The sequence below is a fragment of the Mobula hypostoma genome, chromosome 31 (assembly GCF_963921235.1).
Source record: "Mobula hypostoma chromosome 31, sMobHyp1.1, whole genome shotgun sequence".
Classification (NCBI taxonomy): domain Eukaryota; kingdom Metazoa; phylum Chordata; class Chondrichthyes; order Myliobatiformes; family Myliobatidae; genus Mobula; species Mobula hypostoma.
In genome coordinates, this window is record NC_086127.1 from 5,617,281 (window position 1) to 5,689,369 (window position 72,089).

Sequence of the window (72,089 nt, forward strand, 5' to 3'; positions counted from 1 at the left end):
ACCGTCTGCCACAAGCAGGACTTCCCGGTGGCCAAACAATTTAATTCCTATTTCCATTCGATCTTGATGTGTCAGTCCTTGGCCTCCTCTTGTGCCAAGATGAGGCCACCCTCAGGGTGGAGGAACAACACCTTATATTCCGTCTGGGTAGCCTGGAACCTGACTGCATGAATATCGATCTCTCCTTCCAGTGAACAAATCACCCCACCCCCCCACCCCAGGCCCTACCCCCATTCGCTACTGTTACCTGTTACATCTTCTCACCTGTTACTTTTCTCCTTGGGTTCCCCCTCCCTTTCCTTTCTCCGACTGTCCACTCTCCTGTCCCATCAGATTCCTACTCCAGCCCTGACCTTTCCCACCCACCTGGCTTCACCATCTACAAACTCTATATTCTGGATTCTTCCGTCTTCCTGAAGAAGGGTCTCGGCCTGAACAGTCAACTATCGATTCATTTCCACAGATGCTGCCTGACCTGCTGAGTTGCTCCAGCATTTTGTGTGCGTTGCTCTGGATTTCCAGCATCTTCTCGTGTTTATATGAAAAGTGAAAGGTTTAAGGGGAACATGAGGGGAACTTTGCTCAGGGTGGTGTGAGTGTGAAACCAGATCCCAGCAGAAGTGGTGGATTCAGCATCGATTGCAATGTTTAAGAGAAATTGGGATAGGTACACGGATGGGAGAGGTCTGGTCTGGGTTCAGGTCGGTGGGATGAGGCAAGTAAATAGTTCAGTGTGGAATAATTTACACCCACCCCTCCCAGCCTGGTGGATTAACACCCTCTGACTTTGGTCCCGTACATTAACACTCTCCTCTCTTGTTCCCGGACATTACCCTCCTCTCTTCCTCAAATGTTCGGTGACAGCGGCCACGTGTAAGTAATTTGCCGGGATGCCAGATGTGGACGGATTCCAGGTTGGGTGGGAGGAGTGGACGGGGAGGGTTCAAACCCGAGATCCCGGAGATCATCAAAGCCCAGCGGAAGTAGATGAGGATCCAGGATCACTGGCGCTGTCCAGGCCCTACCCCTGCGGGAAAGACTGGATTCTCCCCTAAGCTGGGAAGTGCCGAGCTGGAGGAGGTGCTGAGGCTCACTGCGGGCTCCCCTGGAGAAAGCATGGCTGGTGGAGAGAGGAAGGGGTGGAGAGGACGGGAGAAGAATAGGGGTGGCGGGGTGGAGAGATGGAGTGGTGAAAAGATGGAGAGAAGCTGGAGAGAGAGTTGGAGTGAGATAATGGGAAAGGGAAAGAGGGAGTGAGGATGGGATCTGGAGAAAAAAGGATGGAAGAATAAGATAATGTGGAGAGAGGAATGAGGAGGAGGGAAGATGGTGTGTGAATGAGTAAAAGGGTTATGAGAAAGGATAGAGGGGTTGAGAAAATGAGAGAGAGAAATGTATAGTGAGGTGGAATGCGAGGGAGGGTGAAGTGGAAGGAGGAAATGAGAGCCTCATTCCAGAGGACAGGGTCAGACTAAAGAACACACATTTACCAAGGAGATGAGAGACAATTTCTTCTCTTCACACCTGGTCTGAGGGAGGAAGGGGGAGGGGAGAGAATGCAAATTTCACAGAGACAGCACCGGGGACTGGGATCGGACCCGGTCTTCAGAGAGGGATGGAGAGAGAGAGGGATGGAGAGAGAGAGAGGGATGGAGAGAGAGAGGGAGAGAGAGAGAGAGAGAGAGAGAGAGAGACAGAGATAGAGATAGAGAGATAGAGAGAGATGCAATGAGAGAGAGAAAATGGAATGAAAGGGATAAAGAGGGAATGAAGGAGAATGGAATGGACAGATTGAAAGAGAATGGGATTGAGAAAGATAAAATGATAGGGAGGGATGGAGTGAAAGTATGTGAGGGAGAATGAGAGAGTGGGAAGGGTAGAGAGAACATTAGAGGAGAGAAGGAAAATGGGAGGAAAGAACAAAGGCAGATATTGTGCAGATATTCGTACTCTTCCCTGTACAGGGATATGGTGCCATGGAGGTGTGGAAGAGGGAGGAGGGAAAGTGGGAAGGACAGAATGAGCTTACAGGGAGGGAGGGAGAACAAAATAGGCACCTGAGAGAGTAAGGGTCAGTTTCTTTCTCCGCCTCCTCATCATCACTCAAACCACCCCCACCCCACCCCGTCAGGACAGACGCTGCAAATTCCCCCAAGTCCACTGACGGACTTGCCCCACCCACCCGAATGACCCGTGCACACACTCCCTGACCTCACAGCACCCACTGCTTCTGCCCTGTCCACTCTCCCCAGCAGAGGGCGCCAGTGCTCAGCTCTCCACATTTACCCGCAATGACAGATGATATAAAAGGAACACATCTCTCAAAACTGCGTTCAGACAGTTCCATGTTTATTGAGCACGCACTACAAGCAATAGCAATGCAAATCATCAGCTTATTACGAAATAATATTCAGGAATTTCAAAGATCCCTTGGTATTCAGGCCTTCAAACCCTTACAGACTAGGCTCCCGTTCCCATCTAACCCATCATACCACCTCTGCACTCTGTTCTCCGAGACCCTGTCCCAATCTCCATCTCTCCGTTTGTGGGAATCTGTGGTTAGAGATCGACTTTACATGCTCGATGTAAGAGATGGAGAATGAGCGTGTATCAGAGAAAAAGAGAAACAGATGGTCAATGAGAGTGCGTCTGAGGGAGAGATGGAGAATGACAGTGTGTCAGATAGAGGGATGGAGAATGAGATGTGTCAGAGTGAGAGATGGAGAAAGAGTGTGTCAGTGCGAGATGGAGATCGGGACTGTGTCAGACAGAGATGTGTCGGGGTGTTATGCTGACTGGTGGGTATGTGCAGGATTGCTCTGTGGTCTGTGAGTGTACACAGATGTCTGTGCAAAGGTGGACAGGAGACTTTCCTCAGTACCTCTGGAGATCAGGGACCTTCCTCACTACATCCACAGACCTGAGGCCTTCACAGTCCTGTGTTTTGATCAAAAAGCTATTCATTATTTCACACATAATTTCAGTTCAATCAGTTAAGAGCAAATTATTGATGATATATTAATGCAATGAAGCCCAGCATAAGCTAATTTTCCCATTTTATTGTAAACCCAGATTTGTGTCTCACACTGATCCAGTCCTGTAGTGAGGGGTGTCGGTGTTTACAGGGACCATACCCAGGATGTTCTGTGATTAATCTCATCATTCGGGAGATCTGCTCCTCCTGAAACAGGCCGGGTCTGTCTGCTCACTCTCAGTTCCAGGCTTCTGGCGTCACTACTCAATGGGATTGTACTTCACAGTCTGACCAACTAAAAGCTCGTAGGCTGCGGCACACTGGGGAATCAGCAGAGTCCAGCAACATCTCAGGGCTCTCCTGGGATTAACCTTCTGTGGGCTGTATACTTGTCTAAAGCAGGCTGGAGTAAGGGAGAGGGTATAAAGTGTCAGGGAGATGGAACTGCAGACTCCTTCACTCGTTGACGGGTTGCTCCCTCACTCCTCTGAAGGCTTTGCCCTGAACCGTACAAGCTTGATCTGAAGATTCGGATCACCGAACAGCTCCCAGATCTGTGGCAGAGAGGAGGAAAGATGAATGATTGCCGAGGTAGGAGACGTCGAAGGAGTGACGGGATGAGAGAACCATCAAGTCGGGAGTCAGAAGTGTGACAGAGGGGGAGAGTTGGGAAAAGAGAGCGATTAAGAAATGAGAGACTGGAAGAGAGTTCACTCACCTTTTGTCGAGTGGCTTCCCACACTTCATCCTCACTCATGACTCCACTCGATGTCAGCTGCACTTTAATCCACATGCGTTCTCCTGAACAAAACAGCCCAGTGGCAACATGGTGTCACTGTCAGGTCAAGTGCTGCTCACAGGATGTGTTCCCTCATCTCCGTCCCTTCAATCACGCAATCTCTTCTTCCCCCTCCCCACCTTCTAACAGCTTGATTCCTCCCCACACCCCACATCCTCATCAAATATCTATGTCAATATTCCTTTAAACAGGGGCAGGGAGAATGTGAGAAAAGGGCAGGGGTGGGGTCAGGGAGAGAGTGTGTACAGGTAGTGAAGAGAGGCAGGAAATGAGGGAGAGACAGACAGTGAGGGGGTGGAAAGTGGTAGTGAGAAAAGAAAGAGAAAGATGGATGAATCCAGAGTGAGAGACAGAGACATGGGATGTGAGATTTCCCAATTACCAGCATTGGACAGTTTTATGGACTGGGAAATGATGTCAGTTACATCCACGTGTAAGATTAGAGCAGTACCCGGTCATTGGTGCAGGAGATTAGAGCTCCTGGTATTGGGTGTGGTGTTAACGGGGGGATTCTTGAGGAACACGTCGTGGAAACAGGTCCTTTGACACAGTTGGTCCATGCTGACCAAGGTCTCATTTGTCTGCGTTTGGCCCACATCCCTCTAACCTTAACAAACCACTTTCTCATACAAATGTCCGTGTGTTCTCCAGACACTGATCTGTTGCCCTGTGAAACTACCAGTTTGTAGAATAGAGGAACAGAGAGAGTGAGAGAGTGGAGACATAGCTCTCCTTCCCCTCAGGTATCCACCCCTTTCCTCCTCTCCTTCCCTCCACTTCTCTCTCTCTATCTGCCCCTATCCTTCCTTCCACTCTCCCTAATTCACTTCTCTCCCTTCTCTTCTCTATTTCCCTCCATCCTCCCCTGCCCTGCCCCTAATCTCTTCCGCTCTCCCTCATCCTCTGACTCCTCCGTCACTCATCTCCATCCCTCCCTGGGATCACACACAAATTAAACACCCAGATCTGTGGAGATGTGCAGTGGACATCACAGGGACTGTAATGGGTTCCTGTTGTTCGTGTCTTCCCCGGCCCGACACAGTGTACTGAGCTACAGGGTCCTCAGTGTGGCAGCAATTCCTCAACCCTGCTTCAGGACCAGCCCCTCCAGGGATGGGCGGCACTGAAGCACACTGGTGCAGTGGGAAGTGCATGCACAGTCAGGGTCACAGAGTACTACAGAACTGAAATAGGCCCATCAGCCCATCTAGTCTGTGCTGAGCTGCCACGGACCCACACGGATCATAGCCCTCCATAGCACTCCCTTCCTTGTACTTATCCAAACGTCTCTTCATTGTTACATTTGAACCCACACCCACCACTTCACTGATAGCTCATTCCACACTCTCAGTACCCTCTGAGTGAAGTTGACCCTCAGGTTGACCCTTAACTATGTCACCTTTCACCCTTCACTCATGACTTCTGCAGCCGACAGTGTCAGTGGAAAAACCCAGCTCGTATTTACACTACCAATATCCCTCATCATTTCATATACCTCCATCCAATCTCCCTTCATTCCCCTTCGCTCCAGGGAATGAGGTTCCAGTGTATTGAACCTTTCCCAGTAACACAGGTCCTCAAGTCCCGACAATATCCTTGTAAACTTTCTCTGCACTTTTTCCAATCTTATTGATATCTTTCCTTGCAGACAGGTGACCCGAACTTTACACAATGTTCTAAACTCAGCCTCACCAACATCTTATACAACTCCAACATAACATCACTACTCCTGCACTCAATACTTTGATTTATGAAGGCCAAACTGCCAAAAGCTCTCCACGACTTTATCTACCTGTGATGAAAATTGCAGTTCATTATGAATGTCTTTTCTCAATTGAGCAGGGAGAAGAACATTCCCTTCAATGATCTCCTCCACTGACACCAGCTCAGCTGGTGGACAAACCCAGCCCAGGTTCTCCAGTCATTGCTTCCTGGGTTGCCATGAGTTCAGTACGAACGTGAACCAGTCAGAGAACTGCAGTGTGGGGAACACCACTGGGGAGATGGGAAGTAACAACACAGGCAGAAATGATCAACCAGAATCAAATGGGTTAAACCTCCATCCCCATACAATCCTCCTGTGTGAGTCACACCTCCCTCTTTAGTCAATGCTCTTCTGTCACCTCACATCCAATCCATCCCTCCTGAGACACTGAAATACCCCCCTCAATTCTCCCCGCCCCACAGACACAACTCTCACCAATCCTTCCATTGTTCTCCTGTTAGACACTCTATCCCTCTCCCACCCCCACTGATTCATCACCACACTGTCTCTTCAATTTCTCTTCAGTCTCTGTCTGCGACCCACCCAGTACATCCTGCTTTCCTCTATTACTCTGTCCAACAACTGGGGTCCACCATCACTCCACCTACTCCTGACCCTATTCATCACGCCATGATACAACGTTTTCACAAAGACCCATCAAACCTTCAATATTCACCAATGCCCCAGTACCCTAATGCTTCAGCTGCCCCAATACTTCAAAAACCGCTCAATACCCTGATGCACCATAGCCCTGCCCAACCTCCATATAATGTCCAATATTCAGCAGGTGACCAGTGTATTCCCACCCTCCGCCTGGGCTACATATCTCCAGGCATCTCCTCCAATCTCCGCATGATGACCAATCTCCAATCCCTTTGCCACCCCATCCCATCTCCACCTATTTGACCAGTCCAGTGTCAGCCAGTGATACCCTGAACCCCGCCGATCCCTGTCCCGTCCTTGCTGCCCTTCTTAAACAACGAACAACATTCGCCACATTTCAGGCACCAGTGGCGAGCGATGAACAATCATCTCCACAGTGTTTCCTTCAATGATCCCCAACACTGATTCCTGATCTTCACTGTCCAGCTGTGGACCTGATAATCTTCAGCATCACTTCATCTCCACCCACCTCTTCCCCAACCCCTCCCCAACTCTGTGGCACCCTCTCATACCCAAGTCCACTTTTCCACTCCAATCAGCCCTCCATCCTTCGCCCTTCTCCATTCACTCTCTCCATTTCCATCCCTCCACTCACCATTCTCCCTCCCCTCCTCTCCCTGACACATTCCCCTCCATTTCCTTATTCCCTCTCTTTCCTGCCCTCTCCTACCTCCTCACCTTCCTCCCAACTATCTCTCCTTCCCTTCCAGTCACCTGTGGCCAATGACCATAAGTCCATACGACATAGGAGCAGAAATAAGTCATCTGGCCCATCAAATTTGCTCTGCCATTTCATCATGGCTGATCCAATTTCCCTCTTGTCCCAGTCTCCTGCCGTCTCCCAGTTTTCCTTCCTGCCTGATTCATTGATCAAGAATCTATCAACTTCTGCCTTAAATATATCCAATGATTTGGTCTCCACTGCTGCCTGTGGCAATGAATTCCACTCATTCACCACTCACCAGCTAAAGAAAGTCCTCTTCATCTCTAGACTAAAAGGATGCCCCTCTATTCTGAGGCTGTGTCCTGTGTTCTCAGACTCTCCCAACATATAACCATATAACAATTACAGAACGGAAACAGGCCGTCTCAGCTCTTCTACGCCGTGTCAAGCTCTTACTCTTACCTAGTCCCACCGACCTGCACTCACCCCATAACCCCTCATTCCTTTCCTGTCCATATAGTTGCCCAATTTAACTTTAAACGACAACATCGAACCTGTCTCAACCACTTCTGCTGGAAGCTCATTCCACACAGCTGCAACCCTCTGAGTGAAGAAGTTCCCGCTCATGTTACCCCAAACTTTTGCCCTTTAACTCTCAGCTCATGGCCTCTCATTTGAATCTCCCCCACTCTCAATGGAAAAAGCCTATCCACAACAACTCTATCTATCCCCCTCATAATTCTAAATCCCTCTATCAAGTCCCCCCTCAACCTTCTACGGTCCAAAGAATAAAGACCCAACTTGTTCAACCTTTCTCTGTAACTTTGGTGATGAAACCCAGGTAACATTCTAGTAAATCTTCTCTGTACTCTCTCTATTTTGTTGCCATCTTTCATATAATTTGGTGACCACAACTGTACACAATACTCCAAATTTGGCCTCACCAATGCCTTGTACAATTTCAACATTACATCCCAACTCTTACACTCAATGCTCTGATTTATAAAGGCCAGCATACCAAAAGCTTTCTTTACTACCCTATCCACATGTGATTCTACCTTTGGGGAACTATGCACTATTATTCCTAGATCACTCTGTTCTACTGCATTCTTCAATGCTCTACCATTTACCATGCATGCCCTATTTTGATTAATCCTACCAAAATGTAACACCTCACATTTATCAGTATTAAACTCCATCTGCCATCTTTCAGCCCACTCTTCTAACCGGCCTAAGTCTCTCTGCAAGCTTTGAAAACCTACTTCATTATCCACAACTCCACCTATCTTAGTATCATCTGCATACTTACTAATCCAATTTACCACCCCATCATTCAGATCATTAATGTATATGACAAACAACATTGGACCCAAAACAGATCCCTGAGGCACACCACTAGTCACCGCCCTCCAATCTGACAAACAGTTACCCACCACCACTCTCTGGCATCTCCCATCCGGCCACTGCTGAATCCATTTTACTACTACAATATTAATACCTAACGATTGAACCTTCCTCACCAGCCTTCCGTGTGGGACCCTGTCAAAGGCCTTACTGAAGTCCATATAGACAACATCCACCGCTTTACCCTCGTCAACTTTCCTCGTAACCTCTTCAAAAAATTCAATAAGATTTGTCAAACATGACCTCCCACGCACAAATCCATGTTGACTGTTCCTAATCAGACCCTGTCTATCGAGATAATTATATATACCATCCCTAAGAATACTTTCCATCAATTTACCCACTACTGACATCAAACTCACAGGCCGATAATTGCTAGGTTTAATCTTAGAACCCTTTTTAAACAATGGAACAACATGAGCAATACGCCAATCCTCCAGCACCATCCCCATTTCTAATGACATTTGAATATTTCTGTCAGAGCCCCTGCTATTTCCACACTAACTTCCCTCATGGTCCTAGGGAATATCCTGTCAGGATCCCGAGACTAATCCATTTTATATTCCTTAAAAGCTCCAGTACTTCCTCTTCTTCAATCATCATAGTTTCCATAACTTCCCTACCTGTTTCTCTTATCTTACCCAATTCAATATCCTTCTTCTTAGTGAATACCGAAGAAAAGAAATTGTTCAGAATCCCCCCAATCTCTTTTGGCTCCACACATAGCTGTCCACTCTAATTCTCTAAGGGACAAATTTTATTCCTCACTATTCTTTTGCTGTTAATATAATGGTAGAAATCCTTGGGATCTATTTTCACCTTACTTGCCAAAGCAACCTCTTATCTTCTTTTAGCTTTTCTATTTTCTTTCTTAAGATTCTGTTTACATTCTTGATATTCCTCGAGCTCCTCATATTCTCCATGCTGCCTATATTTACTGTAGATATCTCTCCTTTCCGAACCAAGTTTCCAATATCCCTTGGAAACCACGCCTCTCGCATACTTTTAACCTTTCCAGTCATCCTAACAGGAACATAAAGATTCTGTACTCTCAAAATTTCACCTTTAAATGACCTCCATTTCTCTATTACATTCTTCCCATAAAACAAATTGTCCCAATCCACTCCTTCTAAATCCTTTCGCATCTCCTCAAAGTTAGCCTTTCTCCAATCAAAAATCTCAACCCTGGGTCCAGACCTATCCTTCTCCATAATTATATTGAAACTAATAGCATTGTGATCACTGAACCCGAAGTGCTCCCCAACACAAACCTCCGTCACCTGCCCTATCTCATTCCCTAACAGGAGATCCAACACTGCCCCTTCTCTAGCTGGTACCTCTATGTATTGCTGCAAAAAACTATCCTGCACACATTTGACAAACTCCAAACCATCCAGCCCTTTTACAGTATGGGCTTCCCAGTCGATGTGTGGAAAATTAAAATCTCCCACAATCACAACCTTGCGCTTACTGCAAATATCTGCTATCTCCTTACAAAATTGCTCCTCCAATTCTCGCTCCCTATTTGGTAGTGTCTATAATACACCCCCATAAGAGTTACTGCACCTTTCCCATTCCTCAATTCCACCCAAATAGCTTCCCTAGATGAGCCCTCTAATCTATCCTGCCAGAGAACCACTGTAATACTTTCTCTGACAAGCAATGCAACACCTCCCCCTCTTGTCCCTCCCATTCTATCACACCATTCTATCATGTAGGTACAGATGTAGGGAGGAAGCAATTAAATCCAGGAATATTTAGTTGCCAATCACACCCCTCCTGTAACCATGTTTCAGTAATAGCTACCACATCATACTTCCAGGTATCAATCCATGCTTAAAGCTCCTCCACCTTTCTTATAATGCTCCTTGTATTAAAATAAATGCATTTTAAAAAATTTCCACCTTTTACTCTCTGTTTATCACTAACGGTGCAAACAACTTTACTATTTTCTTTTTCTTCCTTCCTCCCTACATCTGTACCTACACTCTGGTTCCCCTCCCCCCTCATATCTAGTTTAAATCCACAAGAGCCTCTCTAGCAAATCTACCTGCAAGAATATTTGTCCCCCTCCAGTTCAGCTGTACACCGTCCCAGCAGAACAGGTCCCACCTACCCTGAAAAACTGCCCAATTATCTATAAATCTGAAGCCCTCCCTGGCTGGAGGCAGGGAGGTCAGTGTCTTTCAGCCTGGGGTAAGAAGCTGCTTCCCATCCTTGTGGCAGCCTTTATGATACAAGGCACCAGCCATATACCAGAAATTGGGGTGTGTCACGGGGCAGAAGTGGGTGTCATTGCTAATTCTAAGGAGATGGTGCTCGGGAAGCTGAATACTAAGGAGATGGTTTGCTAATTGCTAAAAGCAAATGTATCCGCAAGGGCTTCTGGTTATTTCTTCTCAAGTCTCCTACAGAGTCCAGGCCTGCACTCGATCAGGCCCCTGGGGATATAGCAGATTGAGTTGGATATGAGGCTGCAGGTACACTGACCGACTGGGCTAGACTCCAGCCATGGAAAAGAGCACAATTTCCTGACGCCATAATGCTACTCTAATCAGAAGCAGGGTTTGAACTGACCCCATCCTTCACGTCCACTGTACCGCACATCTAACAACTCAGTCAGGCTGGGAAACAGCATCTTCCCCCAGGCTGTTAGACTTCAGAACACCCCACTGCCATCCAGCACACATGTACCCGCTCTCAAAATGCCCTGCCGCACTCTCCAATTCACAGATACATTCGCATCCTGCATTGGTCACTTCTCATCTTTTCTTACTGGTGTTTAACAGATTTACATTGCTACTGGGTCTCATTTTATAGTGCCAGTAACAATATAGTGTTTACATAAACATGCACCTCACACTTTATGTCAACCTCTGGATCATAATATGTGCTCTGTGTATAGATACAGAGGACTGTACAATAGAATTAGGCACATATACATAGCTAGGGTGCTGAAGACATTTACAAAGTACTGTATTTGTCAAGGTCGGGAGAGCGAGTTTGCGGGAGTGAAGGATGGTGGGGGTGAAGCACCATGGTAGAGGTGTGGGACAGGTGGCACAGGAGGAGTGCTGAGGTGGTGGAGAGAGGATGCGGGTGGTGTGGGTGAAGACATACCCAGCCCTGAAACACCAGGCAAGGACATTCGATTCCAAGCAATTGGTTTATTGATCATTAGAACATCTCTCTGGTGCTTCCTACTCTGTCCCATGTCCTTCCCTTTCTCCCCAATCATGATTCCCCTCTCACTGCCCTCTCCCTCTCCCAGTCCGCAAAAGGGACTGTAAACTGTATCATGTTTACCATCACTCACATAGCTCATGAAATTTCCTTTTTTTTTGTGGCAGTACATTGAAATACATAAAATTGCATCATTAAAGCTACCGCAGTACTGTGTTTTGCACGTTGGCCCCACAGGAATGATGTTTCATTTCACTGTACAGATGTGCATGCTTGAATGACAATAAACTTGAACTTGAATCGGCTCATGAGAGCTTCTGGGTTAGAAAGGTATGGAATGACACACTTTCACAAGACTTGGTACCTGAGGCTGTATCTCGAGCTGGGACTGAAGAAGTTTCCTGGGAAAAATCTCCAGTGGATGACCCCTCAGACTGTTTCCCTGTGGAAGACCCAGGACCTGGAGTAAAGGAATGGAGAAACAGGAGAGTGGAAACACTGAAACAGATCATTAGACAAGACATGAGTCTGAGGGAAAACGGGACTGGAGTGTGACGAAACCAACGCTATCTGTCTCTCTTCACTGACTCTCCCTCCTAAACCAGAATGACTCCGGGTCTCTCTCCTCAGAGTCAGGGCAAATTTCTGCAACCAAACATGGTGATGAGAGTTCCCTTCAGTGAACCACAGCACCGATTCCTGAGCTTGCAGACTCCTTTGGGCTGATGGTCAAACCTGCATCTGCTTCTCACCTTCAACCTCTCCACTCCATCCTCCACCCCCTTCTGCTCACTCATCCCACCTCATCCTCTCCAAAACCCACAGTATCTCCTCCCCTCAAAGCCAACCCAAATCCAACCCCAACCACAATCCAGACCCTATTCAACACACCATGAAGACAATCTTTACTCAAAGATACCACATTACTTCAAACGTTCACCATTCTCCATTGACAAGTCCAACAATGCACTCTGATGCCCCAACTCTTCAAAACTCCCCTGAACACTGACACAGTGCTCCCCAATATCACTAAACTCCATGGCCTCACCAGGTGTCCAGTGATTCCCACCCGGCCACTGGGGCCTTGGCCCTCTCGGTGTTTCCCACCACCCCCAACACACAATGATCATTGTCCTATCCCTCATCCATCCCATCCTAATACTACCATTTGATCAGCCCAGACTCAGTCAGTGATCCCTGAAGCTCACGTTTCTAATCCCCGTGACACTGACCACTAAACTGCCACAGGTTGTCAACCCTACCGTCACCCTCAGTGACGACCCTGTCCGTCCCTCACCCAGATCCTGATCCTTCCTGAAGGTGACTCAGACATCCCCAGTGACCACTCACATCCCTCACTCAGCAAAGCCAAGGGGCTCAGTCCTCATGCTCTAGCCACCAACCCATCTCACCCGGCCCCGTGAACCAGACTCAGACCAAGGTCATTACTGCCCACGTTATAATTGTGCAACACCCTCCCTTGTAATGATCCTGGATGGTGCTGAAATTTGTCACAGGGAGGAGGGAGGAACCTCTGACTCCATCATTCACACCCCATCCCCTGCATCCAGCAGGTAAACTGATCCCTGAGAAGCTGTATTTTACAGTGTGAGATTGAATCTACACAGACAGAAGAATTCACACCTGGGCTTGTGTCTCCTGCTGGGACAGAGGATGATTTCTGGGTGTGTTCTCCAGACACTGATCCATTGGTCTGTTTCCCTGTGGAACTACCTGTGTGTAGGATAGAGGAACAGAGAGAGTGAGAGAGTGGAGACACTGAAGCAATCATCATGAGTCAGAGGAACAGAGGAATAGGTGTGTTTAGAAACCAACATCACACAGGTTCTCTCCACTGTCTCTCCCAATTCCCTGTCACACCTGATCATTCCCTTCTGTGGGAGTTGGGACGAAGTTCAGGGATCAACATGAGGATCAGGGTTTCCCTCAATGATCCCCACCACTGATTCCTGACCTGCACTGTCCAGCTGTGGGTTGGTACACATCCAGTGTCACTTCCTCTCCAGCCACCTCTCACCCCATCCACTCAATGGCCCCTTTGCAGCCCCCAATTTCCTCTCCAATCTGTCATTCCCTCCATCCAACCCTCCTTCCTACCACCCTCTTTCTTCACTCCCCTCACCCCTCTCTGCAGTCACCATCCTCACTCCCCTACAGTCTGCTTACCATTTCCATCCACGATTCTCCACTCTCCCCTCTTCTCCCTGTCACACTCTCCCCTTCGTTCCCCTCTCCTGCCCTCCCCCCTCCCTTTCCTTCCCCACTATCAGTCCTCTGGATGAGGGACTGTAATGTGTTTCCGTTGTTCGTGTATTCCCCGGTCCAACAGAGTGTTGAGCTACAGGGTCAACGGGTCTAGTCTGAGCCAACCTGCTATTATACCTACTCCCATTGACCCAAACTTGGACTACAGCCCCCCAGACCACTCCCATCCTTGTACTGATCCAAACGTCTCTTCATTGTTACATTCAAACCCACATCCACCACTTCACTGACAGCTCATTCCACACTCTCAGTACCCTCTGAGTGAAGAGGTTGATCCTCAGGTTCCCCCTTAACTACTTCACCTTTCACCCTTAACCCATGAGCTCTGGAATCTCAGTGGAAAAGTTTGTATTGACACTACCTGTACCCTCATCATTATATATACCTCCATCTAATCTCCTCTCATTCTCCTTCACTCCAGGGAATGAAGCCCAAACCTACTGAACCTTTCAGTATAACCCAGGTCCTCGAGTCCCAGCAATATCCTTGTATATTTTCTCAGAATTCTTTCCAATCTTATTGACGTCTTTCCTGCCGGCAGTCAACAATATTCCAAATCAGGCCCTGCCAATGCTTTATACAACTTCACCATAACATCACCACCCAATACTTTGATTTATGAAGGCCAAACTGCCAAACGCTCTCTTCATGACCCGATCTTCCTGTGATGCCAACTTCAAGTAATTATGTATTTCTATTCCCAGATTGAACAGGGAGAGGAACATTCCTTTCAATGATCTCCTCTACTGACACTAGCTCAGTTGGTGGACAAACCCAGCCCAGGTTCTCCAGTCATTACCTCCTGGGTTCCCACGAGTTCAGTACGGATATGAACCAGTCAGAGAACTGTGAAGTGGGGAAACACCTCTGGAGAGATGGGAGGTAATGAAACAGGCAGAAAATATCAACCAGAATCAAATAGGTTAAACCTCAAACCCCATGCTGCCCCGCCCCCCCCCGGGCTATTCACACCTTCCTCTTCAGTCAACCCTCTTCTTTAATCTCACACCCCATTCCTCTCTCCTAACCATCCATCCTTCCTATCCGAGACACTGAAATCCATCCCCTTCATTCTCCCCCACTCCACACACACAACCCTGGCCATTCACTCCATCTGTCTCCTGCTAAACACTCCATCCCTCCGTCCCAGTTCCCACCACACTGTCTCCTCAGTCTCCATCTGCTACTCACCCAGTACATCCTACTTTCCTCTATTACTCTGTCCAACAACTGGGGTCCACCATAACTTCACCTTCCTTCTCCATCCTGTCAAGGACTGCTAGGGAGGAGAGGGCCAAGACAAACAGCCTTGATAAACTAGGCAAGGTAATTTGGTTCCAAACAATTGGTTTATAGATCATTACAGAATGCCTCTCTGGTGCTTCCGATTCCCTCCCCTCTTTCCCAGCCATGATACTCCACACACCGCCCCCTTCCCACTCTCAGTCCGCAATGGAGATCAATAACTGAATCAGGTTCATCACTGGTCACATCTGTCATGAACCTTGATTTTTTTCTGCAGTAGCAGCACAGTGTAATCGATAAAATTACAATATTAAAATCACTGGAGTACTATGTTTCACACCTTGGCCCCACAGGAATGATGTTTCATTTAGTTATATACAGGTGAACGGTTGAAACACAATAAACTTCAACTTGAACCAGCTCTTGAGAGCTTCCAGGATACAGAATAATTGTTTGACACACTTTCACAAGACTTAGTACCTGAGGATGTGTCTCCAGCTGGGACAGAAAGTGTTTCCTGGGAAAAATCTCCAGTGGATGACCCTTCAGACTGTTTTCTTGTGGAAGTCCCAGGATCTGCAATAAAAGAATGGAAAAGCAGGAGAGTAGAAACACTGAAACAGATCATTAGGTAAGACAGGAGTCTGAGAAAAATGGGACTGGGAGTGTGAAGAAACCAACGTTGTCCGTCCCCCTTCACTGACTCCCCTCCAAAACCACCAAGACTCCAGGTCTGTCTCCTCAGAGAGACAGGGTGAATTTCTGCAACCAAACATGGTGATGAGGGTTCTCTTCAGTGAACCCCACCACCCATTCCTGAGCTTGCAGACTCCTCTGGGCTGATGAACAACCCAGATCTGCTTCTCACCTTCAACCTCCTTCAGCCCAGACCCAGTCAGTGATCCCTGAAGCCCACGTTTCTACTCCCCATGCCATTGATCACATAACCCTGCCGCTGGTTGTCAACCCCACCGTCACCCTCAGCGAGGATCCTGTCCGCTCCCTCACCCAGATCCTAATCCTGTTGAAGGTGACTCAAACACCCTCAGTGACCACTTACATCCCTCACTCAGCAAATCCAAGGGGCTCAGTGCTCGTGCTCTGGCCACCAACCCACCTCACAAGACCCCATGAACCTGAACAGATTTCTGAAAGAGTAGTTGAAAGGATTATGGGGACATTAGTAGTGACCCTTCAACAACACTAGATTCGGGAGTCCTGGAGGACTGGAAAATTGCAAATGTCACTCCATCCTTTCAGAAGGGAGTGAGACAAAAGATGGAAATTTTAGGCCATTTAGCCTGACTTCAGCAGTTGGGAAGATGTTGTAGTCCATTATTAAGGATGAGGTTTTGGGGTACTTGGGGGCACATGATAAAATAGACCCAAGCCAGCATGGTTTCCTTCCGGAGAAATCTTGCCTAACAAATCTATTGGAATTCTTGGAGGAAATAACAGGCAGGATAGACAAAGGAGAATAGGTGAATGTTGTTTACTTGTGTGACGTGCTATAAGGTTTCACTGCTAATGTAATGGCCTCTCTGTTACATTTCACTGCTAAGATAATGGTTTCTCTGTAGCAGCAATGTTTGGGATATGACTTGAGATAACAGGGGCTTTGAAATGTGTGCTATCCAATGAGAGGCATGTTGTTCTTTCTTCTGGGTCCGGGAACGGGGATTTTGCGGTCTTTTGTCGATGAGAGATGGAGAGAAAAGACGAGTGGAGAGAGTTGGTAGACCGCAGGATGGAGTGGACTAGGAGCGAGGGTTCGAAGGTCAGCGATGCTCAAAAGAGGTCGTTGGGGAATGAATGGATGAATCTGTGGGCTCCAACGTGCACATAAGACTGTTTCATTAAAATAGGCCCTTTTTTTCTTTTTTTTTTAAACTAACCCTATAGTCAGATTAAGATTTATAAAGCACAATTGTTTAATTGCATCTGGTGTACTGGCTGATACTTTGCAGTTCCGATTTGTAACCGGGCAACACATCACGCAGCATCCACACAAGCGAGGTTTCTCAGATGGCTGGGCCAGAGGCTGTCTTCCCCTAGACAAACACGTGCTGGCTGAACCCAAGGGTTACACTTCGATTTTCCAAAGGCCTTGACAAGCTGTCGCACATGACGCTACTAAACGAGATAAGAGCCCATAATATTACAGGAAAGATACTAGCATACTGTACTTAGAAATTGGACTGACTGGCAGGACGCAAAGATTGGGATTAAAGGCCTTTTCTGGTTGGCTGCCCGTGACTGCTGGTGTTCTATAGGGTTCGATATTGGGACGGCTTCTGTGTGAGCCATGTACCCGGTTCTCTATCTGCATTGTATTCTGTGTTGTGTGTTTATTATGTTTATTATGGTAACTAGTCACATGAGTGGGGGCGGGGTAAAAGCAAAGGGAATAAGTTCTGTCTTCATGTTTTGCTCATTGTAGTTTGTAGCAGATGGGGAGTGGTGAATGTTGTATCTTTTGCTGATCGCTCAATAATGCTCAATTACACTGAGCTTACACTTGGGCATGCTTAAGTTTCATCGCTTCAAGACTGTACATTTGCTAATTGCTAATGAAGGATCAAATACATACCCTCGATTTTTGGAGCAATAATTATTGGAGTGAGGTCACGTCATACAAGTATAACAAATCCATAATGTCACTGGCAGCAGCAATTGTTTTGGTTTTGATTTGGCTGATGGCTTCTTTTCACACTATATGACAATGATATGGACGGTGGAATTGATGGCTTTGTGGTCAAGGGCAATTTTGGGGCCCTTATCTCAGAAAGGATGTGGTATTGGAGATGGTCCAGAGGAGGTTCATGAGAATGCCCCCGGGAATGAAAAGGTTAAAGCATTTCATTGCTCTGGGTCTGTACCCACTGGAGTTTAGAGAATGAGGATGGTTCTCCTTAAAACCTATCAAATATTGAAAGGTCGGTACAGAGTGGATGTGAAGACAATGTTTCCTATCATGGGGGAGTCTTGGACAGAGAGGACACTGCCTCAGAGTAGAAGGACAGTCCTTTAGAACAGAAACGAGGAGGAATCTCGTTAGCCAGAAGGTGGTGAGCCTATGGAATTTATTGCCACAGGAGGCTGTGGAGGCCAAGTCAATGGGTCTATTTAAAGCGGAGGTTGATAGGTTCTTGATTAGTAAAGGTATCAAAGGTTAAGGGACAAGGCAGGAGAATGGGATTGAGAGAGACAATGTCCCTACTTAGCAGCCATAACCCTGCTGAGGTTGATCAGATCTGACTGGTCAAAGTGAAAGTAAATTTATTATTAGAATACGCAGATGTCACCATATACTACCCGGAGAATCATTTTCTTGCAGCATTCACAGGGATATAATTAAAAATGCAACAGAAAGTACGAAAACCTCGACATAAAAACAAACAACCAGTGCAACAGAAGACAAATTGTGCAAATAAAACAAAGACAGACAGATAATGTTGAGAACATGAGTTGTGGAGTCCATGAAAATGAGTGTGTCGGTTGTGCAATCAGTTCAGAGATGAGGTGAGTAAAGTTATCCACACTGGTTTAGGAGCCTGACAGTTGGTGTTCCTGAACCTGGGGGTGCGGGACCTCAGGCTCCTGGATCCACTTCCAACTTCAGACCCCATTCCTTCGTGATGAACCCTCTGACTCACGACCAGTCAGTCACTTAACTCTCCCCCTTCACAAAGCCCAGCTCTCAACCCTTGTGCCCGACCGTCAGACCACCCACAAGCTGCCCACACAAACAGCCACAGTGGCTTGTTGTTGAAAGGTACAGCACCTTCCTTTCAATGCCCTCCCACAACACCAGCACCTCAGTGTACAATTCCCTCCCCACCTCCGTAAGAGGGACCTCAATGCACGACTGCGAATTGTCCAGACAGGGAACGAGCCACTGACACCGGTGATCCCCACCCCAGGGGAAACCACGTCCAACAGGGAAGACGATACCCACGAGCTACAAGGACATCCAGTGAGAGAGGTTGTCCATTCCCCACAGAAACAAGGTCTTGGTACCTGAGGATGTATCTCCTGCTGGGACGGGGGGCAGTTCCCAGCTGAGTTCACCATCAGATGATCCTCTGGCTTGTTCCTCTGTGGAATTCCAATAAACCGGAATAAAGGACCACAGACGTGGGAGGGTGACAGAGAGGAGACACCAAACCTGGTGATCAGGCCGGGACAGAGGGGAGAAACCAAAACCATTCGGTGTCCCTTCACCGATTCGCTCTCTCAAACCTCAGTCACTCCATGTGACTAACCTCAGTGGGAGTGAGGAGGAATTTCCAGGACTGAAACTGAGGAGAATCATTCCCTTTGGTGAACCCAACCATGGATACCTGAGCTTGCAGACCCTGCTGGGGTGGTGGACAAACCCGGACCAGGTCCTCCAGTCACAGATCCCTGGGGTTCCTGAGATGTGTCTGACTGGGGATCTGCAAGGAGAGAAACAGGGTGGGTGGGGAGAGGGAGCAGTGGATCAGGGTGGAGAGAGTAAATGAGATGGGGAGTGGTTATCATGACTAGAAACATCTATAATCTACCAGTGTGAAACTGGTCAAACCTCTGGATCCAGACACAACATAATCCTCTTGGACAATCCATCCCTCCTTCTTCACTCAATCCTCTCCTCTTAACTCCTCACTCCTCACTCCTCTGACCCCCTACCATCCTTCACTCCTCCACCTCCCACCCATCTCTCACCCGATGATCATTCTCAACAACCACTTAAATTGCAAATAAGAGAAAATCTGCAGATGCTGGATATCCTGATGAGGGGTCGTGGCCTGAAACGTTGACTTTTTACTCTTTTCCGTAGATGCTGCCTGGCCTGCTGAGTTCCTCCAGCATTTTGTGTGTATAACCACTTGAATCCTCTCACACCCCAACCCACATGTCTCAGTCCTTGTTCTCTGACATCATCATCATTACGTGTCGTGTCTTATCACGTGGGCGATCAAGGTCGGTCCATCACCATGATTGCTTTTGGCAAATTTTTCAACAGAAGCAGTTTGCTATTGCCTTCATCTGAGCAGTGTCTTTACAGGATGGATGACTCCAATCATTATCAATACTCTAGAGATCGTCTGCCCGGCGTCAGTGGGTGCAGAACCAGGACTTGTGATATGCACCAGCTGCTCATACAACCCTCCAGTACCTGCTCGTATGCCTTCCCGTGACCCTGACTGTAGGGTGGGTGGGTACTAAGCAGATGCTACACCTTGCCCAAGGGTGACCGGCAACTAGTGGAGGGAAGGAGCACCTTACACCTCCTTTGGTAGAGACGCATCTCCACCTTGCCAGTTCTCTGACTGTCACCTTATTGCAACCAACCCCATGGACTGTTCACCACAACAAATCTCACCACCTTTGGAGAGATGGTGGATGTTGGTGGAATTTGATGCAAGATGGAGAGAAGGATCAGCTGAATAAACACCATCACCTCACCAGGACGCACATCCAGCGGGTGAATCAGTCTACAAGAGGTACAACGTCACAGAGTGAGAAACTGAAAAACCCCAATGAACACGAGACCTGATACCTGAGGACGTCTCTCCTGCTGACACAGAGGATGGTGATGGAGTGGGTTGTCCTGTAGATGATCCATCGGGCTGATCCATTGTGGAAACCTCCAGGTCTGGAACAAAGTAACAGAGACATGGGAGAGTGGCAGAGATTAAACAACACAGAGAATAATTCACAAAGACGAGGAAATCTGAAAATCCAGCACAACACACAACGAATACTGGAAGAACTCAGCAGGTCAGGCTCCATTGTGGGTGGGGATGGGAGATGGGGACGAGTGGGGAGGTGGGGTTCTGAGAGGAAGCTGTAGAGACTTCTGGTGGTGGGTGGAGAGACGATGGATGTTGGACAGTCCACAGCTCAGGAATTGATGGTGGGATCATTGAAGGGAACACTGATCTCCGTGGTCAGTCCCAGAATTTCATCCCAAATCCGAATGACGGGATCCCTCCCCCATCATGGATACCTGAGCTCACAGACCCTGCAGCGGTGGTGGTCAAACCCAAAGCAGGCTCTCCTGTTGTTGATCCCTGGGGTTCCCAAGTTGTGTCCAGCAGGGAATCTGTAATAAGAAGATATACAAAGGAAGGGTAAAATGGTAAAACAGGTTTTACATTAAATCATGAAGGAACTCAACGGCAGGATCAGGAAGCTCATCCAGGTCAAATTTATCCTCTGAAATACACACACTCCCCTCTCCTTTGCTCTTTAATACCTCTACCCTTGTCTCTCAAATCCCTCTCTCAGCATTCACTGTCTGCATCTCTCTTGTCAGTCTCTCCTTCCTTCCCTCCAGTTGGAGTGTCACTCTCACTGATCTCTCTGTCCAACTCTCCTTACACAGTCATCACTCTCTCTTCACACACCTCATTCCTCCTACTCCAGCATCCCACCTCTCTCTCCATCCCTCCCTCCTGTGTGTTTTCACCCATTTCCTTCTGTCCACGTACTGAATTACTCAAATCCCACTCCGGTCGTTTCTATGTCTCATCAGTCACTGTGCAACTCCTTCCTCCTACCTCTCTGTGGCCATCCTCCCCTCTCACCTCCATCACTCCTCCCCTCCCTCCTGTGTCACTCTCAGTCACCCCACCCCTCTCTGTTCATTCCTCCCACCCCACTCTCTCCAACCCCCAACAGAGCCTCATCCCTCATGACTCACCAAACCCAACCCAACAGACAGGAGAGAGGAACCACTGACTCCATCAAGAGCCTGATGTCTGAGGGGTAATAACTGTTCCTGACCCTGGTGCTGTGGGTCCTGAGGCTCCTGTACCTTCTTCCTGATGGCAACAACATGAAGAGAGCATGTCCTGGGTGGTGGAGGTTCCTGATGATGAATGCTGACAACGCTCCATGTCGATATGCTCAATGGTGGGGAGGGCTTTATCCGTGATGGACTGGGCCATCAATTATTTAGAGATACAGCACAGTAACCGGCCCAACGAGCCCCACCACCCATGTGACCAATTAACCTACTAACCCAGACGTCTTTGTAATGTGGGAGGAAACCGACACAGTCACAGGGAGAATGTACAAACTCCTTACAGACAGCGACGGTAACAATTAAACAAATAGTGAAAATATCCTGCCTGAACGTCACTCCAAACCTCACCCACCGGACTCCATCGTTCACATCCCACTGAGAAACACAGATTGTGACTGAATCAGCTCATGAGAGCCTGTAGGACACAGAGTTGTGGAATGACCCCCCTCCCCCACTGTCACAGGACTTGCTACCTGAGGATGTGACTCCCGATAGGACAGAGGGTGGTCCCTGGGTGGTCCCTCCAGTTGATGACCCTTTGGCCTGTTCCCTTGGAGAAATCCCCAGGTCTGAGATAAAGGAACAGAGACGTGGGAGAGAGAAAATCACCAAAACATCGTACCTCTCTCCTACCACTGAGTCTCATCCAAAATCTTCATCACTACGGGTGACTCCCGTCATTCGGATTTGGGATGAAATTCTGGGACTGACCACGGGGATCAGTGTTTCCTTCAATGATCCCCACCATCAATTCCTGAGCTGTGGACTGTCCAACATCTATCGTCTCTCCACCCTCCACCAGAACTGTCTACGGCTCCCTCTCAGAACCCCACCTCCCCACTAGTCCCCATCTCCCATACCCACCCACAATCTCCCAGTATTGCCCTCATTGCTCCTCACTCCCCTTTCTCTCCCCACTTTCCCTCCTCTCCACTTTCCCACTTCCCTCCACCCCAGTCATTCCCCGCTTACCCCCCCGTCCCCTCAGTGCCCCTCCCCCTCACGATCTTCACATGGCCCTATGTGTGACAGGGAAGCCCAGGGGTGGGAATCTCAGGTCATCTCGTTGTAGGAAGGATGTGGAAGCTTTAGAGAGAGTGCAGAATAGATTTACCAGGACAATGTCTGGATTAGAGAGCATGTCTTGTGAGGAGAGGTTGAGTGAGTGAGGGCTTTTCTCTTTGGAGTGAAGGAGGATGAGAGGTGACTTGATGGAGGTGTACAAGATGGTAAGAGGCATAGATCGAGCAGGCAGCCAGAGACATTTTCCCAAAGGAGGAAGTGATGAATACCAGGTGGTCTAATTTTAAGGTGACTGGAGGAAAGTCTGGTGGGATGTCAGAGATTAATTTCTTTACACAGAGAGTGGTGGGTGTGTGGAACACCCTGCAAGGAGCGGTGGAACAGACAGATACATCTGGAGTGTTTAACAAACTCATATGGATGACAGAAACATGGAGGGTTATGCAGGAGGGAAGGGTGAGATTGATCTCAGAGTAGGTCTGCACAACACTGTGGGCCGAAGGGCCTGTGCTGTGCTGTACTGTTCTGTGTTCTATGATCTCTGTCTCAGGTCAGACTGGGCAGTTTCATTCTGACCCAGGTGTGAAGGGGGATACGGGAAAGGTGATCACAGACCACGGGCAGGGCAGCCGACTGGAAAACTCAGCCCCTGGTGTGTGTTGGTGACTCAGGACGTCCCAGAATTTCCCCACAACTACCACACTACTGTGTCACTGGGGAACGGTGACCTACCTGTACAGTACACAGCATGTTGCCGGGGTGTCGGCTTCAGCCAATACACAAAGTAACCGGAGCAGTTTTTCACCTTGATCTCCAGGCTCTGGTAACAGGTGTCTTCACCCACAGTGAAGCAGACGGTCCTGGTCACCTCCCCCTCTCCCACGTTGGGATGGGAACCTGGAAAGAGATTTATAAACACAGTAAAATGTACCCGGTCCCACAGTACAGCGGGGAATGTGAATCAGGACCCACTGTAAATCAGTGATTCACAACCCATGGTCCGGTCCGGCCTCAGTCAGCACTGAGCTGCTGCCCTCTCCCTCTCCACCCCACCCTCCCCACAGCAGCACCTTAATCTTCTGAATGAGCCTCCCGTGAGGGACCTTGTCAAGCGTCTGGGGGATCTCACTGAAATCCATTGAATATTGAAAGTCCTGGATACAGTGGACATGGAGAGGATGGTTCCTATAGTGGGGGAGTCTGGCACCAGAGGAAACAACCTCAGAACACAAGAGCCTCCCTCTAGATCAGAGATGAGGATGAATTTCTTTTTTTATCCAGAGAGTGGTGAATCTGTGGAATTCATTGCCACAAACGGCTGTGGAGGCCACATCATTGGGTATATTTAAATCTGAGGTTAATAGGTTCTTGATTCATGAGGGTGTCAAAGGTTATGGGGAGAAGGCAAGAGAATGGGATTCAGAGGGATAGTAAATCAGCCATGATGGAACGGTGTTCCCCGTCACTGACCTAAGACACACTGGTCTGTAGTTTCCCCATCACTGACCTGAGACACACTGGTCTGTAGTTTCCTCATCACTGATCTGAGACATACTGGTCTGTAGTTTCCTCATCACTGACCTGAGACACACTGGTCTGTAGTTTCACCGTCACTGACCTGAGACACACTGGTCTGTAGTTTCACCGTCACTGACCTGAGACACACTGGTCTGTAGTTTCACCGTCACTGACCTGAGACACACTGGTCTGTAGTTTCACCGTCACTGACCTGAGACACACTGGTCTGTAGTTTCACCGTCACTGACCTGAGACACACTGGTCTGTAGTTTCACCGTCACTGACCTGAGACACACTGGACTGTAGTTTCACCGTCACTGACCTGAGACACACTGGTCTGTAGTTTCACCGTCACTGACCTGAGACACACTGGTCTGTAGTTTCACCGTCACTGACCTGAGACACACTGGTCTGTAGTTTCACCGTCACTGACCTGAGACACACTGGTCTGTAGTTTCACCGTCACTGACCTGAGACACACTGGTCTGTAGTTTCACCGTCACTGACCTGAGACACACTGGTCTGTAGTTTACCGTCACTGACCTGAGACACACTGGTCTGTAGTTTCACCGTCACTGACCTGAGACACACTGGTCTGTAGTTTCACCGTCACTGACCTGAGACACACTGGACTGTAGTTTCACCGTCACTGACCTGAGACACACTGGTCTGTAGTTTCACCGTCACTGACCTGAGACACACTGGTCTGTAGTTTCACCGTCACTGACCTGAGACACACTGGTCTGTAGTTTCACCGTCACTGACCTGAGACACACTGGTCTGTAGTTTCACCGTCACTGACCTGAGACACACTGGTCTGTAGTTTCCCCATCACTGACCTGAGACACACTGGTCTGCAGTTTCACCATCACTGACCTGAGACACACTGGTCTGTAGTTTCACCATCACTGACCTGAGACACACTGGTCTGTAGTTACACCGTCACTGACCTGAGACACACTGGTCTGTAGTTTCACCATCACTGACCTGAGACACACTGGTCTGTAGTTTCCTCATCACTGACCTGAGACACACTGGTCTGTAGTTTCACCGTCACTGACCTGAGACACACTGGTCTGTAGTTTCCAGTATTATTCCTATTTCCCAACCTTTTTCCACAATTGAACTGAATGTTTAGTAAATTTCATTAATTTATTCATCTATTTGGGATAAAGCATTAAGTAGGGGCTTCCCACCCTTCGAGCCACACCGCCCCAGTAGCCCTCGATATCCCTGATTAACCCAATCCTCATCATGGGGCAATTTACAAAGACCAATTAGCCTACCTGTTGTGACTTTGGACTGTGGGAGGAAACCGGAGAACCCGGGGAAAACCCATGCATTCCATGGGGTGGACGGACAGAGACTCATTACAGATGACGCTGGAACTGAACTCTGAACTCCGACACCCCAGCTGCAATAGTGGCGCGCTAACCAGTACGTTACCATGGCAACCATTAATTTATCCCACTAATTGGTGAACGATGATGTCTGCAGACTCCTCCAACTCCCTGGAGATTGCCCCACCACTGAAATGAGTCTGAGGCCGTTGAAACTCCTCCGGGTCGTATCCAGAATGGGGTCAGTGGGCAGATCAGTTATGTAACCCAACTCCAGGAAGCTGGCACTCCACCACCGGACTCCATGACGATACAGGACCGTAGAGCGGTCTGAGTGACTGTGGGGAGACCTCTCAGGGAGATGGGGTTCTGTGTCCATGCTCAGGTCCTCTGAAGAGATGCAGATCCAGCTGTGGCTGGTAGATGCTGCTGTCCCACCCCTGATGTGACTGACATCTGGTGAAGTCCCACTCCTGACGTTCCCAACCTCAGGTTTAGCAACAAAGCCCAGACTCAGCCACTGTAAAAATTTCACCGACATTCAGAGAATTCACCAGCTCTGAATCCATGGAACCACAGTCCAACTCCTGGGAAACTCCAGGAAGCTGGACTCCTCCACTGACTCCATGAAGATCCAGGTCCGGAGTGTGGTCTGGGTAACTGTGGGAAGCCCTCTCAGGGAGTCTGAGTTCTGTGTTCATATCTGAAGGGATCTGGGTTATCAGTCTGACCCTCTCCAAAAATAACTGAGTCCCACTGATGTAAACTCTGACCCTACCATTTAACCAGCCTGGGGTCTCCCCGGAACAGCGACCCTGTGGAACGACCGTCTCGGGAATCTTCCATCCTCCAGAACTGAAACAACAATCAGAGAGTCAGTCCCTGATCTGAGGGAGTTTATTCACTCAGAGAGACATGGGAAATTACACTCACCCTGTCCGTACCCTGTCTCTGGTCAGTAACACCCCAATCCTGGGAATTCCCTGGCTGTTGTACCTCCCCCTTGTCTCTACCCTGAGAATGTGGGATCTCCCCTCTCCCTGTATTTACTCCCCATCTCAGTGTAGTCACTGATGATCCTGGTCTCCCTGCATTTCCCATTCACACACCCCTTGTTCCCCTGTTTACATTCCCCTTCTGTGTCCAGTTTCTCAGTGATTATCTCCTCACTTTACCTGTTAAATCTGTACCATCTCACTTCAAGATTTCCATCACTCATCCATTGTCCACCGGTACACTCAGTGTGGTAACAATTTGTGCTCCTCCAGGACTGATCCAGGACGGTGTGGGTTACACACGGATCACCGAGTGTGGAGTCTGTGACTGAGGGACAGAACGATGTTCAGTGTTAATGTACAGCTCACGTTCCCCATCCTCTTTCTCTGCCAACCACAACCCCCATCTGCACTTCCATCCTCAGCAATCCTGGGCACCAATGATTTTGTTTTTTTGATTCATCAGAAGGGTGAGAGTTTCAGAGACTGAGCCAGTGTTTAACTGCCCCACCAGAGGTTCCCTTGAGAAGGTGGTGATGGTGGTGAGCTGACTTCTTGAACTGCTGCAGTCCTTGATGTGTTGGGACACTCACAATGATGTTCGGGAGTTCCACGGTTTGACCCAGTGACAGTGAAGGAACAGCAATGTATTTCCAAGTCAGGGGAGTGTGTGTCTTCGAGGGAAACTTCCAGAAACCTCCTTACCCCCTCCTCTGCAAGGAGGCTCCCTTTCAGCATCCCTCCTCCCATCCAGTCCACTATCTTTATCCTGCACACCAGATCCATCTTCCATCCCAACTTCCGGTCTCCCTCCACTTCCACTTCCTCTGTCACCTCCTCTCCACTCTCATTCCTGTCCGCTTTACCACTTCCTTCCATCCCAGTCTTTCCTCTTCTACCCATCCATTCTCTTTAAGTCTTCCCCATTCCCTTCCATCTCCCTTTACAATCTTCACCTGGTCTCCATGGGTGGCAGGGTATGTGTGCTGTGGTCACATCAGTATACGAAGGATGTGGAAGCTTTAGAGAGTGTGCAGAGGAGATTTACCAGGATGCTGCTGGGATTAATGTCTTAGGATAATTAAGTGAGTGTGAGGAGATTTGATAGAGGTCTACAAGATGGTAAAAGCACAGATAAAGTGGACAGTAACAGACTTTTCCCAGTGTGGAACAGGCTCATACCAGGGGCTGCATGGTAGTGTAGTGGTTAACACAATGCTTTACAGTACCAGTGACCCGGGTTCAATTTCCACTGCTGCCTGTAAAGAGTTTGTACGTTCTCCCTGTGACCATGTGGGTTTCCTCCAGGTTCTCTGGTTTCCTCCGAAATTCCAAAACTGTACCGGTTGGTAGGTTAATTGGGCATTGTAAATTGTCTTGTGATTAGCTGAGGGAATAATTAGGGGGATTTCTGGAAGGACAAGTAGGGTCTGTTCCACGCTGTATCTCTCTCTCTCTGGCTATCCATCCCATAGGATGATGATGGTTCCTTTCAGTCAGCTAGTGGGGTTTGATATGTGCGTCCTGGAGTGGCTGTACAGGCCGATCCTTGACGGGCACTGCTTGCCACATACTTGGCAGGTGAGGCCTGGAGGGGCAGCAGGGGCAGGAGCTCTGTTGTGGCCCTTCCTGTGCCTTTCCTCTGTTGCCTCGTTGAGCTTGTTCTCAGCAGTGTCCACACCTTTTCTGATGGTGTCCCTCCACTGTGAGTGATCTTCAGCCAGATCCTCCCATGTTGAAGGGACAATGTCAGCTTTCTTGAGGCTCCTGTACCATAGTCGCTGGCCTCCGCATTTTCGGGTACCACTGGACAGTTGGCCGTACAAGATGTCCTTGAGCAGTCTTCCATCAGGCATTCTGACAACATGTCCTGCCCAGCGCAGTTGGGCTGACATCACCAAGGTTCAAACTGCTGGCATTCCGGCTCGAGAGAGGAGCTCGGTATTGGAGACCTTGTCTCGCCTGGTGATCTTCATCGGAGAAGGTAGGTGACACTGTTGTAGTTGGTCAAGCTGGTGTAAGTGTCTCTGATATGGGCACCTTGTCTCACATCCGTATAACAAGGTTGATATGACAACAGCCCTGTATACCTTGCACTTGGTGGTTAACCTGATGTTCTGCGACCAAACTCTATATTTCAGCTGACCAAAGGCAACGCAGGCTTTTCTGATTCTTGACTCAATCTCTACATCCAGAGAAGCTGAGGATGTTATTATGCTGCCCAGGTAGCAAAACTTGTTGACAGCATTGAGACGAGTGACATCAATGAGGACAGTTGGTTCTTCGTAGCCTGAGACAGGAGCATGTTAGTACAAAACTCCCTCTTTTTCAGGCTGATTGTCAGTCCGAAGCTTTTGGATGCACTGGCAAAACGACGGGTGATCTCCTGTAAGTCTTCGAGAGGGTGGGCACAGTCATCAGCAAACTGTAGCTCATGTGCACAACGTCCCTGATTTCTGTTTTTGTTCTCAATCTTGCGAGGTTGAGGAGCCCGCCATCAGCCCTCATTTGTAGGAAGACCCCTGACTTCAGGTCTGATGTGTCATCCTGAAGAACAGCAGCGAAGAATAGTCCAAACAGAGTAGGAGGCAGAACACAACCCTGTTTTATGCTGCTGCTGATGGGAAATGGGTCTGACAACTCACCACACATGTTGATGTGGCCTTCTTTGCCTTCGTGGAACTGACGGATGATGTTGATTTGGCGTGTGGGGCAACCGAATTTTGGTAGGAGCTTCCACAGGCCATCTCTACCAACAGTGTCAAACGCTTTGCTTAGATCAACAAATGTGATATAGAGACTTCTCTGCTGCTCAACACATTTCTCTTGGAGCTGCCTCAGTGAAAAGATCATGTCCACTGTACTGCGGCCTGTTTGAAAACCACACAGGCTGTCTGGAAGGATGTTGTCACTGATGTTGGACACCAAACGTCGAAGGATGATCTTCGCGAGGCATTTTCCCGCGACTGACAGAAGAGAGATGCCACGGTAATTGTTGCCGTCTCTCTTGTCTCCTTATTCTTGTAGATGGTCACGATTGATGCGTCTTTGAAGTCTTGTGGTAGTTCTGCAGCTCCCCACAACTTTGTGAACAGTTGGTGCAGGCACGATGTTAGTGTGTGACCACCATACTGGTAGATCTCGGCTGCGATACCGTCTGGCCCTCGGGCTTTCTTGGGTTTTAGCTGTATGAAGACCTCGTGAAGAGCAGGGGGAGCATCTAGTTCGAACAGTATGGGTCGAGGGTGTACTCTGCCCAGTGCTTCATCAGTGATGGTTCCTGGTCTGTTCAGCAGCTTGTGGAAGTGTTCTTGCCATCTTTTCATGTGCTCTGACTTCTCAGTGAAGATGGATGTACTGTCCTTGCTCAGGAGTTGTGAGGTGCTTTGTTTTGATGGACCATACACAACCTTGATTGCTTCATAGAAGGTTTTTGAGTCATTACAGTCAGCGAAGGCTTGTAACTCCTTGGCCTTGTTCGCCCACCGCTGGTCTTTCATAGCTCTGAGCTGCCTCTGCAAGGTTGACTTTGCACTCAAAAAGGCACGTTTTTTGGAACTTGAGTTTGGGTGTGGAAGAAGAGCCCGGTGTACAGCTGCCTCAGCTCTCAGAAGCTCTTGCACAGATTGGTTCTCTCATCAAACCAGTCCTGATGCTGGCGCTTGACTTTCCCCAGGGTGTCCTGGGCAGCGCCGTAAACTGTTTCTTTGAAGACATTCCAGTGCTCAGTAACATCGTCTGGTGGATTCTCAACCAGTCTGCTCAGAGCAGTTTCCATAGGGGATTTCAGGGCATCAGCACACTCGCGATGTTTCAATTTGGTGGTGTTCAGCTTTTTGGGTGGTTTGGCAGCATTCAGTCTGCGTGGAGGTTTGATCGATAGACGTAGATCCGACCACATCATTTGATGATCAGTTGAGCTCTCAGCTCCGCGCTTTAACTCTGGTGATACGAACGTCAGAGATATCTCGTTGTTGGGTGACGACATGGTCAATGAGATGCCAGCTTTTAGATCGTGGGTGCATCCATGTACATTTGAGCTTGTCTGGCAATCTGAACAGTGTGTTAGTAATGCACAGTTTGACTATGGTGAGGTGACGTTTTCCTTGCAGAGGTGTACGCAAGGTCTGGATTCAGTCATTTACAGCAACAGGCAGGGTTGGTAGCTTTGCTGCGAGGCAGTTCTTGATAGCCAAGCGCACACCAGGTTCTCTTCGTTCTTCTTTGGGCCTACCAGACCAGAAGAATGTGTATCCTCCTTTCTCTTCACAAAGCGAGTCGGGACTCCTGGAGAGCCGCAATGTCCACGCTGTAGTCCTTGAGCACACGAGCAACTAGTGCAGTGCGTCTCCCTGGGCGATCTGAGTTAGCATTGTCCAACAGAGTTCGTATGTTCCATGAGGCGACGATCAGATTCTGCTTGTGATTCTTACCGCTAGAGTTGGACGACCCGCCAGCCGCGGCAGACTGGCCAGGTTGGTGTGAGCGGGCTTTGTTTGAGCCACCTTTTCTAGGCCCTTCCCTAATTGTAGGGTGAGCAGCGCCTCCCTAAACAGGGCTGCTCAGACACAGAGGGTGCTGCCTCACCGGATCTCCGCTCTGTAATCCATGTGTGACCACTCTCCCCCTGCCGCCTGTTTGCAGACTTGTGACTACAGCTCCCAGCTGGTCAAGCCTACTGTTTCGCCACTTGTCCGTTTCTACAGGACTTGGGTGTGTTGAGGATACCCCACTCCTCAGAAAGGAACAGCGTGTGCGTGAATGGATTTTCAGTGAGTAGGGGGTTGCACAGGTCCAGACCCACCCTCTCGACATTCCCTCCCGGATCCAGCAGCACGGTGGGGTCCAAGACGGCTGGGGGAAGTTCTGTTGCAGTGAATGGCCAGACCGAGCTTCGATGCAAAGGATGCCCTTCCCGTGCTTCACGACACGTGTTTGCCAGATGGCCATTGACCCTACGAGAGGGTTCATCTGCCCTTTGACAGGTCTTGTTTTTCATCCTGCAGGGTGTCCAGTCATCCTCCTCGCCTGGCAAGCCTGATGGGGGAGCTGGTTTAGTTGCCGACCACCCGACCATGCGACAGGTAGTACTGGGTTACATGGTACCAGTAGCACTCAGACCAGTGACCTGACTCCTCATTTATGTGAAGGATGTAAGAAATAAAGTCAATTCAATACTTAATTAATTTTTAAGCAGTGATATTAAACCTAATTGACACTGATTCCACTCCCCTTCCCCTCCCATCCTCTCTCCCATCCACACCTCCAGTCTTCCTTCAATGACACCTCCATCCCTGTTCCCTCCTCTTCCCCCTCACACCTCTTTCACTCCCTGCCTCCTTGCCACCACTATCCACTCACTCCTAGTTATCACAGTCATAGAGCACTACAGCATAGAAACAGGCCCTTTGGCCCATCTAGTCCATGCTGAACTATTATTCCTCATCGTCCCATCAACCTGCACCCAGTACAGAGCCGTCCGTTCCCCTCCCATCCATGTATTCATCCCAACTTTCCTTTGATGTTGAAATCAAACCCACATTCACCACACCTGTCGGCAGCTTGTTCCACATTCACACCACCCTCAGAGTGAAGACATTCCCTCTCATGTTCCCCTTAAACATTTCACCTTTCACTCTTAACCTGTGACCTCCAGTTCTGGTCTCACTCAACCTCAGTGGAAGTAGCCTGCTTGCATGTACGCTATCTGTACCCCTCATAATTTAGTAAACCTTATCCCCTCATTCTCTGAAGCTCCAGACCTACACCCGTATTCTGTTATCTTTGCTCCACAAACCTTGTCAGTCCCCCCGATGTCAGTCAGTAGACATACCCGTCTGATTCTGAACTAAATCTCCATCATTGCAAAGGTTGACAGACACTTCCCCAGTGAACCCCTCTCCCACTAAATCCCTGGGTTTCTGTCCTCATCCTCTCCCTGACAACCCATCTTACCCGGCCCCGTGGACCACCTCAGACAAAGGGGCTTATTCTTCTCCACAACAAAGCAGACCAACTGTGAGTAATCTTGGACAGAGCAGAAATTTCACACAGACAGGAGGGAAGGAATAACTGAACACTCATTGGCAGCCCGTTACGATGCACATCCAACAGCTGAATTGGTCTATGAGAAGTTCGACATCACAGAGCAAGAGACTGAGACACCCCGATGGACACAAGATGTAATACCTGAGGATGTCTCTCCCATTGAGACAGAGGACGGTGATGGGGTGGGTTGTCCTGTAGATGATTCATCTGGCTGATCCATTGTGGAAACCTCCAGGTCTGGAACAAAGTAACAGAGACATGGAAGAGTGGCAGAGATTAAACAGGGACAATAGTTCATAAAGATGAGAGATTCTGCAGATGCTGAAAATCCAGAGCAACACACACAAAATGCTGGAAGAACTCAGCAGGTCAGGCTGCATCTCTGGAGGGGAATAAACAGTGAATGTTTTGGGCTGAGACCCTTCATCAGCACTGGAAAGGAAGGGGGAAGAAGCCAGAATAAAGAGGTGGGGAGGAGTACAGCTGGCAGGTGACAGGTGAAGCCAGGTGAGTGGGAAGGTGGGTGGGTGAGGGAGGGGTTGATTTGAGAAGCTGGGAGGTGATATGTGGAAGAGGTGAAGGGCTGAAGGACTAATCCAATCAGAGAGGACAGTGGACCAGAGAATAAAGGAATGAAGGAGAGGGATAAAGGGAGATGACGGGCAGGTGAGGAGAGGAGAAGGGCTAAGAGGGGAGCTGGAATGGGAATGGAAATAGAGAGAAGTGGTAGGGGGTAGAAATTACCGTCAGCAGAGAAATCAGTGTTCCTGCCACACACACAAAATGTTGGAGGGACTTAGCAGCCCAGGCAGCATCTATGGAAAAACATTCAGCGTTTTGGGCCGAGAACCTTCAGCAGGACTGGAGTAAAAAAGATGAGAAGTCAGAGTTCGAAGGTAGGTGGAAAGGAGGGAGAAACACAAGGTGATAGGAGAAACCAGGAGAGGGAGGGGTGAAGTAAAGAGCTGGGAAGTTTATATGTGAAAGAGATATGGGGCTGGAGAAGGGGGAATTTAATAAGAGAGGACAGAAGGCCATGGAAGAAAGAAAAGGGGGGAGAAGCACCAGAGGAAGGTGATGGGCAGGTAAGGAGATTAGGTGAGAGAGGGAAAAGGAGATGGGGAATGGTGAAGAATGAGGGGTCATTACCAGAAGTTTGAGAAATCAATGTTCATGCTGTCAGTATGAAGGCTACACGGACACAATATGAAGCGTTGCCCCTCCAATCTGAGTTTGGCCTCATCATGTCAGTGGAGGAGGCCTTGTTGGAATGGGAATGGGAAGTTGTATTGAAATGGGTAGCCACTGAAACAATTTGAAAAGGAGGTCTCGGATCTGAAAAGATAACAAAACCATCCAGTCCCTGTTCAGCAACTCTCCCTCGTGAATGTCTGTGACCAGTCACTACTCTCAGTCAAAGCCCAGATGAATATTTAGTTTTGGGCTCCTCTTTCGAAGGAAGGATGTGCTGGCATTGGAGAGGCTCAAAGGGGGTTGACAAGGATGAATCTGGGAATGAAAGGGTTACCATATGAGGAACGCTTGATGCCTCTGGGTCTTTACTTGCTGGAACACTCCCCAGTCACCATCTTGACCATCTATTGTACAACACTCCCCAGACACCATCTTGACCATCTACTGTACAACACTCCCCACACACCATCTTGACCATCTATTGTACAACACTCCCCAAACACCATCAATCACTGTCATGGGGCTGCTGGGCTGATTTACACGTCCCTGTACTATATCTTCTGAATAATTGTCTATTGGTGTTGCAACCACTACAATTCTAATAGAAACATCCCACGGCTTAATTTTCCATGACAGAACAAAGGACGTTTCATTATGACAGACACATAGTAACATTTCACAGATGTAAATCGGTCAGTGGACGTAAATAATGGGGAATGGGTTGGGAGGTGGTGGGTGGAGAGATGCTGTCAATGTTACTAAATCTATTCTGGGCCCCGCACATTGACACAATCATGAAGAAGGCACGCCAGCAGCTATATCTCATTAGGAGTTTGAGGTGATTTGCCTGGTTACCAATGGCTAGCAAGTTTCTACAGATGTACTGTGGAGAGGATTCTGACTGGGTGCATCACCGTCTGGTGTGGAGGGGCCACTGCACAGGATCAGAAAAAGCTGCAGAGAGTTGTAAACTCAGCCAGATCCATCACAGACACCATCCTCCACACCATCCAGGACATTTTCAATAGAAGATGCATCAAAGTTTAATGTTCAGATTAAATTTATTATCAATGCACTTATTTATTACTGTAACAAACACAAGAAAATCTGCAGATGCTGGAAATCCAAAGCAACACACACAAAATGCTGGAGGAACTCAGCAGGTCAGGCAACATCTATGGAAAAGAGTAAACTCTCAATGACTCAGGCCAAGACACTTGTTCAGGACTGAGAGGGAAGGGGGAAGATGCCTGAATTAAAAGGTGGGGGGAGGAGACAGAGGTTGGCTGGAAGGTGACGGGTGAAGACAAGTGGGTGGGGAAGGTCAAGGGCTGGAGAAGAAAGAATCTGATAGGAGACCAGAGTGGACAATAGGAGAAAGGAGAGGAGGATGTGACCCAGGGGTAAGTAATAGTTAGGTGAGAAGTAGTAAAAGGTCAGAGTGGAGAGTAGAGGAAGTAGGAGGAGGGGGAATTTTGTTCAGCAGAAGGAGAAATCGATATTCATACCATCAGGTTGGAGGGTACACAGAAGGAATATAAGGTGTTGCTCCTTGACCTTGAGGGTGGCCTCATCTTGGCACAAGAGGAGACCATGGATCGACATGTCGGAACAGGAATGGGAATAGTAATTAAAATGTTTGGCCATCGGGAAATCCCGCATATGGTGGATAGTGCGGAGGTGCTGGAGAAGCTGTTCCCCCAGCTTGTGACAGGCCTCACCAATGTATAGGAGGCCAGACCAGGAACACCGGACACAATAGACAGCAGATTCATGGTTGAAGTGTTGCCTCACCTGTTTGGAGCCCTGAATGGAGGTGAGGGAGGAGGTGTAGGGGCAGATATAGCACCTTGGCCACTTGCAGGGATAAGTGCCAGGAGGGAGATTAGTGGGGAGAGTCCAATGGACAAGGCAATTGTGGAAGGAGCGACCACTGTGAAAAGCAGAAGGGTGGGGGGTGGAGAAGGTAAAGGTATGTTCAGTGGTCTGATCTCTTTGGATATGGCTGAAGTTACAGAGCATAATTTGTCGGATGGGGAGTCTGATGGGTGGTAGGTGAGGACAAGAAGGACTCAATCACTATTATGATGGTGGGAAGATAGAGTGAGTGCAGATGTACATGAAATGGAGGAGATGCGGGTGAGGGAGGGAAACTCAGTTCTTTAAATGAGGAGGATGTCTCTGATGCCTTGGAATGGAAAGCCACAACCTGTGAACAGATGTTGCAGAGGTGTGGAGGTGCGTCTTGGGTCAAGATGAGGCCACCCTCAATGTGGAGGAGCAACACGATATGATTTGGCGATATGAGTCAGCTGCACCTTTCCTCATTCCCTGTCACGCCCACTGTTGAGCTTGAACGCACGCGAGGTCATTACGCACGCATCATTCGTGTCAGCGCAGGAAGAAGATCAACTCCTCGAGCTTGCAAATGACGGCGGGCTGAAAAGTATGTCTGACATAACATCTCTGCCGGCATTCTGGATCAAAGTCAAGGCTGAAAATCCTGAGACAGCCACAAAAGCACTGAAAACGTTGCTTCCATTTCCAACATCATATCTCTGCAATGAGTGCAACGAAAACTAATTTGCAGTTAGACTGGACATAAGGAACCCCGTTCGAGTATGGCTGTCTCTCCCATCACCCCTCGATGGCATCGTCTTGTTGCAGGGAAACAAGCCCAGAGCTCCCACTGATTCAGCGATATTGGTGTGTTGCAATGATTTTATATGTTCATATGGGGAAAATATGTGCTATGTGTTTAATATCCAAATGTTACTTAAAATGTTATGATCCTATTGACTTTGTCACAAAAACTGTCGGTCAATTGTTTAAGAAAAATAACAAGATGGCTTTAGTAGCAAAACGAGATTGAGGTGCTTTTATTTACCTCAAAACAAGACAAAAACTGAAAAAAAAACAATATATATAGCCACCTTCAGACTAAACACAAAAGAAAACTAACTCCAAAGGCTTGGTAAGGCATACTCCCCAATCCAGGCAACATCCTTGTAAATCTCCTCTGCACCCTTTCTATGGTTTCCACGTCCTTCCTGCAGTGAGGTGACCAGAACTGAGCACAGTACTCCAAGTGGGGTCTGACCAGGGTCCTATATAGCTGCAACATTACCTCCGGGTTCTTAAACTCAATCCCACAATTGGTGAAGGCCAATGCACCGTATGCCATCTTAACCACAGAGTCAACCTGTGTAGCAGCTTTGAGTGTCCTGTGGACTCGGACCCCAAGATCCCTCTGATCCTCCACACTGCCAAGGGTCTTATCATTAATACTATATTCTGCCATCATATTTGACCTACCAAAATGAACCACCTCACACTTATCTCGGTTAAACTCCATTTGCCACTTCTCAGCTGTTTTGCAACCTATCAATGTCCCACTGTAACCTCTGACAGCCTTCCACACTATCCACAACACCCACAACTTTTGTGTCATACTACATTGATTGGCCTTATCTCAAATAATAACGAGTCAGCCTACAGAGAAGTCATCACACTGACACAGTGGTGTCAAGAAAACAACCTCTCCCTCAATGTTGCAAAAACAAAGGAGTTGGTTGTGGACGACAGGAGGAACGGAGACAGGCTAGCCCCTACTGACATCAATGCATCTGGAGTTGAGAAGGTGAACAGCTTTAAGTTCCTCGGTATACACATCACAAAGGACCTTACTTGGTCTGTACATATTGGCTGTGTATTGAAAAAAGCACGACAGTCGCTCTTTTACCTCAGACAGTCGAGGAAGTTCAGCATGAGTCCCCAAATCCGAAGGACTTTCTGCAGGGGCACAATTAAGAACATCCTGACTGGTTGCATCACTGCCTGGGAGAAGAACTGTATTTCCCTCAATTGCAGGATTCTGCAGAGAGTGGTGCGGACAGCCCAGCGCATCTGTGGATGTGAACTTCTCACTATTCAGGACGTTTACAGAGACACATGTGTAAAAGGGGCCCAAAGGATCCATGGGGTCCTGAGTCACCCCAACCACAAACTGTTCCAGCTGCTACCATCCAGAAAACGATACCGCAGCGTAAAAGCCAGGACCAACAGGCTCCAGGACAGCTTCTTCCACCAGGCCTTCAGACTGATTAATTTATGCTTACACAACTGTAATTCAAAGCTATATACTCTGTTCTGTTGTATATCTTACTGTACATACTATTTATTACAAATTACTATAATTTGTACATTACACATTCAGCCGAAGATGTAACGTAAATGATTTTTACTCATGTACGCGAAGGATGTAAGAAATAAAGTCAATTCAATTCAAACTTATTTAATTTTTTAAGGAGTGATATTAAACCGGATTATGACTGATTCCACTCCTCTTCCCCTCCCATCTTCTCCATCACACACCCCAGACCTCTCTCCCATCCTCATCTCCAGTCTTCCTTCAGTGACCTAATTCCCTCCCTTCCCCCTCACAACCCCCTCCAAGCCACCACTATCCGCTCACTCATAGTTAGTGAGAGTCATAGAGCACTACAGCATAGAAACAGGCCCTTTGGCCCATCTAGTCCATGCTGAACTAATATTCCTAATCGTCCCATCAACATGCACCCAGAACAGAGCCGTCCATTCCCCTCCCATCCATGTATTCATCCAAACTTCCCTTTGACGTTAAAATCAAACCCACATCCACCACATCTGCTGGCAGCTTGTTCCACACTCACACCACCCTCAGAGTGAAAACGTTCCCTCTTATGTTCCCCTTCAACATTTCACCTTTCACTCTTAACCTGTGACCTCTAGTTCTGGCCTCACTTAAACTCAGTGGAAGTAACCTGCTTGCATGCACCCTATCTGTACCCCTCATAATTTAGTAAACCCTATCCCCTCATTCTCCGAAGCTCCAGACCTACACCCGTATTCCATGATCTTTGCTCCACAAACCTCATCGGTCCCCCGGATGTCGGTCAGTAGACATACTCCTCTGATTCTGAACCAGATCTCCGCCATTCCAAAGGCTGACAGACACTTCCCCAGTGAAACCCTCTCTCATTAAATCCCCGGGATTCTGTCCTCATCCTCTCCCTGACAACCCATCTTACCCGGCCCCGTGGACCACCTCAGACAAAGAGGCTTATTCTTCTCCACAACAAAGCAGACCAACTGTGAGTAATCTTGGACAGAGCAGAAATTTCACACAGACAGGAGGGAAGGAATAACTGAACACTCATTGGCAGCCCATTACAACGCACATCCAACAGCTGAATTGGTCTATGAAAAGTTCAACATCATAGAACAAGAGACTGAGAGACCCCGATGGACACAAGGTCTAATACCTGAGGATGTCTCTCCCACTGAGACAGAGGATGGTGATGGGGTGGGTTGTCCTGTGGATGATCCATCGGGCTGATCCATTGTGGAAACCTCCAGGTCTGGAACAAAGTAACAGAGACATGGGAGAGGGGCAGAGATTAAACAGGGACAATAATTCATAAAGATTAGAGATTCTGCAGATGCTGAAAATCCAGAGCAACACACACAAAATGCTAGAAGAACTCAGCAGGTCAGGCTGCATCTCTGGAGGGGAATAAACAGTGAATGTTTTAGGCTGAGACCCTTCATCAGCACTGGGAAGGAGGGGGATGAAGCCAGAATAAAGAGATGGGGAGGAGTACAGCTGGCAGGTGATAGGTGAAGCCAGGTGAGTGGGAAGGTGGGTGGGTAGGTGGGTGAGGGAGGGGGTGATTTGAGAAGCTGGGAGGTGATATGTGGAAGAGGTAAAGGGCTGAAGAAGGACTAATCCAATCGGAGAGGACAGTGGACCAGAGAATAAAGGAATGAAGGAGGGGGACCAGAGGGAGATGATGGGCAGGTGAGGAGAGGAGAAGGGCTAAGAGGGGAGCCGCAATGGGAATGGAAATAGAGAGAAGTGGTAGGGGGTAGAAATAACTGTCAGCAGAGAAATCAGTGTTCCTGCCACACACACAACATGCTGGAGGGACTTAGCAGCCCAGGCAGCATCTATGGAAAAACATTCAACGTTTTGGGCCGAGACCCTTCAGCAGGACTGGAGAAAAAAAGATGAGAAGTCAGAGTTCGAAGGTAGGTGGAGAGGAGGGAGAAACACAAGGTGATAGGAGAAACCAGGAGAGGGAGGGGTGAAGTAAAGAGCTGGAAAGTTGATATGTGAAAGAGATACGGGGCTGGAGAAGGGGGAATTTAATAAGAGAGGACAGAAGGCCATGGAAGAAAGAAAAGCGGGGAGAAGCACCAGAGGGAGGTGATGGGCAGGCAAGGAGATTAGGTGAGAGAGGGAAAAGGAGATGGGGAATGGTGAAGAATGAGGGGTCATTACCAGAAGTTTGAGAAATCAATGTTCATGCTGTCAGTATGAAGGCTACACAGACACAATATGAAGCGTTGCCCCTCCAATCTGAGTTTGGCCTCATCATGTCAGTGGAGGAGGCCCTGTTGGAATGGGAATGAGAAGTTGTATTGAAATGGGTAGCCACTGAAACAATTTGAAAAGGAGGTCTCGGGTCTGAAGAGATAACAAAATCATCCAGTCCCTGTTCAGCAACTCTCCCTCGTGAATGTCTGTGACCAGTCACTACTCTCAGTCAAAGCCCAGATGAATATTTAGTTTTGGGCTCCTCTTTCGAAGGAAGGATGTGCTGGCATTGGAGAGGCTCAAAGGGGGTTGACAAGGATGAATCTGGGAATGAAAAGGTTATCATATGAGGAACGCTTGATTGCTCTGGGTCTTTACTTGCTTGAACTTAGAAGTATAAGGGTGGATCACAATAAAACATTTTAAATGCTGAAAGATCTAGGCAGAGCAGATATGGAAAGGATGTTTCCCATGATGGACGAAGTCTCAGGACAGAGAGGCATTCATTTAAAACAGAGATGTGGAAAAATTTCTTCAGCCAGAGAGTGGTGAATTTGTGAATTTGTTACCACAGGCAGCTGTGGAGGCCGGGTAATCGGGTGTAGTTAAGGTAAAGATTGATAGGTTTTTGACTGGACTCACCATCAAAGGTTACAAGGAGAAGGCCGGTGAGTGGGGTTGAGGAGGGGGAGAAAAAAAAAGGATCAAACATGATTGAATAGCAGAACAGAATCAATGGGCCAAATGGCCTAATTCTGCTCCTCTGTCTCATGGTCTGAAGGAGGGAAAGATTATTCCCTTCAAGACCTCCACCTTGGATACCTGAGCTCACAGACCCTGCTGGGGTGGTGGTCAAACCCAGACCATGTGCTCGGGTCACTGATCCCTTGGGTTCCTGAGTTGTGTCCAACTGGGAGTCTGTAATAATGAGGGTAAAGTAGTGAATAAGTTTTATGTTCGATTAGGAAGGAACTCAATGGCAGGAACAGGAGGCTCAAGTCCAGGTCAAATTTATCCTCTGAAAGACACACACTCCCCTCCCCTTTGCTCTTTAATACCTCTACCCTTGTCTCTCAAATCCCTCTCCACAGATCTCCCTCTCTCCACATTCATTCTGTCTGCATCTCTCTCTCGTCAGTCTCTCCTTCCTTCCTTCCAGTTGGAGCGTCACTCTCACTGATCTCTTTGCCCACCTCTCCTTACGCAGTCATCACCCTCTCTTCACTCACCTCATTCCTCCCTCTCCAGCATCCCACTTCTCTCTCTCCATCCCCCCTTCCTGTGTGTTTTCACCCATGTCCTTCTGTCCATGTACTGATTTACTCAAATCCCACTCCAGTCATTTCTATGTCTCATCAGTCACCATGCAACTCCTCACAGTCATTCCTCCTTCCTCTCTGTGACCATCCTCCACTCTCACCTCCATCACTCCTCCCCTCCCTCCTGTGTCACTCTCAGTCACTCCACACCTCTCTGTTCATTCCTCCCACGCCACTCTCTCCAACCCCCAACAGAGACTCACCCCTCATGGCTCACCAAACCCAACCCAGCAGACAGGAGAGAGGAACCACTGACTCCATCATTCACACCCCTCCCCACAATGCACTGTACATCCAGTAGGTGAACTGGTCCATGCGAGGTTCAACCTCACAGAGTGACAGAGACTGAATGAACACAGACCGACTGAGACTTGGTACCTGAGGATGTGTCTCCCGCTGGGACAGAGGACAGTTCCTGGGTGTGCTCTCCAGTAGACAATCCTGTAGACTGTTCCAGTGTGGAAGCCTCCAAGTCTGGAACAAAGTAACACAGACATGGGAAAATGGCAGATCTTAAACATAACAACAGGGACAAGTTGTACAGACGAGCATTTCTCCAGATACTGGGAATCTAGAGCAATGCACAGAAAATGCTGAAGGTCAGGCAGCACCTCTGGAGGAGAATAAACAGTCGAGGTTTTGGGCCAAGTTACTTCATCAGGACTGGAAAGGAAAGGAGCAGAAGCCAGAATAAGAAGGTGGAAAGTATTCAAGCTGGCAGGTGAAAGGTGAAGCCATGTGGGCGAGAGGATGTCTGGGTGAGTGAGCAGGATGATGCGAGAAGCTGAGAGGTGATATGTGGAACAGGTAGAGGGATGAAGAAGGAGAAATCCAACGAGACAAGACAGTGGACAATGGATTAAATAGATGGAGGAGGGGCACCAGATGGAAGAGATGGGCAGATGAGGAGAGGGGAAGGGCTAAGAGGAGAGCCAGAATGGGAATGGAAGAAGAGGGAAGTGGGAGGGAGAAGAATTTGCTGAATGTCAGAGAAATCGATATTCATGCCATCAGGTTGGTGGTGACCCTGACAGACTATGAAGCGTTGCTCTTCAAACCTGGGGGTGGTCTCATTAAGTCAGTAGAGGAGGCCATGGACAGTTATATCAGAAGGAAATGGTAAGTCAAATTAAATTCGGTATCCACCGGAACAACAATTTGACAAAGAGGTCTCTGATTTGAAAATAAACCAAAACCATCCAGTCACCATTCACCACCTCTACCTCCCAAAATTCCTGTGAATGGACACATCTCTCAGACAAAGTCCAGATGAATATCTAGGACTAAAGGAGGGAAAGATCGTTCTATTCATTGACCCTCACAAACCCCATCACGAATACCTGAGCTCAGAGATCCTGCTGGGCTGGTGGTCAAACCCAGACCAGGCTCTCCTGTCATTGTTTCCTGGGCTTCCCAAGTTGTGTCTGACTGGGAATCTGTACCTGAGCTCACAGACCCTGCTGGGCTGGTGGTCAACCCTGGACCAGGCTCTCCAGTTACCAATCCCTGGCGTTCCCGACTTGTGTCTGACATAGGTTCTGCAGTAAGAAAAAATACAAAATAAGGGTAAAGTAGTAAACAAGTTTTATGTTCAATCAGGTAGGAACTCAATGGCAGGAACTGGAGGCTCGTCCAGGTCAAACCTGTACTCTTAAATACACACACTCCCCTCTCCTGTGCTCTTTAATACCTCCACCTTTGTCTCTCAAATCCTTCTCCTCACATCTCCCTCTCTCAGCATTCACTCTGTCTGCATCACTCTCTTGTCAGTCTCTCCCTCCCTCCCTCCAGTTGGCGTGCCACTCTCACTGATCTCTCCACCCAACTTTTCTGACAGTCATCACTCTCTCTTCACTCACCACATTCCTCCCACTCCAACATCCCACCTCCCTCTCCATCCCTCCCTCCTGTGTGTTTTCACCCATTTCCTTCTGTCCACGTACTGAATTAATCAAATCCCACTCCGGTCGTTTCTATGTCTCATCAGTCACCGTGCAACTCCTCACAGTCATTCCTCCCTTCCTCTCTGTGACCATCCTCCCCTCTCACCTCCATCACTCCTCCCCTCCCTCCTGTGTCACTCAGTCACTCCACCCCTCTCTGTTCATTCCTCCACTCCTGCATTGCACCTCTCTCTCTATCCCTCTCACCCATTTTCTGCTGTCCACATACTGAGTTACTCATGACTAGAATCAACTCATTTCTAAACGAGGACCTGGACCCACTGTGATTTGCCTAACACAATAGGTCTACAAATCAAATCAAATTAAGGTTAATTATCATTCAAACCACACATGGATACAGCCAAAAGAGACAGCACTTCTCTGGGCACAAGATACAAAACATCCAAAGTAGCGAACATTCAAAAATGTTGAGTATGATCATTCAAAATATCGAGCAAAGAAGCATTTTCACTTGAAAAGGAAATCATATATCGTCCAAGACCCTGAGAGACAATGTCCAGCAGTCGATGGTACTGTCTCCCGGCAGTGTACAGACACACGCAATCCAGCCTGTCAGTCCACCGCTCGAACACGATCGGGCAGAGAGGGATGGAGAGACTGAGTGACACAGAGGGAGGGGAGGAGTGATGGAGGTGAGAGGGGAGGATGGTCACAGAGAGGAAGGGAGGAATGACTGTGGGGAGTTGCACGGTAACTGATGAGACATAGAGACGACCGGAGTGAGGTTTGAGTAATTCAGTACATGGACAGAAGGAAATGGGTGAAAACACAGGAGAGAGGGATGGAGAGAGAGGTGGGATGTTGGAGAGGGAGGAATGAGGTGGGTGAAGAGAAAGTGATGACTGTGTAAGGAGAGTTGGGCAGAGAGATCAGTGAGAGTGACACTCCAACTGGAGAGAAGGAAGGGGGGACTGACGAGAGAGTGATGCAGACAGAGTAAATGCCGAGAGAGGGCGATGTGACGAGAAGGATTCGAGATACAAGGGTGGAGGATTGGAGGAGGGGGACCAGAGGGAGATGATGGACAGGTGAGGAGAAGAGAAGGGCCAAAAGGGGAGCCAGGGTGGGAATGGAAATCGAGAGAAGTGGTAGGGGGTAGAAATTACTGGAAATTATAGAAATCAATGTTCATGTCATCAGGATGGAGGCTACCCAGAGGTGTTGCCCCACTATCCTGATTTTGGCCTCATCAGGTGAGTGGAGGAGTCCTTGGACTGACGTGTGGGAATGGGAGTGGGAAGTTGAATTGAAATGGGGAGCCACTGAGACAATTTGAAAAGGAGGTCTCAGATCTGGAGAGATAACAAAACCATCCAGTCCCTGTTCAGCAACTCTCCCTCGTGAATGTCTGTGACCAGTCACTACTCTCAGTCAAAGCCCAGATGAATATCTGGGGCTGAAGGACAGAAAGATCGTTCCCTTCAATAATCCCCAACACGGTTACCCGAGCTCAAGGACCCTGCTGGTGGAGGAGGGGTCAAACCCGGATCAGGCTCTCCAGTCACTGATATCCGGATTTCCTGAGCTGTGTCTGACTGGGAATCTGTACTGGAGCTCGCAGACCCTGTTGGGGTGGTGGTCAAAGCCAGACTCTCTGATCCTGGGGATTCTGGAGTTGTGTCCGACTGAATAAGAAGAAACAGTGTGTAAGTCCTACGTCAGATCAGGAAGGAACTGAGTGGCAGGGAGCAGACGCTTAATTCCTGGTCAAATCTCCTTTTTGAAATACACATACTCCCCTCTACTTTCCTGTTTAATACCTCCAACCCTTTTCTGCCAAATCCATCTTGTCACGTGTCCCTCTCTCTGTCTGAATCACTCTCCTGTCTCTCCTTCCTTCCCTCCAGTTGGAGTGTCCCTTTCACTAATCTCTCCCCGTCTCCCCATCCCCTCGGCCTCTCCTTGTCTGCCCCTCCTCTTGGCCCCTCCCTCACTCCCACTCACCTCAGCCTCTCCGTCACTCCCCCTCACTTGGCTTCTCCCTGTGAGCCGCTCCCCTTGGCCTCTTCTTCTCGCCTCGCTCTCTCCGTCGCCGGCTCCCCTCGGCCTCTCCCTGTCACCCACTCCCTATCTCTCCCTCCCCTCGGCTTCTCAACATCACTCCCACTACCCTCTGCCACTCCCCGCCTGCCCATCACCTCAACCTCTCCCTGTGTCCCAATCACCTCGGCCTCTCACTGTTTCACTCTCCCCCTCCCCTCAGCCTCTCCCCGACTCCCCCTCCCCTTCGCCCCTCCCTTTCTCCCCCACACCTCGGGCACTCCCCATCTCCCCATCATCTCAGCCTCTCCCTGTCTCCCACCCCTTGGCCTCTCCCCACCTCCCGGGCCTCTCACTGTTTCCCTCTCCCCCTCTGCTTGGCCTCCCCCTACCCTCGGACTCTCCCCGCCTCCCCCTACCTTCTGCGCCTCTATTTCTTCTCCACACCTTGGGCGCCCCCTCACTCCCTTTCCCCTCGGCCTCTCCCCGCCTCCCCTTCCCCTCGGACTCTCACCGGCTCTCCCTCCCCGGCCTCTCCCCGCACCCTCTTCCCCTCGGACTCTCACCGGCTCTCCCTCCCCGGCCTCTCCCCGCCTCCCCTTCCCCTCGGACTCTCACCGGCTCTCCCTCCCCGGCCTCTCCATCACTCCCACTCCCCTTGGCCTCTCCGTCACCCGCTCCCCTCTACTCTCAGTCTCTCCCTATCACCCATTCCGTCTCTCCCTCCCCTCGGCCTCTCACTGTTTCCCTCTCCCCTTGGACTCTCCCCGCCTCCCCCTCCCTTTCTTCGCCACACCTTGGGCGCTCCCTGTTGTGGTGATATCATGTGTAAGAACGTGATCGGAAAGAGTTCTGAGCGTGCGCAATAATCTGAGAAAGATCGAGAAACAGCGAGAAGCATGGCACTGTAAGACACACGTGGTTTTGTTGCTGTTGTAATTAAGTTCTATTCTTCCAGAATATGTTTCATTAATAGAAACCCACGGTACGTATTAATATAAAGGACACAACATAGTGTCAAAATTCAGTCTGGAAAAATAATATGTTTACTATGGGAGAATCGAAGATGATCAGAAAAAAGAGTTCTCACTGTTTTGGTGTTTGCTAACAGTTTTACTAATGGAAGGGCTGCAACTGCCACTGACACTTCATTTGTCGGAGAATGTAGCTGAGAACTGGGGAAAATTTAAACAACGTTTTGAAATTTATTTATCAGCGATCGGAGCAGATAAAAAACCAGAAAAAACGAAAGCTGCGATTCTACTCCACGTAATACGTGACGACACAATTGAGGTATATAACCACTTTACTTTTGAAAATGGAGATAATTTGAATCTAAAAGCGATAATGGACAAACTTGAAGCATTTTGTATACCAAAGCGTAATATGACGTGTGACGGGATACTGAATTATCCCTATGAACTGTACTTTTAAAGAGAGAGAGAGAGACACACACATGCGAAGGCTGCCTCACAGTTTGTTTGTCAGCAGAGAGCTGGTCAAACAATTGATCTATTTGTTATGGACTTGAGACACCACAGTAAAACATGCGAGTTTGGAGAGCTGACAGAATCTCTCGTTAAAGACAGAATTGTTTGTGGCATCCTGGATAATGGTCTGAGAGAAAGACTGTTAAGAAACAAGATTTAAATTTGGAAAAAGCTTTGATGCTCTGCAGAGCTTCGGAAACCTTGACGTCACAGGCTAAAGAGCTTTCCACTGAGAGCAAGGTAGATGCTTTATTGAAACGCGAACATATTAGAAATAATAAAACGACAACAAAACCAACAGAGAGAAAGACCTTATCTGAGATTTTAAAAAGCTATGTGATCGCTGAGGGCGGTAGCAATGACCAAAACAGTGTCCAGCGTATGGGAAAATGTGCATATGCTGTTGCAGAAGTAGAAAGAAAATAAAGCAAGTAAATGCAGTGCTTGAAAATGAACGCGAAGAGTTTTATATATATGTTCTTTGTGAAAACAAACAAAGTAAGAATGACTGGACTATTGCATTGCAAGTGAACCAAAACAATATTCTGCTTAAACTTGATACCCGAGCTCAGGTAAATGTTCTTGCAGAAACTGAGTTTAATGCATTAAAGCGAAGACCAAAGTTACATAAGACAAATATAAAAGTGACTGGGTATTCAGGTGCAGATATTCCAGTTAAAGGAATGTGTGGCAAAATAATCACATAAAAATATTGTGTACACGCTTTCATTTGTGGTGGTGCCAAGGAATGTACAGTCAATACTGGGTTTATCTGCCTGTGAGAGACTGAATTTGGTGAAAACAGCCTTGTCCTAGACAGTGACTTGATGAAAGAGCAAGAGAACAGAATTTGATTCCAGCGTGGCAAAAGTAAAAGAAGTCAAAGAAAGCTCTCAGACCCATCCCTTTGTTATCAGCATCTGACAAAGTATTGCCATCAAAACCAGGAGTTGCAATTTTGCCCTCTGGAAGTAACGCACATGCATCAGTGGGCCATGCATTCCATCACAATCTCACCTCTGCAGGAGGACAGAGGCCAAACTTGCTGGTACAGTACAATACTGATCTGAAGCCAAGGAGTGACATGTATCAGGATCCAATTGAAGAAGTGAAATCACAAGTGAAGGAATTGAGAAATTTTATTGAAATGATGAAGTCTCAGCATAAAAAAGAGATTACACAGTTAATGAATGAATTAGATGAAGGAGATTCATATTTCATTACAAATGGAAGTGGAAGGAATTAAGAAAGTTACAGTACTTGAAGTACAACCCAGATCATACATGGTCCAAACAGAAGAAGCAGTGTGAAGAAGAAATCACAAACACCTCAAGAAAGAGCCAACTTCAGAGCTTCAGTTAAGAGACCAGACAAAACATGGAAATAACAACGAAACACAAGAACTGTGTGAACCACTTATAAGGTCTACTCGTGTTTGTAAACCCCCAGAGAGACTGATAGAGACATGTTAGATTATGCATTTGTTTTGATCAATGTTGCTAATTATTTTCTTTTCAAGGAAAGGAAGATGTGGTGATATCACGTGTAAGAACGTGATTGGAGAGAGTTCTGAGCGTGTGCAATAATCTGAGAAAGATCGAGAAACAGCGAGAAGCATGGCACTGTAAGACCCATGTGATTTCGTTGTTGTTGTAAATAAAAGTTCTATTCTTCCAGAATATGTTTCATTATTAGAAACCCATGATACGTATTAATACAAAGGACACGACACCTGTCTCCCAGTCCCCACGGCTGCTCCGTACCTCACCATCCTCTCGGCCCCTCCCCTCGGCCTCTCCCCACCTTCCCCCCTCCCCTCTGCCCCTTCCTTTCTTCCCCACACCTCAGACTCTCCCTGTCTCCCGCTCCCCTCGGCCTCCCCTGTCACCCCCTCCTCTCGGTCTCTCACTGGCTCCCTCCCCTCGGCCTCTCCCTGTCTCCCCCCTCACTGTTTCCCTCTCCTCCTCCCCTCGGACACTGACTGTCTTAATCTCCCCCCCACCTCGGCCACTCCCTGTCAGCCTCTCACCGTTTCCCCCTTCCCCTCGGCCTTGCAATGCCTCGCCCTCATCTCGGCCTATCACCGTCTCCCCCTCACTTCGGCCTCAGACTGTCTCCTCCTACCTCAGCCTCTCCCTGCCTCCTCCTACTCTCGGCCTATCACTGATAGGCTTCTCCCTGTGCACCCCTCACCTCGGCCCCTCCCCATCTCCCCATCCCCTCGCCCACTCCCTGTCTCCCCCTCACCTCAGTCTCTACCTGACTCGCATCCCCTCAGCCTCTCCCACACCTCCCTCTCCCCTCGGATTCTCCCTTTCTCTCCCTCCCCTCATCTTCCTATCTCCCCTTCCCCTCGGGCGCTCCCTATCTCACCGTCTCCTCTGCCCCTCCCCGTCTCCCCATCCCCTCCGCCCCTCCCTGTCACCATCTCCCTAACTCCCCCAGCCTCGGCCTTGCAATGCCTCCCCCTCCCCTCAGTCTATCACTGCCTCCACCACCCCACCGCCTCTCACTGTGTCCCCCTCCCATCGGCCTCTCCCTGCCTCGGTCTCTCCTTAGTCTCTCCCTATCTTCCTCTCCCCTCGATCTCCCTCCATCTTCCTCTACACTTGGTACAGTACATCACTTCCCCCACCTCACTCTCACCACTGCTCCCTCCATTCCCTGTCAGTCTCACTCTCCCTCACTCCAGGGGATGGGTAGACACTCTCCCGGCAGCTGACACAACACTGTGGGCTGAAGGGCCTGTGCTGTGCTGTACTGTTCTGTGTTCTATGATCTCTGTCTCAGGTCAGACTGGGCAGGTGTGAAGGGGGATACGGGAAAGGTGATCACAGACCACGGGCAGGGCAGCCGACTGGAAAACTCAGCCCGTGGTGTGTGTTGGTGACTCAGGACATCCCAGAATTTCCCCACAACTACCACACTACTGTGTCACTGGGGAACGGTGACCTACCTGTACAGTACACAGCATTGCTTGAGGGTGCGTTCCACAGCCAATACACAAAGTAACCGGAGCAGTTTTTCACCTTGATCTCCCGTCTCCAGTAACAGGTGTATTGAGGCCCGGTGAAGCAGACGGTCCTGGTCACCTCCCCCGCTCCCACGTTGGGATGGGGACCTGGAATGAGATTTTTTAACACTGTAAAATGTACCCAGTCCCACAGTACAGTGGGGAATGTGAATCAGGACCCACTGTAAATCAGTGGTTCACAACCCACGGTCCGGTCCAGCCTCAGTCAACACTGAGCTGCTGCCCTCTCCCTCTCCACCCCACCCTCCCCACAGCAGCACCTTAATCTTCTGAATGAGCCTCCCATGAGGGACCTTGTCAAACGTCTGGGGGATCTCATTGAAACCTATCGAATATTGAAAGGCCTAGATAGAGTGGACATGGAGAGGAAATTTCCTACACTGGGGGAGTCTGGGACCAGAGGGCCTCACAACACAAAAGTCTCCCTCAAGATTAGAGATGGGACGAATTTCTTTAGCCAGAGGGTAGTGAATCTGTGGAATTCATTGCCACAGACGGCCGTGGAAGCCACGTCACTGGTTATATTTAAAACTGAGGTTGACGGGTTCTTAAATCATGAGAGTGTCAAATGTTACAGGGAGAAGACATTAGAATGGGATTAACAGGGAAAATGAATCAGCCATGATGGAATGGTGTTGCAGACTCAAAGGCCAAATCGCTGAATACTGCTCCTTTGTCTTATAAATTTATGCTCTAAAGTCTTTGAAGACAATATCCACAGCTCTACCTTCATCAATCACCTCTATCAACCCCTCGAAATACTCAAGCAAGTTACTAAGTCACAATTTGCCCCACACAAAGAAAGGTTCACTGTCTTAAATCACCCTCAATCTTCCAAATGATCACAAATCCTCTCCACTTGCTTCCCCACCAATGACCTGAGACTGACTGGTCTGTATATTCCAGGATTATTCATATTTCCAGACATTTTCTCCACAATTGAAGAGAATGTTAAGTAAAGAAAATCACTGATTTATTTAGAGAGAAAGGGTGGAGTTGGACTTTTTGACCCTTTGACCCATGAGACCCCAACAACCCTCGACAACTCCAATTAACCCGATCGTCATCATGGGACAATTTACAGTGACTGATGAACCCACCCAGTACGTCTTTGGACCATGGGAGGAAACCGGAGAACCCGGGGAAAACCCATGCATTCCATGGGGAGGGTGGACAGAGACCCCTTACAGATGACGCTGAAATTGAACTCTGAACTCCGACACCCCGAGCTGTAATTGTGATGCACTAACCACTACGTTACCATGGCAACCATTAATTTATCCCACTAATTGGTGAACGATGATGTCTGCAGACTCCCCCAACTCCCTGGAGATTGCCCCACCACTGAAATGTGTCTGGGGTCGTTGATACTCCTCCGGGTCGTATCCAGAATGGGGTCAGTGGGCAGATCAGTTCTGTAACCAAACTCCAGGAAGTTGGCACTCCTCCACCGGACTCCATGACGATACAGGACCGTAGAGCGGTCTGAGCGACTGTGGGGAGACCTCTCAGGGAAATGGGGTTCTGTGTCCATGCTCGGGCCCTCTGAAGAGATCCGGGTTATCAGTTTGACCCTCCCCAAAAATAACCGAGCCCCACTGATGTAAACTCTGACCCTACCGTTTAACCAGCCTGAGTGCTCCCCGGAGCAGCGAGAATGTGGAATGACCGACTCAGGAATCTTCCATCCTCCGGAACTGAAACAACAACCAGAGAGTCAGTCCCTAATCTGAGGGAGTTTATTCACTCAGAGAGACATGGGAAATTACACTCAGTCTGTACCCTGTCTCTGGTCAATAACACCCCAATCCTGGGAATTCCCTCTCTGTTGTACCTCCCCCTTTGTCTCTACCCCGAGAATGTGGGATCTCTCCTCTCCCTGTATTTACTCCCTATCTCAGTGTAGTCACTGATGATCCCGGTCTCCCTGCATTTCCCATTCACACACCCCTTGTTCCCCTGTTTACATTCCCCTTCTGTGTCCAGTTTCTCAGTGATTATCTCCTCACTTTACCTGTTAAATCTGTACCATCCCATTTCAAGATTTCCATCACCCATCAATTGTCCACCGGTACACTCAGTGTTGGAACATTTCGTGCTCCTCCAGGGCTGATCCAGGACGGTGTGGGTTACACACGGATCACCGAGTGTGGAGTCTGTGACTGAGGGACAGAACGATGTTCAGTGTTAATGTACAGCTCACGTTCCCCATCCTCTTTCTTGCCAATCACAACCACCATCTGCACTTCCACCCTCAGCAACCATCAGTGAAGGAAGGATGTGGATGTTTCAGGGAGGGGACAGAGGAGATTTATCAGGATGCTGCCTGGATTGATCTCTCATCAAACTCCACTGAGTGAGCTCGGGCTTTTCAATTTGGAGTGAAGGAGGATGAGAGGTGACTTGATAGAGGGGTACAAGGTGGTAAGAGGCATAGATCGTGTGAACAACCAGAGACTTTTTCCCAGGAAGTGGCTAATACCCAGGGGACAGCAAGGTAGCACAGTGGTTCACACAACTCTTTACATTACCAGTGACCCGGGTTCAATTCCCACCACTGCCTGTAAGGAGTTTGTACGTTCTCCCCGTGACCACGTGCGTTTCCTCCGGGTGCTCTGGTTTCCTCCCACAGTCCAAAGGAGTACCAGTTGGCAGTTTAATTGGGCATTGTAAAATGTCTTGTGATGAGATGAGGGGATTGCTGGAAGCGGGAATGGCCACAGGGGAACCCTGCACTGACTTCCTAATCCCCTCATCTCTACTGATGGTCACCCATCTGCTGTCCGGGTGTGACCATCTCTTCAAAATCCTCATCTATAAAATCTTTAGCTTCCCGGATGATGCTAATTACACCCAACTGCATCTCCATGACCCGATCAGTCAGGCGCTGAAGTTGGGTGCATTTCCCACAGACGTAGTCATTAGGGAAACAGTCAGGTAACCTGAATTCTCACATCTGACAGGAGGAGAATTCCTTCCTAAATACTCTGCACTAAAACAAAGGAGTTTCCCTCTTCTTATCTGTACCTCTGGCTGTTTAGCCAAAGCCTTCCCACTCATTCACTGGCACACCATGACACATGGAACATCGAACTCTACAACACAGTACAGGTCCTTCAGCCCACACTGTTGTGTCAATATTTTAACCTACTCAGCTCCAGAAATATAGTAAACCTCCAGCACAATACAGGTCATTCAGCCAATAAAGCCGGGCTGAACATGCCCTTACCTGAGAGATCACCTCTGTATTCCTCTATTTTTTTGAGCTCCATGTACCTGTCCAGGAGTCTCTTAAAAGACCCTATCGTATCCACTTCCACCACCGTCGCTGGCAGCCCATTCCGTGCACTCACCACTCTCTGCGTAAAAAACTTACTCCTGAAATCTCCTCTGTACCTACTTCCAAGCACCTTAAAACTGTGCCCTCTCGTGCTAGCCACACCAGCCCTGGGAAAAGGCCCCTGACTATCCACATGATCAATGCCTCTCATTATCTACACACCTCTATCAGGTCACCTCTCATCCTCCGCTGCTCCAAGGAGAAAAGGCCAAGTTCACTTAAGCTATTCTCATAAGGCATGCTCCCCAATCCAGGCAATATCCTTGTAAATCTCCTCTGCACCCTTTCTATGGTTTCCACATCCTTCCTGTAGTGAGGGAACCAGAACTGAGCACAGTACTCCAAGTGGGGTCTGACCAGGGTCCTATATAGGTACAACATTACCTCTCGGCTCTTAAACTCAATAGTAGGGTTGATGAAGGCCACTGCTCTATATGCCTTCTTAACCACAGAGTCAACCTGCACAGCAGCTTTGAGGGTCCTATGGACTCAGACCCCAAGATCCCTCTGATCCTCCACACAGCCAAGAGTCTTACCATTAATACTATATTCTGCCATCATATTTGACCTACCAAAATGAACCACCTCACACTTATCTGGGTTGAACTCCATTTGACACTTCTCACCCCAGTTTAGCAGCCTATCAATGCCCCGCTGCAACCTCCGAGAGCCCTCTACACTATCGACAACACCCTCAACCTATGTGTCATGAGCATATTTACTAACCCATCCCTCCACTTCCTCATCCAGGTCATTTATAAAAATCACGAAGAGCAGGGGTCCCAAAACAGATCCCTAAGGTAGCGGTCTCCAACCGCCGGGCCGGGAGGAAATGATATGATTTGGCGATAGGACTCAGCTGGACCTTTCCTCATTCCCGTTCATGGCCACTGTAGAGCCATTATGCATGCGAGGTCATTACCCGCGCGTCATCCATGTCAGCGCGGGAAAGAGATCAAGTCCTCGAGCTTGCAAATGACGGCAGGCTGAAAAGTATGTTTGACATAACATCTCTGTCGGCATTCTGGATCAAAGTCAAGGCTAAATATCCTGAGATAGCCACGAAAGCACTGAAAACGTTGCTTCCATTCCCATCATTTTTCTGCGAAGCGGAGCTTTCTGCAATGAATGCAAGGAAAACTAAATTGCGGAATAGACTGGACATAAGGAACCCCCTTCGAGTATCGCTGTCTCCCATCACCCCTCCATAGGACCATGTTGTTATAGGAAAAGAAGCCCAGGGCTCCCACTGATTCAGCGATACTGGTGTGTTACACTAATTTTATATGTTCATATGGGGAAAATATGCGCTGTGTGTTTAATATCCAAACGTTACTTAAAATGTTATGATGCTATTGACTTGCTTATATAACCATATAACAATTACAGCACGGAAACAGGCCATCTCTGCCCTTCTAGTCCATGCTGAACGCTACTCTCACCTAGTGCCGCCAACCTGCACTCAGCCCATAACCCTCCATTACTTTCCTGTCCATATACCTGTACAATTTTTCTTCAAATGATAACATCGAACCTGTTTCTGCCACTCCCACTGGACGTTCGTTCAACACTTACTTCAAGCTCCCCTGATAATTGACTTATCACTATATTCATGCGAGGAAAATATGCGCTGTGTGTTTAATATTAAATTCGTTAGATAAACTCTTTTAGAAACGAAATTGAGTGTACACCTATTTTCTATGTTTCTATGTTTCTATCACCTATATTCCGGTCGTGATTAACACCCCCCCAATGAACAGAATCGCCAAAAAGGATTTGCAGGGGAAAGAAAATCGGCAGGTCACGACACGCATGTGTACTGGTGCCCGCGCAAGGCTTCATGGTCATTGTAGTCTTTTTCGGGTAAAGACAACGTACTTGACTGCTACTCTTCTCCGTTGGAAACCCTCTGGTCGGCGGGTCCGCAAGAATATTGTCAATATTAAACCGGTCCGCAGTGCAAAAAAGGTTGGGGACCCCTGCCCTAAGGCACACCACACGTCACTGAACTCCATGCACAATATGACCCATCTACAACTACTCTTTGCCTTCTGTAGGCAAGCCAGTTCTGGATCCACAAAGCAATGTCCCCTTGGGTCACATGCCTCCTTACTTTCTCAATAAACCTTGCATGGGGTACCTTGTCAAATGCCTTTCCGTATACACTACATCTACTGCAGTTCCTTCATCAATGTGTTTAGTCACATCCTCAAAAAATTAAAATCAGGCTCATAATGCACGACCTGCCTTTGACAAAGCCGTGCTGACTATTCCTAATCACATTATGCCTCTCCAAATGTTCATAAATCTTGCCTCTCAGGATCTTCTCCATCAACTTACCAACCACTGAATTAAGACGCACTGGTTTTCTGGGCTATCTCTACTCCCTTTCCTGGGGTATCTCTACTCCCCTTTCTTGAATAATGGAACAACATCTGCAATCTTTTAATCCTCTGGAACCTCTCCTGTTCTCATTGATGATGCAAAGATCATCACCAGAGACTCAACAATCTCCTCCCTCGCCTCCCACAGTAGCCTGGCGCACATCTCGTCCAGTCCCAGTGACTTATCCAACTTCATGCATTCCAAAAGCTCCAGCACATCCTCTTTCTTAATATCTACATGCTCAAGCTTTTCAGTCCACTGTAAGTCATCCCTACAATCGCCAAGATCCTTTTCCGTAGTGAATACTGAAGCAAAGTATTGATTAAGTACCTCCGCTATCTCCTCCAGTTCCATACACTCTTTTCCACTGTCACACTTGATCGGTCCTATTCTCTCACGTCTTATCCTCTTGCTCTTCACATACTTATGGAATGCCTTGAGGTTTTTCTTAATCTTGTCTGCCAAGGCCTACTCATGGCCTCTTCTGTCTCTCTTAATTTCTTTCTTATGCTCCTTCCTGCTAGCCTTATAATCTTCTAGATCTCTATCATTACCTAGTTTTCTGAACCTTTCATAAGCACTTCTTTTCTTCTTGACTAGATACACAACAGCCTTTGTACATCACAGTTCCTGTACCCTACCATCCTTTCCCTGTCTCATTGGAACGTACCTTTGCAGAATTCCACACAAATATTCCCTGAGGATTTGCCAAATTTCTTCCGTACATTTTCCTGACAACATCTATTCCCAGTTTATGTTTCCAAGTTCCTGCCTGATAGACTCATATTTCCCCTTACTCCAATTAAACGGTTTCCTGACTTGACTGGTCCTATCCCTCTCCAATGCTATGGTAAAGGAGACAGAATTGTGATCATCATCTCCAAAATGCTCTCCCACTGAGAGACCTGACACCTGACCAGGATTATTTCCCAATACCAGATCAAGTACAGTGTCTCCTCTTGTAGGCTTATCTACATATCGTGTCAAGAAATCCTCTTTAACATACCCAACAACTCCACCCCATCTTAACCCCTCACTCTAGGGCCATGCCAATCGATATTTGGGAAATTAAAATCTCCCACCACGACAACCCTGTTATTATTACACCTTTCCAGAATCTGTCTCCCTCTCTGCTCCTCGATGTCCCTGTTACTATTAGATGGTTGTTAAAAAACACCCAGTAGATTTATTGACCCCTTCCTGTTCCTAACTTCCACCCACTGAGACTCCGTAGACAATCCTTCCATGTATTCCTCCTTTTCTGCAGCTGTAACACGATTATCTCTGATCAACTGTGCCATGCCCCCACCTCTTTTCCCTCCCTCCCTGTCCTTTCTGAAACATCTAAAGCCTGGCACTCTAAGTAACCATTCCTGCCCCTGAGCCATCCAAGTCTCTGTAATGGCCACAACATCGTAGCTCCAAGTACTGATCCATGCTCTAAGCTCATCCGCTTTGTTCATAATACTCCTTGCGTTAGACACATCTCAAACCATCGGACTGAGCGCATTCCTACCTCAATCACCTGCCTATCCTCCCTATCGCACTGTCTCCAAACTTTCTCTATTTGTGAGCCAACCACCTCTTCCTCTGTCTCTTCAGTTTGGTTCCCACCCAGCAATCCTAGTTTAAACTCTCCCCAGTAGCTTTAGCAAATCTCCCTGCCAGGATATTGGTCCCCCTGGGATTCAAGTGCAACCCGTCCTTTTTGTACAGGTCACTCCTGCCCCAAAAAAGGTCCCAGTGATCCAGAAATCTGAATCCAATCAGCTCTGCCAGGGTTTGCAGGCCTTCACTTCCCACAAGGCGAAACCGCACATCAAGAATGGCAGTGATGCTTCACTTCCATATGAGCTCAATGCTCTTTTGGCGAGGAGCTGATGATTGACTTCAGGAGGAAGAAACCAGAGATCCATGAGCCAGTCCTCATCGGAGGATCAGAGGTAGAGATGGAGCATGGGATCACTATGGGTACAGGGGGGATTTCCTGGGATGGTGGGTCCTCCAGGGAATTGAGTGTTTTGTAGATAGGAGTAGAATAAAACCACAGCATTAATTAGGGAGTGGGGTAAACCCCTGACAAAACATTCTGCACTGGGCTGTGTATAGGACACACAAAATACTGGGGAGCTCAGCAGGTCAGGCAGCATCTATGGAGAGAAATAAAGAGTCAACGTTTCGGGTCTCTTCAGCCCTTTTCCTTTTCCACCCATCACCTCCCAGCCTCTCACTTCACCCTCCCACTCACTCACCTTCCCCCTCGCCTGGCTCCACCTATCACCTCCCAGCCTCTCACTTCACCCTCCCACTCACTCACCTTCCCCCTCACCTGGCTCCACCCATCACCTCCCAGCCTCTCACTTCACCCTCCCACTCACTCGCCTCTCACTTCACCCTCCCACCCACTCACCTTCCCCCTCGCCTGGCTCCACCTATCACCCCCCAGCCTCTCACTTCACCCTCCAACTCACTCACCTTCCCCCTCGCCTGGCTCCACCTATCACCTCCCAGCCTCTCACTTCACCCTCCCACTCACTCACCTTCCCCCTCGCCTGGCTCCACCTATCACCTCCCAGCCTCTCACTTCACCCTCCAACTCACTCACCTTCCCCCTCGCCTGGCTCCACCTATCACCTCCCAGCCTCTCACTTCACCCTCCCACTCACTCACCTTCCCCCTCGCCTGGCTCCACCTATCACCTCCCAGCCTCTCACTTCACCCTCCCACTCACTCACCTTCCCCCTCGCCTGGCTCCACCTATCACCTCCCAGCCTGTACTGCTTCTCTTCCCCTAACATTCTGATTTCCATTTCTTCCCCTGTCCTTTCCAGTGCTGATGAAGGGTCTCAGCACAAAACGTCCACTGTTCATGGATGCTGCCTGACCTGCTGAGTTTCTCCAGCATTTTCCGTAGATTTTCAGCATCTGCAGAATCTGTGTTTGTAACTGACATAGGCAGAAGGTAAGCACCTCTTTCACCTCAGATGATTGAAGAAGGTTGGTATGGACCCACAAATCATAAGGACTTTCTGCAGGGGCACAATTGAGAGCATCCTAACTGGCTGCATCACTGCCTGGTATGGGAACTGTACTTCCCTCAATCGCAGGACTCTGCAGAGAGTGGTGCGGACAGCCCAGTGCATCTGTGGATGTGAACTTCCCACTATTCAGGACATTTACAAAGACAGGTGTGTAAAAAGGGCCTGAAGGATCATTGGGGACCCAAGTCACCCCAACCACAAACTATTCCAGCTGCTACCATTTGGGAAACGGTACTGCAGCATGAAAGCCAGGACCAACAGTCTCCAGGACAGCTTCTTCCACCAGGACATCAGACTGATTAATTCACACTGATACAACTGTATTTCTATGTTATATTCACTGTCCTGTTGTACATACTATTTATTATAAATTACTATAAATTGCACATTGCCTCTTCAGACAGAGACATAATGTAAAGATTTTTACTTATGTATGTGAAGGATGTAAGAAATAAAGTCAATTCAATTCTCCATCTTTCTCTACCTTCATCCCCCCTCGGACTTCCTCGAACTCCCTCTCCCCTCAGTCTCTCTCTACCTCCCTCACACCTTGACCTCGTCCTCATCCCTCAGCCTCTCCCTACCCCTCTCTCCCCTCCTTAACTCCATCTACCCTAGACCGCTCTCTGCCTCCCTCCCCGCTTGGTCTCCCTCTCTATCTCCACCTCCCCTCGGACACCACAACCTCACCCTCACGCCTCCTTATTTCTTCACCCCCTCGGCTTCCTCCAACCATTCTCTCCCCTCAGTCTCTGCCTCCTTTTTTATCCCCTCAGTCCCTCGCTACCTACTTCTAGCCTTGGATTTTCCCAACCTCTCCATCCCCTTAGTCTCTGTGTACGTCCCTCTTCCCTCAGTCTCTCACTAACCACTTCTCCTTCTCTACCTCCCTCTCCCCTTGGTGTCCCCCTCCCTCTAACCTCAAGCTCACCCTAACTCCCTCTTCCCATCGGTCTCACCCCAACACCCTCTACCTCTGGATTCTCCTCATATTCTCCCCACTGTTTCTCCCTACTTTATTCAGGCCACAGACTCTCCGTACCTCCATCTCTCCTCAGACTCTCCCTACCTCCCTCTCCCCTCAGACTCTCCCTACCTCCATCTCCCCTCAGACTCTCCCTACCTCCATCTCCCCTCAGACTCTCCCTACCTCCATCTCCCCTCAGACTCTCCCTACCTCCATCTCCCCTCAGACTCTCCCTACCTCCATCTCTCCTCGGACTCTCCCTACCTCCCTCTCCCCTCGGACTCTCCATTCCTCCATCTTCCCTCAGACTCTCCCTACCTCCATCTCCCCTCAGACTCTCCGTACCTCCATCTGTGCTCAGACTCTCCCTACCTCACTCTCCCCTCGGACTCTCTATACCTCCATCTCCCCTCAGACTCTCCCTACCTCCATCTCCCCCCAGACTCTCCCTACCTCCATCTCCCCTCAGACTCTCCCTACCTCCCTCTCCCCTCAGACTCTCCGTACCTCCATCGCCCCTCAGACTCTCTATACCTCCATCTCCCCTCAGACTCTCCGTACCTCCCTCTCCCCTCGGACTCTCTGTACCTCCATCTCCCCTCGGACACTCTGTACCTCCATCTCCCCTCAGACTCTCCCTACCTCCATCTCCCCTCAGACTCTCCGTACCTCCATCTCCCCTCGGACTTTCCCTACCTCCATCTCCCCTCGGACTCTCCCTACCTCCATCTCCCCTCGGACTCTCGGTACCTCCATCTCCCCTCGGACTCTCCCAACCTCCATCTCCCCTCCTCACTACATGCTCAGTCTGTCTCCCTTTGACTCCTCCTACCACCATCCCCTCTGGTCTCTCCCAACCTTCCTCTCCCCTTGTCTCTCACAATCACTCTCCTTCTTGGTCTTACCCTACCTTCTCTGTCGAATCTCTACCTCCCTTTCCACTCGCACTCCCTACTACCCTCCACCCACAGTCTCCCCCCATCTCCCTCTCCCCTCGGTGTCTCCCTACCATAGTCAACTCTAAGTCACACAGTAATTCCCTCTTGTCTCAGCCTCTCCACCAACCTCTCTCCCTCCCTCAGTCTCTCCCTACCTCCCTCCTTCCTCAGTCTCCTCCAACCTTCCCCTCCACTCGATCTCTGCGTACATCCCTCTCCCTATCTCCAACCCCCCACAGTCTTTCCCTTATTCACACTCCTCTCAGTCTCTCCCTACCTCCCTCAGCTTTGCGTCTCCCTACCTCCTTCACCCCTCGATCTCACACTAACTCACTATTCCCTTGGTGTTTCCTCACACTCTCTGCCCTCGGTGCCTCCCTCCCTCTCCCCAAGGTCTCACCCTTCGGACAGTCCCTCCCTCCACTGTCCTCATTCTCTCCTTACCTCGTACTCCCCTTGAACTCTCCCTTAGTCTCTCTCCCCTTGGTCTTGCACTCACATACTCTCCCCTCGGTCTCTCCCTACCCACCTCACACCTTGCTCTCTCCTTCAACTTCTTCCCAAAGTCTCTACCTACTATCTCCCCCCTCCCTCTCCCCTTGATCACCCCCTCTCCCCCCTCCCCGGGTCTCTCCCTACCTCCCTCTCCACCCGGGGTCTCCCTCCCTCTTACCTCATTCTCTCCTTACGTCCAACCACTCGGTCTCTTTCTCCCTCGCAATCTCTCCTCTCGGTCTCTCCCTCATGCTCTCTCAGCCCGGTGTCCATCTCCCTTCCCCTCTCCTCGTCCTTCCTGAGTCCCTCTCCCCTCCGACTCTCCTTTACCTCCCTCTCCCCTCGGTCCTTCTCCTCCCCTCAGTCCTCCCCCGCATCTCCCCCCTCCCTTGGTCCTTCCCCACCTCTCCCTCTCCCTTTGGTCCATCCCCCACCTCGCCCTCGCCCCTCGGACCCACCCCGCCTCACCCTCGCCCCTCAGACCAGCACTGCCTCGCCCTCGCCCCTCGGACTCTCACTGCCTCCCTCATCCCTCAGTTTTTCCTGCTCCCTCTTCCTTCGGTCTCTTCCTATCTCGCTCATTCCTTGGTTTCACCATAACTCAATCCCTCCTTACCTCACTCTCCCCTTGGTCTCTCTCCCTGACTCACTCTCCCCTCAGGCTCTTCCCAACTCATTTGCCCCTCGCTCTGCCAAACTCCATCTCCCCTTGGTCTCTGTCTACCTCCTTCTCCGCTCGTCTCTCCCTACCTTCCTCTCCCCTTGGTCTCTCCCTACCTTCCTTTCCCCTCAGTCTCTCCCTACTTTCCTGTCCCCTCTGTGTCTCATTACCTCCCTCTCCCCTTGGTCTCTCCCTACCTCGGTCTCCCTTCGGACCATCCCTACCTCCGTCTCCCTTGGTCACTTGCTCACTCCCCCTCCACGGTCTCTCCCTAATACCCTCCACCCCAGGTTTCCCCCTGTCTCCCTCTCCTCGGTATCACACACAGTGCTTTGAAAAAATATTCAAGTCTCCACAACTATTTTCACATAGTACCGACTCAATTTCTAAATTTAAAATGTATCAAAGTAGGATATTTTGAACCAATCTATAAAACAGTGAGCATCATGTCAAATCAAAAGAAAATTCCAAATCCGGTCAACAATTTGCTGAAAATTAAAAACCAAAATTGACACTGAACACACCTCAGAACTCAGTGTAGTCCATCGTGAAACAGTGGAATAAATACAAAACCACTGCCCAGGTCAGGTGATCCCTCTAAACTTAATCACTGGAGAAGATTGACACTTGTAAGAGAGGCTACTGTGACAACGACAGTCACTCTGAGTGAGCTGCAGGAGTCAGTGGCTGCAGCTGGAGGTGAATTTCATGGCTCCACAATCTTTAAAGCCTTGCACAAAACAAGTATTTATGGAAGAATGGCAAAGCAGCAGCCGTGGCTAAAAAAACTTACGCTTGCCTGTAAAGACTGCAAAGAGTCACACAGAAGAAATTGTAAAGGTGTAGAAGAAGGTTTGTGATCTGATGAGACTAAAGTGAAAGTTTTTGGCCTCAACACTAAGTGGTACGTGAGGTGTAAATCTAATATATGTGCATCAGGTAACCAAATCTGTACTGGAAAGTATGGTATCCCCAGCATGCTATGAAGATGATTTTCAGCAGCAAAGACCGGAAATCTGCTCAGGATTGATGGGAAGATGAATGCCATTAAATACAGAGAGATCCTGGATAAAAACTTGTAAGCCTCTGCGAGAAATGTTAAACTGGGGAGGAAGTTCATCTTTCAGCAGGACAACAATGCAAATCACAGTGCCAGAGTAACCATGGAGTGGTTTCAAATGAAGAAAATTGATGTCCTTGAGTGGCCCAGTCAGAGTCCTGACCTTAACCCGATCAAACACTCTGATTGCTGTCCACCAGCTCTCCCAACTAACCTGGCACAGCTTGAGAAAATTTGCATGGAGGAATGGGCAAACCTTGCTCCGTCACGTTGTGCACAGTTAATAAAGACTTATCTAAAAAGACTACTGGCTGTAACAGCTGTGAGAGGTGGTTCAACTGAGCACTGAGCAAAGGGGGATGAATGCTTTTGAACTGGTGACATTTCAGTTTGAGAATTTATAGTTTTTCATGCTTCACAACTTTCCCTGTTGTTTGGGCTCTACTGTGAAAAAAGCAGCATGTGATTCACAAATAAAAATTCTCAGTTAAATTGATCAAAATCCCTGGTTGTAATGTTCACGCATGTGATTGAAGGGTTGGGGGCTGAATATTTTTACAAGGCACTCTATGTACTTTGATGAAAACTTTTCTTTGAAATTTGAAGGATAACGGTCCAGTTGCACTCACATCTACTGTGATGAAGTACCTTGCGAGGTTAGTCATGGCCAGAATCAACTCCAGCCTAAGCAAGGACCTGGACCCACTGCAATTTGCCATTCACCACAACAGGTCTACAGTGGATACAATCTCACTGGTTCCACACTCGGCCTTGGATCACCTGGACAGCAGTGACATGTCTGTCAGGCTGCTGTTTATTGATGACAGCTCAGTGATCAGCACCATCATAGCCTCAGTACCAATCAACAATCTCCAAAACCTCCCTCTGTAACTGGATCCTTGACTCCTTCATCAGGAGACCTCAGTCAGTGCAGATCAAAAATAACATCACCTGCTCACTGACAATCAACACCAGCACACCTCCAGGATGCAAACTCAGCCCACTGCTCTATTCTCTCTCTACACCAACAACTGTGTGGCCAGGCACAGCTCAATCACCATCTATAAATTTGCCAATAACACAACTATTGTTGACAGAATTTGAGATGGTGACGAGGAGGCGTACAGGAGTGAGTAGATCAGCTGGTTGAGTGGTGTCGTAACAACAACCTTGCACTCAACGTCAGTAAGGACAAGAAAATGATTGTGGATTTCAGAGAGAGGAAGTCAAGGGAATACACACCAGTCCTCACCGAGGGATCAGCAGTGGAAAGGGTGAGCAGTTTCAAGTTACTGGCTGTCAACATCTCTGAAGATCAATCCTTAGACCAACATACTGAGCCAATTATAAAGAAGGCCCAACAGTGGGTACATTTCATCAGGAGTTTGAAGGACTTGGTCTGACTCCAAATACACTTACAAATCTCTACAGATGTACAGTGGAGAGCATTCTAACTGGTTGTATCACTGTCTGGTCTGGAGGGTCACTGCACAGAATCAGAAAAAGGGGCAGAATACTGTCAACTCAACCAGCTGCATCATGGGAACAAGTCTCCCCAGCATCGAGGACATCTTCAAAAATAAAGCCTCAAAACGGCAGCATCCATCGTTAAAGACCCCATCACCCAGGACATGCCTTTTTCTCCTTGCTACTGTCAGGGAGGTGGTACAGGAGCCTGAAAACACACTCAATGCTTCAGGAACAGCTTCTTCCTCTCTGCCATCAGATCTCTGAATGGACAAAGAACCCAGTTACACCACTGCAAAAAATGTTTAGCTCTCTCTTTGCACAACGTATTTTTTTTATTTAAAAATATTTCTTATTCTAATGCAACAGGAATTCTGCAGATGCTGGAAATTCAAGCAACACACATCAAAATTGCTGGTGAATGCAGCAGGCCAGGCAGCATCTCTAGGAAGAGGTACAGTTGACGTTTCAGGCTGAGACCCTTTGTCAGGACTAACTGAAGGAAGAGTTAGTAAGAGGTTTGAAAGTGGGAGGGGGAGGGGGAGATCCAAAATGATAGGAGAAGACAGGAGGGGGAGGGATGGAGCCAAGAGCTGGACAGGTGATTGGCAAAGGGGATATGAGAGGATAATGGGACAGGAGGCCCAGGGAGAAGGAAAATAGGGAGGGAGGGGAAAACCCAGAGGATGGGCAAGGGGTATAGTCAGAGGGACAGAGGGAGAAAAAGGAGAGTGAGAGAAAGAATGCGTATAAAAATAAATAACGGATGGGGTACGAGGGGGAAGTGGGGCATTAGCAGAAGTTAGAGAAGTCAATGTTCATGCCATCAGGTTGGAGGCTACCCGGACAGAAAATAAGGTGTTGTTCCTCCAACCTGAGTGTGGCTTCCAGACGGAATATAAGACCCGGAACAAGTGCTACACATGCTCTTACACTGATCTCCCTCCTGCACTTATCCTTGTAAGCGGAACAAGTGCTACACGTGCCCTTACACTTCCTCCCTTACCACCTTTCAGGGCCCCAGACAGTCCTTCCAGGTGAGGCGACACTTCACCTGTGAGTCTGCTGGGGTGATATACTGCGTCCGGTGCTCCCGATGTGGCCTTCTATATATTGGCGAGACCCGACGCAGACTGGGAGATCGCTTTGCTGAACGCCTACGCTCTGTCCGCCAGAGAAAACAGGATCTCCCAGTGGCCACACATTTTAATTCCACATCCCATTCCCATTCTGACATGTCTATCCACGGCCTCCTCTACTGTAAAGATGAAGCCACACTCAGGTTGGAGGAAAAACACCTTATATTCCGTCTGGGTAGCCTCCAACCTGACGGCATGAACATTGACTTCTCTAACTTCCACTAATGCCTCACCTCCCCCTCGCTCCCCATCCGCTGTTTATTTTTATACACACATTCTCTCTCACTCTCCTTTTTCTCCCTCTGTCCCTCTGACTATACCCCTTGCCCATCCTCTGGGTTCCCTCCCCCGCTTGTCTTTCTCCCCAGATTTCCTGTCCCATGATCCTCTCATATCCCCTTTGCCAATCACCTGTCCAGCTCTTGGCTCCATCCCTCCCCCTCCTCCTATCATTTTGGATCTCCCCCTCCCACTTTCAAATCTCTTGCTAACTCCTCCTTCAGTTAGTCCTGACGAAGGGTCTCAGCCTGAAACGTCGACTGTAACTCTTATTGTAATACATAGTTTTTATCTTGTATTGTAGTATACTGCCACAAAACAACAAATTACATGACATATAATAGTGATATCAGACCAGATTCTGATCAATCAAACCCTCTCCTCCTGCACAGCCCTCCATTCTTCTCCCATCCATGTGCCTATCTATGAGTTTCCTCACATGCCCTATCAAATATTGAAAGCCCTGGAGAGAGTGGATGCAGAGACGTGTCCGATAGTGGAGGAGTCTCGGACCAGAGGGCACAGACTCAGAATAAAACAACGTCCCTTTAGAACAGAGATAAGCAGGAATTTCTTTAGCCAGAGGGTGGTGAATCAGTGAAATTCATTACCACAGACGACTGTGGAGGCCACGTCATTGGGGATACACACAGTGGCCACTTTACTAGGTACACCCGCACACTTGCGATCAATAAAATATCTAGTTAGCCAATTACACTCTACACCTGATAAAGTGGTAACTGAGGGCACACAGTGACACTGATTTCAAGAGCAACACACACAAACTGCTGGATGAACTCAGCAGGTCAGGCAGCACAGATGGAAAAGAATAAACAGTTGATGTTTCAGGCTGACACCCTTCATCACAGCTGGAAAGTAAGGACTGGGGAAAAAACGATGGACTTCTCCTCTGGCTTTCCAGTCCTGATGAAGGGACTTGGCCCGAAACATTGACTGTTTACTCTTTTTCGCAGATGCTGCCTGGCCTGCTGAGTTCTTCCAGCATTTTGTGTGTGTTGCTATTGACAGGGCAATTTATAAAGACCAATTGGCTTACTAACTGGTACATCAAGCATTATCAAGGATGCATCTCACCCTAACCGTGGACTTTTTACTGTCCTCCCATCCGGTAGGCACGACAGGAGCTTCCGCTCCCGCACCAGCAGGCACAGGAAGAGCTTCTTCCCTGAGGCTGTGACCCTGCTGAACCTCTCATCACAGCGCTAAGCAGTATTGCACCCGTATTGTACTGTCTCAGTACTTTCATATTTGTGTGCTGTAACACTTACTTCTAACTCGCAGTTATTTTGTAAATACTGTAACACTATTCTTTTGCACTTCTGGTTAGATGCTCATTGCATTTCATTGGCTTTGTATCTGTACTCGGCACAATGACAATAAAGTTGAATCTAACCTTTGGACTGTGGGAGGAAACCGGATCACCCAGAGGAAACCCACAGAGGGTGGTACGTATGCAGAACGAGCTGCCACTGGAAGTCATTGAGACAGGTACGATAATGACATTTAAAAGACACCTCTGCCCCACCGTGATGCTCACCTCTGTAACATCACCCAGCTCCACCCCTGACCCAGTCCGTCTCTCATTCACACCTTCAGTCACCTCCCACTCCTGCCCTCTGCTCTCCACACACTCTGCTGGCTCTGCCTGAAATTGTCCCAAACCCCTTCACCCACCATCCCTGTGATCACTAATCTGGTTAAGTAACATACAACCCAACTTTGCTTTCACATCCCAACATAGCCTCACCACTTCCTCCCAGTGTAATCTCCTCCAGCCTCTTAACACTCCCTCCAGTCCCAGCCTCTCGGAGTGTCATCACTGCATTTCCAGCCGTGCCTTCTCCTCAGTCTTCAAGCCTGAAATTCTCTGCTGAAACCTCTCTGCCTCCCCATCTCCCTCCACTCCCTACTGTTGTTTTACCAAACCGGGTATCTGGACGTTTCCAATCACCAGCTGTAATACCGTGTGTCCCGGTGTCAAATTGGATTCATAATGATCCCCAGGTCCCTTCAGTACTTTCCCCCCATTAAATACAGGCTGTCTCTGCTCATCTACAGAAACAATAAATAACATCCACTTCCTCTTACTGTACACAGCACGCAGTTTGTCCCTACAAGACATTACTCACCCAGAAAGCCCAGGATCAGCAGCACAACCCTCAGTTCAGCCGGTGACATTCTGGAAATGAAAGACTGGAATTAACTCAGTGAGAAATGACACACTGGGGCTGAGGACAAGGTGTAAATGGGAATGGGAACTGAGGATCAAAAGGGATATCCGTCTATAGTGGGATAGATACATCACTCTCTCACTGAAACCCCACGGACAGAGGTGGGATCTCCCTCAGTGAGACTCCAGTGACAGCAGTGTGACCTCACTCTCTCCCTTACTGAAACCCCAAAGACAGAGATGAAACCTCCCTCAGTGAGAACCCACAGAGACCAGATACCCCAGAGTCCCACAGAAGGAGGCGAGATCGCCCTCTCTCCCTCACTGGGATCCCACATACAGTGAGATCTCCGTGACTGAGACCCCAGACAAAGGTGAGAAATCCTTTTCTGAAACATCACAGATGGATGAGACACCTACCTTCATATTTACACACTCTCTCTCTCTCTCTTTCTCCCTCTCTCTTTGCAACACACACACACACACACAAACACACACGACATATTTCCAGATTGGATCAGTTTTGGGGATGTCTACTCACGTGTGACTCCCGATGAGGTGTTGCTGTGTGAACTGGAGGGAGATGGGACCACCTACAACCTCCTCACTCTCTGCTGTGAGTGGTGTCAGACTCAGCGACAGGTCAACGACTACTTTCCACACCGGCTTCTCGAAGCAATGAAACCAGAGCTGGGCTGCGGAACAGTTGATGCATGATTGGAAAAAGTATGCAAAGCAAACAAACAAACAAACAACATCTATCCTGAGTCTCTGCAATGAAGAGCCTATTGTTCCCAATCAGTGAGCTTCCTCTAACAACCACAGCTTCAGTGATGGGTCAGTATTGAGCAGAGGGACAGGAATGGACACGGGTGCTAGAGAGGAAATAGTCACAGGATTACTGTAGCCAGGTTTACAATGGGTCAGTATTGTGGAGTGGGAGGTGTAGATCATCTGTAATGGACAGCAGGCATTAGAGGGGGAGTGGACACAGGATAAACCCCCCGGTCAGGTTGGCAATGGATCAGTAGCAGGGAGTATGTACAGGGTCTGTAATGGAGAAGGAATTTAGAGAGAATTTTATGAAAGACACAAAGATGTTTATACACCGATGCAAGTGTGTAGTCACACTGGTCCACCGTGGGGTGTTTATCTCAGACTGCAGGAAGGGGCAGCTGTAGTTAGGAAGGCAAATGGCACATTGACATTTATTGTATGGGGGTGGGGGATGTTGGTCATAGAGTCATGGAGCACTACAGCATAGAAACAGGAAATTCAGCCCATCTAGTCCATGCCAGCCTGCTCTTCTCCCTCGTTCCCATCTCCCTGCACCCAGACCATAGCCCTCCAGACCTCTCTCATCTCATCCACCTGTCCAAACTTTTACTAAATGTTACAATTGAATTTGCATCTACCACTTCCGTTGGCAGCTCGTTCCACTCACACCACCCTCTGAGTGAAGTTCCCCCTCAGATTCCTCTTAAATATTTCATTGTTCCAATTAAACACACCAGTGAATAAATTCCTAAAGGATTCAAACTGTCCCTGTAACTCAGGTCCTTACGTACCGGCAACATCCTTGTAAATTTTCTCTGCATTCTTTCAAGTTTATTAATATCTTTCCTGTCGGTAGGTGACCAGAACTGACACATTACTTTGAAATCAGCTTCACTAACATCTTTTACAACTTCAACATAACATCCCAACTCCTGTACTCAATATTCCGATTTATGAAAGCCAACGTACCTAAAACTCTCTTTACAACCGTATCTACCTCTGATGCTGCTTTCAAGCAAATATGGATCTGTATTTCCAGGTCCCATAGTTCTACCGTACACCTCAGAGCCCTGACATTCACTATGTGAGTCTTATCCTGATTTGTCCTCCCAAATTCAACATCTCACCCTCATCTGCAATAAATTCTATCTGCCCTTTCTCAGTCCCTTTTCTCAGGTGGTCCAGATCCCACCGCAAACATTGACAGCCTTCCTCGCTGTCCATTACACCCACAATCTTGAAGTCAGCAGCAGCATTGCTGATCCAGTTTACCACATTATCATGCAGATTGTTGTTATAGATGACAAACAACGGGCCCAGCACTGATCGCTGTGGACACCACAAGTCACACGCCTCTAGTTAGAGAGACAATCAGCTTCTACTACTCTCTGGCCTCTCCCACTGAACTGAACCAATGTTGAATCCAATGAACTACTTCATCCTGAATCCCAAGCAAATTAACCTTCTAACCATGTGGGAATTTGCCTAAAGACTAGTTAAATTCCATGTAAACAACATCCACCACCTTTCCTTCATCAATCTCTTGGTAATTTACCCAAAAACTGTAAGTTTGGACATGACCTGCCATGCACAAAGCCTTGTTGACTATCTCTAATCAGCCGTCTTTATCCAAGTACTTACGTATCCGGTCCTTTGTAAAACCTTCTAATAATTCACCCACTACTGATGTCAGGCTCACCAGCCTGTAATTTCCTGGCCCATTCCTAGAGTCTTTCTTGAACAAACAGAACAACATTAGCCATCCTTCAGTCCTCTGACATCTCACCCTTGGCTGAGGATTTTTGAAATATCTCTAACTGGGCCCCTGCAGCATCTGCACTCGCTTCACACAAAAACTGAGGGGACATCTTGTCAGGTCCCTGGGGATCTATCCATCCTAATTCACCTCAAAACATCAAACACCTCCTCTTCTGTAAACTGGATATGGTCCATGACCTCACTGCTCCTTTGCCTCAGTTCTATAGAGTCTGTATCTGGCTCCATTCATAAAAGACCACGGTGATCTTCAAGAAGACCAATTTTGTCCCTTGCTATCCTTCTGCTCTTAATATACCTGTAGAAGCCATTGGCATTCGCTTTTACCTTGTCTGACAGAGCAAACTCATGTCCTCTTTTAGCTCTCATGATTTCTCTGTTCAGTATTTTCTTGCATTTCTTGTACTCCCCAAGCAGCTCATTTGACAGTAACTTTCAATAACTTGATAGTAATTTATGATTATGATGAAATGTAGTCCTCTTTTAATGTCATTTAGTAATGCATGCATTAAGAAATAATACATTATTTCCTCCGGTGTGGTATCACAAAACACAGGACGTAAACCAAGACTGAAAAAACTGACAAAACCACATAATTATAACATATAGTTACAAACAGTGTAACAATACCATAACTTGATGAAGAAGTCCGTGAGCACAGTAAAGTTCAAAGTTTCTCAAATGTCCCACATCTCACGCAGACGGGAGAAGGACGAAAAACTCTCCCTGCAATGCCGACCACAATCCAACTGAGTCATCCGAAAACATCGAGCTCTGATCAGCTGTCTGACACTGAGTACTGAGCGCTATCTCTGTCCGAACGATTCGACCTCCTTCTCGGTCGCCACAAGCAGGCAAGGCCAGGGATTTTGAGGCCTACCCTCCAAAAGATTCCCGACCGCGCAGTAACGACAGCAGCGGATGGGCGTTTCAGAAATTTCTCCAGATGTTCCTCTGTGCTTTCATGTCCATTCTCCATCAAATCAGAATTGTCCACGGCCCCTATTTAACAGATACGATATCACTTTTCACCGGAGGGCTGTGCATGCGCGGCGCGCTGCCATCTTCTCCCACCTTTAACTGAACTAACTTAATAGTAAAAGCACATAATTTCCATTATGGAGAAAGCAAGACAGCACCTCTACTGTCTTGGAAGTTTACAAACTTTAGCATGTCACTTACATTTTTGATAAACTTCTGTAGATGTGTGGAATCAAAAGGTTGAGCATGGTGAGACTAATGTTCTGGGTTGTTTATATTTCAGTACAATCAGTATTATAGGAGAGGCAGATGAGCTCAGGGCATGGATCAGCACGTGGAATTATGACACTGCAGCCATTAGTGAGACTTGGTTGTAGGAGGATCAGGACTGACTGCTCAATGTTCTGGGGATCCATCGTTTCAGACATGACAGAGCAGGGGGGATTAAAGGGGGAGGGGTGGCATTACTAGTCAGGGAAAATGTCACAGCAGTGTTCCAACAGGACAGGCTGGAAAGCTCGACTACTGAAGCTGTATGGGTGGAACTGAG

The 72,089-nt window shown here is 48.4% G+C and overlaps 1 protein-coding gene across 2 annotated transcripts; it reads right to left on the reverse strand.

The window, feature by feature from the left end:
* Positions 1-2,342: 2,342 nt before the first annotated feature.
* LOC134339938 (mucin-5AC-like) lies at positions 2,343-52,190 on the reverse strand. Of its 2 annotated transcripts, none has more exons than XM_063036727.1 (18): positions 52,057-52,190; positions 51,663-51,739; positions 49,965-50,129; positions 43,017-43,112; positions 41,953-42,048; positions 39,201-39,296; positions 32,845-32,940; positions 26,836-26,983; positions 26,439-26,515; positions 23,535-23,699; positions 20,979-21,074; positions 20,529-20,624; positions 19,327-19,422; positions 15,464-15,559; positions 13,097-13,186; positions 11,817-11,912; positions 3,693-3,775; positions 2,343-3,528 (listed from the first exon to the last, which is right to left on the reverse strand). In XM_063036727.1, exons 1-18 carry the CDS (start codon positions 52,098-52,100, stop codon positions 3,454-3,456), a joined length of 1,788 nt encoding a protein of 595 aa, XP_062892797.1. In that variant the 5' UTR covers positions 52,101-52,190; the 3' UTR covers positions 2,343-3,453. The 2 variants fall into 2 exon arrangements, with proteins under 2 accessions (XP_062892797.1, XP_062892796.1); XM_063036726.1 differs by having other exon boundaries at positions 42,915-43,112.
* Positions 52,191-72,089: the final 19,899 nt, after the last annotated feature.

Bases quoted from the DNA above. Each gene is read 5' to 3' on its own strand.
- LOC134339938 (XM_063036726.1), bottom strand. From the start codon at position 52,100: ATGGGTGATGGAAATCTTGAAATGGGATGGTACAGATTTAACAG. The intron at 43,113-49,964 runs GTAGGTCACCGT...TTCTTACTGCAG, and splicing joins CAATGCTGTGTACTGTACAG to AACCTATGTCAGACACAAGT. The intron at 11,913-13,096 runs GTGTGAATTCTT...CCTTTACTCCAG, and splicing joins AGCAGGAGACACAAGCCCAG to GTCCTGGGTCTTCCACAGGG.